Source organism: Lytechinus pictus, chromosome 11, assembly GCF_037042905.1.
Source record: "Lytechinus pictus isolate F3 Inbred chromosome 11, Lp3.0, whole genome shotgun sequence".
Classification (NCBI taxonomy): domain Eukaryota; kingdom Metazoa; phylum Echinodermata; class Echinoidea; order Temnopleuroida; family Toxopneustidae; genus Lytechinus; species Lytechinus pictus.
The window spans coordinates 17,125,670-17,183,502 of record NC_087255.1 but is presented as its reverse complement, the minus strand read 5'-3'; the positions used below and the strand labels follow the sequence as shown (position 1 = coordinate 17,183,502).

Below are 57,833 nucleotides of genomic sequence, written 5' to 3'. Positions count from 1 at the left end.
AAATCCACGTGCACATGAACGGCTATGACATCGGGTGTTTTGCAGCTTTGCAATTGGGAATCTTCCCGCAATGTCCGTGTAACGGCGGATTGGATCTCCACGATGTTTTCCCTTTCAAAGCGACGTAAGTACGGAGATTTATCCCGATACTCGTATTTTCAAATCAGTTAAACCTTATCTTAAAAATGTGAAACTATATTATCATGCAGAAAGTGTTTTTAAGTTTGAAAAATCTCGCTAATTTTCCATAATCTTTTACTACAGTCCCACATGTGTCTTTTCGTATAAGTGAAATATGTGATTGAGACATCGCCGTGTTTGTTCCAGATTTGCTAAACGGCCCCAAAGAAATAATGTTTTTATTACTGTGATTCCGTGCAAACATGTTTTGAATGTTAGCTGACATGATTTAATCGCAATTTAGTTGATTTTTTTAAACACCGAAATATGTTATTTCAAGACAATAGGCCAATGGATACTCAAAACTGCTCTATCACCGATGATCATGATGACATCTCAGATTTGGTACAAAATCTCGCCTTGTTTAAATTGGCTCCTACTGATTCTACGTAATATGGGTATCAAAGACCTGATGATCAAATTTTAATTTCCCCCAAAAATGAGAATTTAGAACCAGTGGCAGCGCCACGGGGGAGGCAGGCCCCCCCCCCCCCCCCCCCCATTTTTTTTTTTTTTTTTTTTTTTTTTTTTTTTTTTTGGTGTCAGCTGATCCCAATCCGAAAGAAGGGGGGGGGGGCAAAATAATTTTCTGTTACCCCCTGCACATAGTACATGTGCTTTGTGTATAATTACTATTAATTCTTGGCTGTAGGCCTAACCTTCCCAAAACTTTTCATCTTGTTGAATGTTATACTTTTCAGCACATTCTTTTTTTCTCTCAATATTTTTTCAATATTTTGTATTTTGATTTCTATATATTCAATTGTAAGGAGAGGGGGGGGGGGGGTTCGTTTTATCAGATAGCAAACGCCTGTGTGATTGTTTTCAATGTGATTTTTTTTTATTGCAATATAATGAGATTTTTAAAACATGTACAAGTGAACAAAAGAAAATGTGACACAATCAAGTTTGTTTCACAAGAGTTTATTTGCTGTATCAGAAGGTAAATTGCAGATTTGAATTCCATTAATTCATTTAATTCCAATAAAACATACATATATTATGTAATTGCTTGAACAATTAAACTTCAGCGATGAAAATTAAATAGGATGGTCATACAAAACTAAATGGAATTGTCTAGATAATCACCCTTGATTAGAATGCAGAATAAAATTAGATTAAATTAATCCATTGAGAAATGAAATTGAAGTACAGATAATTTATGAAAAGGTAATGGGCAAGTAATTGTATTGTGAAAACAAAGTAGAACACAACAACACAAATACAAAAACTTCTATAAAACGTAACTTTATATTTAATATATGAACTATGAAATGATGAATTCTATTTGCTATGAAAAAATACAAAGTGAGGGTTCCTGTGTATTTTGCAAGAACAGATCAGATTCATTGTCCCTAGTAATCCACCCCCTTTAATGAGAAAATGTCAAGACATATAAATAAGTAAATGATTTGATACACAGCAAAAACTGTGGTGTTAACCGGTGTACATAGAGGACCACAGCAGTTATTTTACACCGGTGTTAAATTGGTGGTGTTAGTTTTATACCTATAGGTGTTATTACAACACCTATGGTTGTTTCATTTACACTCTTTGGTGTTATGTTCAATCTCTAGGGTGTTATTTTAACACCACAGTTTTTACAGTGTATAATATAAAAAATATTTGCTTATTGCTTAAAAAATATAGTCAAACTTCCAAATACTACTTTTCTCAACTACAGGTAGCCTCTGTTCAAGGTGAAAATGTATATCTTCAGTACATGAAGTGTCAATCTGGTGACCTGTACTCATGGCCCGATGGCGAGGCACAATTCTACCTCCATCCACTTTGTGACATTGACAGAATCCTCTTCCAAACTGAAATTTCTTATTGGGTCGCCAGTCTTCTTGAAGTTCATAAACTTGTAACCTGAATGCAGAGAGAAATATTGCATGTTGATTTTAATAGTCAGGTTTAGTGTACAGTGTAATACATTTTTTTGCATTTGCCAGTAAGAAGTTTACCAAAGAGTTCTTGCAGTTTTAATTTTGAACATTAGAATAGCTTAGTACATTTTACTTTCTCGCTTACAACTCTGTTAAAAAAAACAGAAGATACAAATGTGGTGAGTTTTTTAAATTAAATTTGTCCACTAAGTACTTTACAATTGTCCTTTTCACATGTTGGAACTTAATGTTTTATCTAATGTATGTAAGTTCCAGTGATGACATGATTATATTTTAATTAATGTCACTTCTACACTACCATTTTGAGGACATGATGTCCATGTAACTGAGGTAAAACAAATTAGAGTTAACAAATTGAACAAGTTTATATGTGTAAGGTATAAATGCGTTGTCCATGTCTTCCATGCCAACTTTGTCTTGTTTTGTCTTGAAAAACCATAGCTTAGAAGAACTAAACTAGTACATTTTACCTACATCTTTTTTACCTAAATATTGTATCAAAGGTATCAAAAAATTGTACAATTGTGTATGAATAAAAAAAACATTTTACCTGTTCATTGATATGTATTTCAGAAGCTTGCTTGTAGATGTTGTATTTCTACACTTAAGTAAGATGAGTTAACTTGCATTTAGTGTACTAGAAAAATATGTCAAATATTCAAGTAATGCTATTCAATATGACCATTACAAGGACATGATGTCCGTGTAACAGAGGTATCTACATTTGAAAGTAATATTTTGAAGGAGATATTTCAAAGTAATAAAAGATTTGGAGATCGTAAGATAGCACTGTTTCGTTTTTTCCCCTTTAGACAGAAACATAAATGTTTCCAGAGACAGACAGAAGTAGAACCTTGAGGATTAGTATGATTTTAAATATAATGTCAATAATTTTGTACATTTTTCCTTGTTTAAACTCTAATTTAAAGTGCTTTTACTTGCAAAGAATTTGACATGCAAAATGTTTTTCTGCTAGTATAATCAATTGATCTTGTGCAAATATTCTAAGGCAGAAAGGGTAATTTGGTATGTAATGACCATTAATGGATCTTAACTTACAATGCTTCAAATTATACCTCTGTTACAGAGACATGATGTCCATGTAACGGTGGTAACACCAAACAAAAATAGAAGGTTAGGCCAGAGAGAGTAGTTGAGTCTTTCCAAAGAGAATATTCCATTCTGTTGAGGCATGACTTCTCTCAACTATTTAGTTCTACATGCCATCATAAATTGAATTTTCTTGACTGGTGAGAAAAAAGAACAACACATAATTTGTCAATAATTTTGTACATTTTTCTTTGTTTGAACTCTAATTTAAATTTCTTTTATTTGCAAAGAATTTGACATGCAAAATGTTTTTTTTCTAATATAATCAATTGATCTTGTGCAAATAATTTAAGACAGAAAGTGTAATTTGGTATGTGATGACCATTAATGGACCTTAACTTACAATGATTCAAATTATACCTCTGTTACAGAGACATGATGTCCATGTAACGGTGGTAACACCAAAAATAGAAGGTTAGGCCAGAAAGAGAAGTTGAGTTTTTCCAAAAATAATATTCCATTCTGTTGAGGCATGACTTCTGTCAACTATTTAGTTCTACATGCCATCATAAATTGAATTTTCTTGACTGGTGAGAAAAAAGAACGACACAGAACATGGTACTGGTATACACAAAGAGCATCAACTTCCATTTATTGATGCTAAATCTTTCAAAATATATATGCCATGTTGGAAAATGTGGAATAAAGTGACTAAAAATGTTGTTAGCAAAATATTTATTAAGAGGAATTGAGATCAACCCTTTTATTTTGACAGTGGGAGAGTATAGTCTAAGTAAGGATGATAAATGATGTCCATGTAACGGTGGTATTTTGTCAAATCTTGTTTCTCAATTTACTCAAATATGCAGGGTGGTATGAAATGCCTGTAAGTGGATTTAGTTGAAGAATTGTCCCATGAAACATATAAGAAAAAAAACTTTTCATTTATTACATTTCTATTTTTTGACCCTGATGTCACAATTTTTGCCCCAACCCCATGGAATGACCCATATACTCTCCAAAATGGGGTAGAATGTGGTCACAAGAGCACTCCAAATAAAAGGGGAAAAAATAGATGATGCACTTACCGTAAGGGCACTAGTATTCAAACCGTTTGGAGAGTTTCCTCAAATATATAGAAATAAAGAATTAACCTGAATTTCAGACCCGTCTTATTTCCAAGAGCAAATGCTGGTTATTCTTTTTCCGTTATTTTTTTCTTCAACCCGTCGACTGTGTGCGCGGGCGATCGAATTATACGGCGATGGTTTTTGGCACTAGTATTCAATCCGTCGGCACTAGTAATCAACCTAGCGATGAAAGATGGCCCTGTCTCTCAATCTGCCCTTGTCCCATCCGACTATGGACTAGACCATTTGAGATGAGACCAAACAGGGAATTAGTCAGAGCCAGAGACTTACATAGATCTAGATCTAGTTTAGCAATCTGAACCATTTTGAGATTCGCTATTTATCATCACTAGGTTGAATACTAGTGCAATTCAGTGCAAAAGGTCATCGCCGCTTAATTCGATCCTCCGGGCATACAGTTGACCGATTGATAAAGAAAATACCGACGACAGATTACCCTGGAAATAACAAAGGTATGAAATTAAGATGAATTCCCTATTTCTCAATATTTGGGGGAATTTGTCCAAATCTTTGAATTATGCCGGGTTGAATACTAGTGCCCATACGGTACCTCAATTATATGGATGAAGATCTATCATGAGACAGAATTCCTGACATCGAGGCACAAACTGGACCCTCAAAAAAAGGAAAAGTTAGACGTCAATGTCGCGTTCGTTTTGGTATCGATCAGCGATTTTGTTTTCAATTTTGACAGGAGAACGAACGAGACAGAACTTTTCCTTTTTTGTTTAGTTCAGTTTGTGCCTCGATGTCAGGAATTCTGTGTCACGATAGACCTTCATCCATATAATTAAGGTAAGTGCATAATTTATTTTTTCTCCTTTTATTTGGAGTGCTATTGCGACCACATTCTACCCCATTTTGGAGAGTATATGTTTGACTAGTATTACACAGATGAGTCCTGGGCTCCAGCCCGCAAAGCGGGCCGGAGCTCCCTGGGTTACTACCATACTAACAAGGCTCAGCAGCCAATCAAAATCAAGGTTACCATGGTACATTGTAGTTGCCATAATGGCAAAGTTACAATAGTTGCAACTTGCAAGTCCTTTATGAAACAGGCCCCTGTTCCAGCAGTGCTTGAATATCATGAAACGGCCCCTGTTCCAGCAGTGCTTGGCTTGAATTGGTTGAGTCCACTGAATATCGAACAGTATAACTGGCGATAAACTACCGCTAGAGTTCGGAGTGACTGACTCGTGAGTCAAGACTCTTTTCTAACCGCAAAAGTCAAAGTTCAGATATTGCACAATCCGGATGAAAACTATAAAAAAATGCATGGAATCCAATTTATAAATATTAATCCAACAATGATAAAAATCCAAGCATATAGATAAATCCACACGTAGAAATCCCAAGAGAATTGAGAAAATATTCCAGATGATAGATGTGAAGAAAAGGTGACTAACCAGGTAACTCCTAACAGGCAAACATGTGTAATTAACTTGACAAGAGCAAGTGTCTGATTAATCGATCATGCTGAATAAGCGAACTTCACAAATCGGTGACCAAGTTCAAAGATGATGTTCATTGGATGATTTAATTAATGACATAGAATTATGCTGAACGTTGATCGGTTAAATGAGGATAAGTTCTGATTGGTTTATAGAAAGTTCGGCGAACTAGATAATGACATGTGATTGTCATGCAGTGCGCTGAATACAAACTTTCCCTAGCTGTAAATGATACAATTTAGCGCGAAGAATGTTTCAAACAAGGTCAAGAAATGAATGTCTGCACACTCGTTAATGAAAAAACGCAGTCAAAACAAACAAGTGAAAGTTATCTGTTGATCTTTGAAGCAGTTTGAAACCAAAATATAAACACAGTCTTGTTTTGAAGAAAGATTTATGCAGATAAAACAGTTAAAATATGGTAGGTCAATTTCGTGAATTCAACCATACATGTATACATGTACATGTAAACACATCATTTTCTCAAGTCATCAAACTTTTTCCATAAACTTCAAGAAGATGCACAATTTTTGCCAAGATCAATATTCTTTATCACAAAGTTTCAGTGGCACCCCTCTGTCCTCTGTAAAAGATAGGGCTTAATTTTTGAATACTGGTTCCAGTTTGCTGCCACATAAAAGTTAATGGGAATTTGCTGATTATTATAATCTATAAATGACTCGTACAAAGTTCAATACCGTCTATGCATACATGTAGTCCAAATGTACTTGGCAAACTTTAAATTCACCAATTATGTGGTCAGTGGGGTCTATTTTTCATAATCGTGTTAGGGGTCGAGTGTGCAGCCACCTATCATTTGGCGAGCATTAAGCGCCATATTTCTGACTAAGTAAACAAAATCAATGTCAAATTTCATACTTTACACACTATACTTTTATTAGAAGTACAGTAGGTAGGGACAGTGATTTTCCACAATTGCGGAAAACGGACGGAATTCATGGAAATGGCCTTTTGAAACAGAAAGTGGCAGTTCGAACGGAAAATCACGGAAAACATATTTTTCCTTAGAATACACAGAGCAGCAACAGAAATTACTCCAAATTCTCAACAAAATACGAATATCAAATGGCCACAAATCCTCACAAAACACGGTCTCACTTCACTACAAAGTATAACAATCCACACATCATGACTGCTCTTGACTCCATCCCACTCGATCGTACCCCTCGCCCGCGCCCTGGCCCTTGGCCGCCGCCGGGGTCGGCCGTATCGAAAACATTCACATGGACACATCGTTTGATTTAACAACACGGTCGTATGTTGCTGCCCTCTACGTTTGAAGATGTAACATGCTCACTATATTCCTGTCTTGAAATCCAAAATGGTTGATATTCTAAAGTCATTGACTGCTCAAAACGATGTCCAAAAACCCCCAAAATTATCGATAAAATTTCATTCAACCGTAAAATGATGCTAGTAATGTGAAAGGTGAGGATGTATTCATGTTAAATGTGTTTGTCAAAATATTGTGTGTACCTGCATAGATCCAATTAGAGCGGATTCTACTGCGTCGTTGGTACAGTGGCAGATACAAATTTTGACCAGCGCGAGTGATGTGATATTGCTACTGAATGGGTAAACGGAATTGTCAATTTTCCGTGTACACAAAGTCTATGGGGAAACGGAATTTCCGTTTTCTGACATGCTGAAACGGAATTTAAGATTTTCTGAACGGAAAAGGCAATTGTTTGAAACAGAAAATCACTGTCCCTATAAAGTAGGCCTAATAATATTTTGTAGAAACTCATAAAATCCGTCCAAGGTGATGACCTCATCAAATGCCATGGATGTCAAAAAAAAACAATTTTAACAACCGGACAATCACAAAAAATATGTACAATTGTTTCAGGGTCTCTTTTACAGAATGAACAGTTTGGGGAATCTTTTCTCTTGATTTTAAATAAAAATGCATTAAGGGCGATTGTCTTATGGAAGACCTTGAAATAAAATGATCTGAGGCGGCTATCAATAGTACTCTTAAAATTCAGCAAATGTATTTTCTCCCAGTCTACTTTGTCGTTAGGAGGGCAATGTAACCAAGCTTTTTATTAACCGGGCGCAATATTGCTCCCGGTTCAAAGGGTTTTGCGCCTGGTTCCTCCGAAAACTAGTATGCCTGGGCGCCAGAAAAAAATAACAAATTGGCACCCGGTACACTACGGCGAAAATGCCCAGTTGACCCCGCCGTATACATGCACTGTGCTGCACACCCCAGCTACAACTTTTGGTTCTGTAACTTCGCCAAAAGGACTGTAAAATTTCACATTTTACACCAATGAAATCTCTTATTATACCCATATTTCCTAAAAAATAGTGTAACTCTATCATTTGTAAGTAATCAAAAAAGAAACTAGAATTTTAATTCGTCATGAGGACGAATTAGGTGATCTGTCTCTGATTTCATGATCAGGAAGACAATCAGCATGTTTTATATTGAGATCAATATGATCATCATGATGAAAACTGAACTTCTCTTACGAAAAGAACGTGTTGAATACTCTTGAAAAGAAAGAAATGAGAAACTTTGGAAAATAGGTGTAAATGATACACATGGTACATGTACATGTTATATTAAAAGGATTTTTTAAACTATTTTATTGTGCAATGTTTTAACTTATATACCTTGTAATGGTCATGAAGGACCATTTGTGAAATGTTGAAAAGAAAAAAAAAAAAAAAAATGTTCACTTCGAGGTTCCAACCCTCGACCTTAGGATTGCAAGTCTGATGCCTTACCAACTGAGCTACACTATTTTCCATACACTAATACACATAAGCACTATTTCCCATAGACTTTACACATAAGAAAACAAGAGGATCTCAAATCCAATTTTGCAAGTGAAATACGGGCATGATCCCGGCATCTGATCTGAAAATGGAGACCACACTTCCGATAGCTTACAATCTCAGCTACAACATACTCCAAGCTCAAAGAAAACCAACAAACAGAAATGGAGATATGGCTCGCGAAATAACGGAATGTAAAATCCAGTTTTGAGAAAATGTCATTTCCCATAGAGATTGCACACAAAATGAGCGAAAATGACATGCCTCTATAACTTGCCATTTTTTAGGATGATCTGTTCCTTTAAATGTTAATATAGCCATTACATTAGAAAGAATATGTTTTCAGCTACAATATGTAACAAAACTTGGCGAAAATTGACCAATATTTACGGAGTTAGAGTCAAATTTGCATAATTTTGATGACGTCATAAGTAGCAAAGTGGAAATTTTGAGTTCCGACGCCATTTGGATGACGTCATGATAAAATTCCGGGTCAAATGTGACATGAAATCATATCTCCCATCCATACTCTATTCGAATATGAAAAAAAAATTGGGGGTCAACGGACTACCTGAAGAGCTATAATGAGTTTTGTATAGGCATGTTTTTGCACATATATTGTCGATGGTTAGTGTGCGCGTGCGCGTGCTGTAAACTTTGATGGAGGCGAATTCCGTTATTACTTGTCGTAGAAGGTGATCAAGGTATCAAATTGTTCAGAATTATATTATCGGTGCATTGATATGAAAAAAATGGCGATCCTATGTTGCATAGTGCCGTTACGCGCGAGAACGCGCGCGTAACCGTGCGCGCGCGCAATTTTTTGAAATGCTTAAAATGACCTGATTCGAACTTTACTTTGGTCAAAAAGTGATTTTGATTATTTTAAAATTTTGACGCGCACGTCGTGACCTTTACATGACCTTTGATGACATGGACAGTTGACCCTCGACCTGAAGTTAATGTGATGTAAATATTGTTAATTTTTGATAATTGATAATTAACATATGATTGAAACTGTGATTTTACAAAATGGCGTCTAGATGACGTCATGATGACCTTTTGACCTTAAACTTGCTTTATACACATCACATGATAAGTCCCCATATCTGATGATATTTTGAAGATAATTGATGGTGTAGATTTGGAGATTCTGTGCTAACAAGAAAAGGGCGTAAAATAAAAATAAATAAGAAATAATAAATAAATAAAAAAGAAAATTCGTACGAAATCAAGAGTTGATCTGTCGATTGACAGATCACCTAATTATTACTCCTTTCTTGGCCCCAAACGGGTGACATCGTCTGCATCAACACACACTAAAACACATTGGGAGTACATTACAGTCCCATATATGCATTTGTGTGTGTGGCAGTGTGCTGATAAAGTTGGTTTCTTACGAAACTAGATCTACATGTTGGTATCAGTTTGAGCCATAATGAAATGTTGGGTTTTATTCCTTTTCTTTCTTTCCTTCCATCTTTCTTTCCTTTCATCTTTCTTTCAATCAATTCTTCCATCAATCTTTTTTATCTTTCTTTTCTCTCATTCTGCAGGGCTCCACACTAACCCATTTCTTCTACTGGTCCAACCTATTCATGTCGGACCAGTAGATACCCAGTTTTTCAAATTTTTACTGGTCCGAACCTAAAATCTACTGGTCCCAAAAAATGAAGAAAACATAAAAAAAAGGTGCAAGTTTATTTTTCTAGCCTTTCGTTCCCCCCCCCCCCCCAAAAAAAATAAAATGAAGGAATGAAGGACAAAAAAGAAAGCAAGACAGAAACGAAGAAAGAAAGAAAGAAAGAAAAGAATAAAAGGAAGGAAGGAAGGAAGAAAAAAGAAAAGGTAAAGAAAGGATAGATGTGAAGGAAGGAAAAAAAGAAAGAACTAAAGAAGGAAAGGAAGGAAGGAATAAAGAAGGAACAAAATAAATAAAGAAAGAAAGAAAGAAAAGAAAAAAAGAAATGAAGGAAAGAAATGAAGCAAGCAATACAGAAAGAAAGAACAAATCCAGTAAGTAGTAAAGGAAAGAAAGAAGAAGCAATAAAAAAAGGGTAAAAGGAGAGATGGAAAGAAGGTCAAAATAAAGAAAGAGAGGAAGGAAGGATTGAAAGAAGGAAGAAATAAAGGAAAGGTAAAATGATAGATAGAAGGAAAGAAATAAAGGAAGGGAAGGAAAGAAGCAAGCAATATAAAAAAAAAGAGAAAAGAATAGATGAAAGGAAGAAAAAAAGAAAGACTGAGAGACAAAGAAAGGAAGGAATGAAAGAATAAAGGAGAGAAAGGAAGCAAGCAGTCAAAAAAAGAAAGGAAAGGTAAAAGGATAGATTTAACAAAGGGAAAAAGGAAAGAACAAGACATATATAAGAAAGGAAGGAAGGAATGAATGTAAGAAAGAGAGAAAGGGTTGGAAGAAGGAAGAAATAAAAAACAACAAGAAAGGGTAAATAAATGATGGATGGAAGGAAGAAAGAAACAAAGAAAGTAACAAAGAATGAAGGAAAGAAAAGGGTAAAAAGAAGGAAAGAAAGGAATGAGAGAAGAGATGAATATAGGATGGATGGACTCAAGAATTAAAGAAAGAAAAATATCAAAAAGAAAGAAAGGAAGGAAGGAAGGAAGGAAGGAAGGAAGAAAGAAAGAAAGAAAGGAAGAAAGAAAGAAAGGAAGAAAGAGAAAAAAGAAATAGAGAAAAATATTTTTCAAAGGAAAGAAAGAACAAATTAAAGAAAAAAGGGAAATTAAAAAAGAAAGACAGTAACAAAAAAAATGAAAGAAAAGAGGGAAGAAACAAAGAAAGATTGAAGAGAAAGGAGGAAGAAAGCTAAAACTATCATCAAATAATTTATCAGTTTCTTTTTGGCTCAATTAAAATAACTACGAAAAAAAGTCAGAAACCAAGTGTATCAACACACACATAAATGCATATGTGGGGCTATTATGTATTCAGAAGATATCACCCAAAACCCGATCTGTTTGAACCAAAACAGAAGTGAAAATTTCTCCTTTTACTGCTTACAAATGACAGAGTTACTCCAATTTTTAGGAAATATGGACATTATAAGAGCCTTTCATGAGTATGAACCGTGAATTTTTACAGTTCTGTGAGAGATTTCTGCCAGAGTTTAGCCAAGCTTCGTTCGCGCAGCCAGTAGAGAATTTACCACGTGGGTTGTGTGGCTGGCTACATGTACACTGTATGCTACTCTAGTGTGTGTATTCTGTGTGTGAATGACAGAATTTAACAGGGGGAAATAGTTTGCAGTGAATTTGACAATTTCTGGAAAAGTTATTGGCCCAACAGTGGATTTTATTAGTGGTCATGTCGGACCCTTAAATCTTGCTATTTTTTGAAAAATTACTGGCCCGAAAATGATATTTTTTACTGGTCATGTCGGACCAGTAAATCTTCCTATTTCTGAAAATCTACTGGCCCGACAGCGATTTTTACCGGTCTGGGACCGTCGGACCGCCGCTAGTGTCGAGCCCTGCATTCTGTCTTTCTTTCTTTCTTTCATCATCCTTTTATTAATCTTCCTTTCCTTGTTGGATCCCTCTAATTCTTTCTTTCCTTATTTCTTTCATCCTTCCTCTCACTTTTACTCTTTCCATTTTCCTTTTCCTCTTTTCATCTTCTTTTCCCATTCGTTCAATTTTCGTCCTTCTTAGTCTGTTTCTCCTTCATTTTATCCATACTTTCCCATCCCGTATTTCTTCTTTTCATTATTTCTTTTCCCCCTTTCCTCCTTCCATACTTCCTTTATTTTTTCCCCTTTTGCCTCCTTTTCTTTTATTTTTTTCATTTCTTTTTCTTTTTTTCATTTTCTTGCTTTTCTCGGATTTCCTTTCCTCCTTCCTTTCCTTTTTCCTTTTTTTTCTTTGCCTGTTCTTCATTTAATTTTTCTTTTTTGCTTAGACTCTTTTTCCCATTCACTTTCATCTTCCTTTTTATTTCCTTCATTCTTATTTATTTCCCCCTTTCATCCCTTCTTCCATCCATTCTTTCTTTTTATACTTTTGCTTTACTTTCTTTCTTCCTTCTCTTTCTACCTTTTTTCCTTTCGTTTCTGTCATCTCTTTCTTTCTCCCTTTCTTTTGTTCTTTTTTTTTCTTTCCTTTTTTATCTTTATTTTGGTCATGATGAACAAAATAAAAATTTAATTACAAGGTACACCAGTAGTCATCTTTGAATTTAACATTTTCCTCCTTCTTCCCCTCTTTCATCTTAATACAGGTTTGATGCGCATTTGACAGATTAAAAGCGTCCTAACTGACTGAATTGTAAAAAAAAATGGCTCCTGGTTCCACCAATGTGGCTCCTGGTCATCCAAAAAAATTAAGGGGACCAGGAGCCACTTGCCTTCAAATGTGGCTCCTGGTCCACACTGAGTTAATAAAAAGCTTGTATGTAACTTCCCTAAATGTAGCTTGGATTATAATAGGTGCCCGCCAGAGTTCCCAGTCATTGATAACTAACACGCTGACTAAAATTAACATCCAGTCAATGGTAATAGATCTGATACATATATGGCCATGCATCTTGAACTGCCCCATTGTACGTCACCCAAAGCTAATGATAGCGCACCTATTGGTATAAATATGGTCATAACTATCCATACAAAAGTATATTTTTTCTGAAAGGAAATTTCATGAGGATTCCAAAATTGCATTAAAAATGAGGTAAGGTGAACTGCTCACATTTTATAAATGAAAATGTTCAAATTTTTAAGACCCCGAATGTACTTTATTTCAAACACCCGTATTTGTTTTCTTTTTTCCCATACCATTACTTAGTTATCAGATTTGTATTGCTCAAGAAATTCCCTTTCAATTGATATATTAAAAAGAGATTCAATAATTTCATCAAGGTAATTTTGATAAGCAAATTTGTGTTAATTTTAAATACTCGGTACTGAAAACAAACATTTTAAACAGTTTTTACCTTAAATACATGGACCCCCTCGTGGTTTTTAATAGCTTTGTTGAGTATCAACAGCCTTACATGTAGCTCAAGAAAGAGATAAGCTTGATAAAATGGTTTTTATTGATGCTAGTCGAAGGGGTGTTCCAGGGGGAAATAAATATATTTGAGCAAATGAAATACATAAGATCAGACAAACATAAATACTGACTCATCAAAATTGGACAAGGAATAAGAAAGTAAGTTGTGCGTTATTTTGGTGAAATGGCTCAGTGCATGTGACTTTCATGCAATATGCAATGAGCAAGCTTATGTATTCTTTATTTTATTACAAATTGTATTCATATTTTTACCGCAAGAATGAAAAAATAATTGGTGACTATTTATCTAATACAATCATTGCTCTAATATTATGATAATGATTTCATGTAATAAAAAGGAAAGTGTGGACATGATCAGCCCAATATGTTGCGTATTCTTGATGGTGTGCATGCATCTGTTTTTACAATATATACACAACAAAAAAAGTAAGTCCCCCCTTGAACAAACATAAATAATTTCCGAACCAATGCGAGTTTTTGATATATTTTTACATGAGCGTGTAGGTAATTTTATAAGCTACCCTCTGAGTAAATGTTATGGACGTATTTTACGTCATGCCTCAGTGAGCACCGTCAGAAGGCAAAAACGTCACTTTTCAAAAGTCACAAGCCAAAAATCATGACTTTGATTCTATTTTATTGGAACTGATTCCACATTCTCATCTTGAAATATAGTCAGAAGGCTTGTAAAAGGTACTTTCTAAAAGACGATACAATTTTTTGGCTAAATTTCACGGTTGAATAAACACAAGTCAAAATTTGCTATAATTGGATTTTTTACACATTTTCATCAATAAAAATGATAGAATATGATGACAATTATTTTGGGGAAGAGTATCTTCAAAAATATTCATCGTTTCACGGTTCAATGAAGATTTATTGAAAACAAAAAATACGATTTTCAAATATCATAGGCAAGTATTGTTTCATTTTGGTAACTGAAACTGATCTTTTATCAACTTTTTCGTTATGTTCATGACCAATTAACATGCTTCAATGATTCAAAGGCGTTTAATTAAACATTCACGCTTGAATGAACATGTGGAATGTGATTAGCTCTTTTTTACGTTATTGGAAAAAATGCAATTTGTAACTATGGATATCTGTCACAAACCTCCTTGTATGGTTCATTTGATTTTATTTTTATGAAAATCCCGATGTTTAATGCATCAGTGGGCACACAAAATTCGAAAATTATGCAAATGAGAAGAAAGTTCAAGGCCTTGGCCCCACTCTGTGCCGTATCGAATTGTTATTTTGGTGTGCGCGCCTTTTGGATAGTGTTACTCTGAAGCGATGTGCGAATTTTCATGAAATAACTGTTGGCAGAAGTAACAAAAACCGTCCATGAAACAAACCCCTTATTTCATATTTGTTAAAATGTTGACTTCCTCTCTCGTAGACTTGTGTACATTATGGGTGCATATGTTTAAGAATAAGTAACCCCTTATTTAATATGGTGGAACTTTTTTTTCAAGGCTATCTTTAGCAATGTCATTTGGCAGTAATGTTTATCAACCTATGGGCAGAATTCTGAGCAAAAATGAAATCGATTTGTTTATTTACGGATGAGTGAGCACGCATCAAAGTGGGAAAATGGGTATTTTCAATGTCACAGACTCATTTTAAAGGGTAACAAGGTGAATATTGGGGGCAAATTTGGTGTCAAATGTGACTTTAATTGCTGTTGTTTTTATCATCCATCATTTCTATCACCACACACTTTCCGAACTTTTAACATTTCCATGGTTGAGCGAGCACATTCGAAAACTTAGGAATGAATACTCTTTATACTGCATAAATGTATTCTTTTCCTAACAATTTCTCATGATCAGTTTAATTTATGGACAAATCAGTGGTGGATCCAGGATTTAAACATGGGGGAGGGGCCTATAATCGGGGGAGCCACCAACATTTTCAAATTTTAATATGACCTAACAAGTTGTAGAGGATATTACCAAAAACCCCTATGATGATACGTCACAATACAGGGGCCGCGGAACGGTTTTCAAAGTGTGGGGGAGGAGCTGAGCCAAAAGTGGGGGGGGGGGGGCGCTAACCATGCAAAAAATCACAATCGTATGGTCATTTTTACATTTTTGTACATGCTTTTGGAAAAAAAGTGGGCCCCCACCCCGCTTCCGCGGCCCCTGCGATATTGTGCTCACTCAACCATGAACATACGATATCAAAATTGTGTGTGGAGTGGCTAAATGATGGATAGTAAAACAGCATAACACCATAAAATTGACCTAAAAACAACTTTTGCCCAACTTTGTATTTGCACAATCTGAAAAACGACTCTTGTGACTTTCAAAAATTGTCATTTTTAATTCAATCTTTAATTACTCATGCATGACTCAACCGATCAATCTCATTTTTCTCCAGGAGTTGCTAAATGGGTGTAGAAAACCACCTACGAAATATCATATCTCAAAATAACTCCGTTCAAAAGTTACAGCAATTTGATTTAGGGGGGACTTACTTTTTTTGTTGTGTATATATTGCTGAACTTTAGAATTCAGTATCTTTGTTGTTATCAGAGTTTGATGAAATCTTCAGTGTTTTGTTCGGTTATTTCTTCACTATGGTCAGTTAGGAGCCCCCTGTTAAAGCCATCAAGTTCTTGATTGTACTATATAGATGTAAAAACTAATTTTGCGAAACAAACACACTTTTTAAATTTATTTCTGTAATGTGTTTTGCAGGTAACCAACAAGTCTTGACCTTTGACCTCGGCACAGAAAATAGTTCAACAATATGCCGGGCAAGCAAACTAGCATATATGGTGAATATCAAAGGAAACGGAATCCTACTACACTTTACATCAGAGTTTGGTAAGTTTGATAAATATTTTGTAAAATAGCTACTGTAGTAGATCTTGAGTTTTCAAGAATTTGATTAAATTAATAAAGAGAGAGCTACAAGTCACTGACAATAGTAAAATCTTGGGAAAATTATAGCAAGAACTACATTTGGTGAGCATTAGTATGTATGTGCCATGGAATCTTCCTGCAGTTTGCATGAGAGTTCAGTAAGTTTCTTGTAACATTTTGCACAATCACTCTAGATCTTGAGTTTCAAAGATCCTGTTAACACTACCAAAGAAAGAGCTGCAAATCACTGAACAATATTGAAATCTATGAAAAACTAAACCATGTTTAAGTAAAAACAAGTTTAGATATATAGCTGAAGAGCATTATAGTCTAAGCTTTTGAGTGAAATTGAAACAGAAATTGATTCTCTTTATTCCCATGTTTAGAAAATTTGATACTTATTAATGGTTCTGATATTATAATATTGAAAGGCTTTGAGTGCGATATGAGGCAGTATTGGACAAGCTGTTTAATAAACTATTTCAAGCTAGTTGCTAGATGAGTCTGCTTGTTATTACAGGGAGTGGCATTTTCATGTCCGTAATATAGTCCAATCCTTACAAAATTGTGATTTACCCAGTTATCTGGTGCAACTTTTGATAGCCTGGCTTGTGTACATGTACCACATCACAATGATCAAGGTACATGCAGTAATGACTTCACAAGTAGTTGAGTTTCATTCATGACATCACAAGGAAAGGATACAACACAAACATCCGGTTATCAAGTTCAACATTTAAATAAAGTGTATTCCCATTCTGCACAATGATATAATCACATGATGATTTACCATTCATGATCTTGTGAATGGAGAAAATTATTCACTGTCCAAAAAAAGGTCTATCCAAATCTCTTTTTTATACTTTTTATGAGAAAATGTACTTTGCTCTATAGATAAAGGTGTCAAAGTCTGATTACATGTAGCTTTCAATATACATGTACACTGTTCGTACATGTAGGTTCGCGAATAAATCAACAAAAGAATTGGATGATTCAAATGTGGACTTCACTTTAAACATGTCATGTTGAATCCTAAATTTCATTTTCATTTATTCTTCTTTTTCTAGTCTTGTGATATTGGTTTGTTAAATGTTAATCGATTACATGTATGTCCTGGGACCTGGACTTTCCAGATTTCACCTACCTTCGTCTCTTAAATCTTTAAATACAATGTACATGAACTGTAATTGTTATTTTTCTATTGAAACTGTGGAAAATGAAAGATGATCCTGAAGCACGTACATAATAAATTTATGATTTTTAACATAAATTGGGGAAAATCATTCATCATACCTAATACATTTATATTGTAATTTAAAAGCAAGGCCAGTTTTTAAAAGGAATCTGTCAGAGGCCAATTAATAGGGCATCCTAGGCCTCAGATGGCCTTGATTAATTGTAGCCTGTTTATTTTTCTTGCATTCTGTCATTCCGTTAATAGCCAATGTTGTCTGAATCTCTTGTACATGTACTGTACATGTAGGTATGCACGCATATTCTGGATGTGGTTATGAATAATTCATGGCTGGGAGCATTAATGCCATATTTATGTCAGGTATCGGTCGCATCCAGAGGTAACGTAAGTCTGAAACAGCGAGAGTTCGCCCTCTTAGGCTCTGCCTAATGCATATTATTTACATACATACTTGAGCTATAATCTAATCAAAGAGACCAGCATGTTTCCATTCTTTAAACACAGGGTTAGTCATCCATACATAGTGTCAGCAGTCAGCCTACATATATAGGCCTACATGTACATGTACATGCATACATTTTTGTATATTCTGTCCTTCATGTTATAGAGACCAACTCGGACTTTAATATTTGATCGTGCATGTACCTTCACATGTAGTACAGGTGCTTGTACATATTGCGTTTTTGTGAAGAAAAAAAATTGTAATGATTTTTTTTTTTTAATTCTTTTATTTATTTTATTTTATTAGTATTATTATTATTTTTTTTTTGGGGGGGGGGGGTGGATGGTGGATGTGATATTTGTAAAGTCACTAGGACCTATACTGTAGCCTACATGTACATGTTTGTGTATTTGATTTGTACAACTGTGTAGCATGCACTTTGTGTACTTGTAATAGTAGGTTGGGGTTTTATCCGGGGGGGGGGGGGGGGTTGGGGGATTTCTGCTTATCAATTTACATACATGTACAATACTACAACTTGGATTTAATAAAGAGCCTTTGCATAACACAATTCAACAATGTTTATCAAACCATAAACTGTATTGAGTATATTGCAGTTGCTGAGAATGTGGCATGCACATGTACATGTACATGGAGATTCAACTTCACCAAAATCTAGAGGACTTACTGTACATGTATGAACACAAATCATGAAAAAATGCTTTGAGAATAACTCTGACTCTAAAGATTGGACAACATGTGAAATGGTCTTGTGCCGGGAAAAATTACATAGTGGCTTGGGGCAAACCTCGCCCCTGAAAAGCCCCCAAAGAGCCCTGGAAAAATAAAGGGAGAGCCCCTGAAATTCCCATAGGGTCCAATTTTAACTTATGTAGTGTACATAGCAAAATTGGGCTGGTGAGCTCAAAATATACATGTAGCCCCCCCTAAAAAAAATAATAATAATAAATTAATAAATGAAAAAACAATTAAATGATAATAAATAAATATATATGAATTAATAAATAAATAAATAATATAATGAAATGAAATGAATACATGTAAATAAAAATGGATAAATGAATAAAAATTGAAAATAAATCATTGAATCGATTAATTTGTTTATTTATTAAATAATAAATAATTACTTTAATGATGAAATAATAAAGATTCTTTTTTTCAATGGTCTTGTAATGTAACTGTTGATGTGATAAGAGTATATTACCCTTTGTTATTTCTACACAGAGGTGACTAGATTTGAGAAGATTCTTGATGGTGCTAAGTATAATCAGAAGCAAGCAGATAAGAAATCATTGTTTTCACAACGAACAGATGAAGCCTCGGCAGTGCAGTATTTTCAGGTAAGGGAATAAAAATTGTTGGTGAAATTTATCATTATTATTATTATCGTCATCATCATCATTATCTGCGCTGCAATAATTTTCTTGGTGTTTACAACACAATTTGCTTCACATTTTTTTGATAACTGCTACACAATATTTCCTTTGTGTAGCAATTTTTTTTACATAGGACTGTCCAGAACATAGTTTAAAGCTTTTCTCTAAAGGACAGGTCCCAGTGGCCGATAGACACAAAATATACGCATAAAGGTCACGTGAACGAGCAAAATTTCGAAGATGGCTCCATTCGTTTTAAATGGACAAAATTAGCGAAAATTTGTGGAAACGGAACGGAAAAGAGCAGATGTATGAAACACGCATGCAATGAGTACACAAAGAATGCATTGTGTTTTCCAATGGTTGGCATTTTTTTTTTCATTTTGCATCCTCTTTTCATCTGTGATTGCACTGGGACTGGGTCTTTACAACCAGGGGGGTGTTTCACAAAGATTTAAGTATGACTTAGAGTCGCACTTAAATACCAAGTTGCGTACGGTATGAAAGGCTTGACCGCATTGGTCAGATCGTGTCATGAGGACGCGCACTACTGCGTGTCTATCAATAAGATCGCGCGTTACATATCATGTACGCATAGGCATTTAAGTGCGACTTAAGTCATACTTAAATCTTTGTGAAACACCCCCCAGAAATGCTAATTTGAGAAGTAAACAATTCCCTGTGAAAGTTCTCTTACTTTTACAATGGAAAAATAAACCCTTTTATTTTGTCTTTCCTCAGTTCTATGGATATTTATCCCAACAACAAAACATGATGCAGGATTACATCAGGACGTCAACATACCAGAAAGCAATGTTAACCAACCATGAAGACTTCAAAGACAAGGTACGTTATCAGTCTCCTATGGCCACCCAAGGCCTTGGCCTCCAATGCCCTTGGAATGCCCTTCTCAATATTTGTGGACTTGAAGGCCAAAATAAATGCCCTTTTTGCCCAAGGCCATTGTGCTCTGTGGTCAGGCAAAAAATTATTACATTGAAAATTATTGGACAGACACCTGGAATATCATGTGTTAGAAAATAATAAGTGGTCTTCTGTCAAATATTTTATTATCTTAGCAACTACTATTGACATTAAGTAAACCATTCAAGATTTAATAGTAGCAATGTGTCATAAAAAAAGGTAGCAATTTGAGCATGTATTGCAATTACTCTTCCTGAACTAGATTTAAAATGGAATTACAGAAATTTTAAAATTTTAGTCTACGATTTATTCTTCTAATTGATTCAGGTTGTACTGGATGTTGGCGCTGGATCAGGGATCTTATCATTCTTTGCCATTCAAGCCGGAGCACGTAAAGTCTATGCCATTGAAGCCAGCTCAATATCAGAACAAGCAAAGGTAGGTCGTGTGAACATTCTCAGCTTGGTTGAGGGACTGATAAGGTATTGCTTTGAGGGCCTGTCAACACTGATTAGCTGTTTGAATTTACAGCAGAAACTATAAGATGGCATTAATGTTGAATGCCCTTTTGTTATTGAGGGGTTTCAATACATTGATGCTCATTGTTAAAGGGGAATGAAACCTTTGGAACAAGTAGGCTTGTGTCGAAAAAAATAAATCAAAGAATAATAACAAAGAAAGTTTGAGAAAAATTGGACAAATAATGAGAAAGTTATGAGCATTTGAATATTGCAATCACTTATGCTATGGAGATCCTCCTATTGGCAATGCGACAAGGATGTTTGATGTCACATGTGAACAACTTTCCCTTTGATGGACTATAGAATACCCTAAAAATGTCTCTTCTTGCTTTTTCTTATGGTGATACAAACTCTTTATCCATGATGTATTCTTTAGAAATCTGTATTATATGCCCTCCTATAGAAAGAACACATGATCTACTGATAGATGTGATAGAGGCAATTTAAGTGAAATATATACTAAAGTAATGGGGAGAGTTGTTCACAAGTGACATCACACATCTTTGTCGCATTGCCAATTTGAGCATCTCCATAGCATTAGTGATCGCAATATTCAAATGCTCATAACTTTGTCATTATTTGTCCAATTTTTTTCAAACTTTCGTTGATCTGTTTCTTTGATTTTTCTGTTTTCACACAAGCTATCTTGTTCCAAAGGTTTCATTCTCCTTTAACTAATGAGCAAAGGATATACTGGTACAGGGGGGGGGGGGGGAGTTTTTCGATCACCCAAAAGGTTTCTTCATGGACCAACGATATCATATCTTTGAAAGTAACAAAAAATGAAATTGTATTTTTACTATTAGAAAAAATAAAGAAATTTCAAACTCTTTGAGGAATACAATGATGATTATTAATAGTTTATACGATTGTGCACTCATTCAGAAAAAAAATGGAAGGGTTACTATGGATCAAAATCTGGATTATATGAAGGTTATATGCAGAGGTCAAAGTGAGCTCCAGTCTTGGCAAATAAGACCTTGTGACTTCTTGTCTCTATACAATTCCTTTTCAAAAGTGCAATTTCAAATCATGATTTTTAAGCAAGTGCCATGTGTGAAACATGATGTCCTACATCACACAATACAAATAGTTGGTAAAGTACTAGTGAAACGTAACTGTAATGTCTGGTTCCTGTTTCATATCACAATTTCTATAACAAGTGTACTATCAGCCAAACAAATCAAAGGATTTCAGTAGCCTTAAACTGTTATTGCAAATTTGTTAACAAAACAAGTTTTATGAAACAGGCCCCAGGTGTTACTTGCATTGTTTGTTTGTCATCCTGTGTTTTCACGAGTCATTTTATTATTTCACCTTTTTTTCCTTCCAGAGAAATGTTAATCATACTTTTCTTTTTTATCTTTTCAGGCTCTCCAGAACTTTGTCAACATTTAATGCCTTTTTTGTCTCTTTATTGTTTCATGATTAATTACTCTTTGTTATCTTTGGTATATTCACATTAGCAGGCTTTTGCTTTAAAAAGATTCAACAAATTACCGGGCAACATTGATATCCGTATAATGAGGATGAATGTCATTCAATGCTTATAAAGAGGGCTCACCTTGCATACGCAACCATTCATACTCATTGAAGTGATGCTATTGGTGGCCAACACAACTCTATATCAATGCTCTATCTGGTTGTGATGGTCAAATTGATGGTCACTTTTGGTCACTGGTTGGTCAGTAAGTACGGCAGTGGGCATGGAGCAAAACTGAGCATCGCTGGTTCGGTCCACCTGCCTTCGGTACCATTTCACGGCCGCAAAATAGGTGTAAATCTTTTGGCTATGTTATTCATGAACATTCTGAAAACAAATAATGTCTTAGAAGTCAATTCATTTTTATCCCCTTTTATTTTCAGTAGTTGCTTCTCATTTGATGATATTTATTTTTCTTGTGAATTCCTTCAATGGCACAGGACAGAACTTGGCGGTGTTGCAGTTTTGCTTTGCCCAAATCTGATGTTTCATGTTCTCTGTTTTAATAGTTTGCATTTATTTCCCTCACAGGTTTTGAAATGGAAACATGTTCATTTGATGATTACCCTAAGTCACGTCTTTGACTTGTAAATCCATCCCACCATTCAGCATGCTTTTTCTTTACGAGAAATTCATCAGACTTGTTTATTTTCAGCGATATCTGTTGTTGTAGAGCCCAACATAATTTCCAATTCCATTTGAAAAAAAATTTGCTTTGTTCAAGCGGCAGTGTTGATGGGTCAAAACGGTACAAGTGTGTCCCCCCTGGGGGTGATAGAGATGACATGCTCTGTGGACAATTTAGTTTATCTGTTCTTTAATAGAAGAGAGAGAAAGAGGAATGCAGCAATATGGTCGTAGGGGTTTGAAAGGTCAAAGACATGACTTATTTCTCCCGCTTTTGCATTCTACACACTCTGACCCGCAACCATCCATCCTCTCTTTTCTGTTACCATAGCAACTCGTCAAAGCCAACAACCTTGCAAACCGCATCACGGTGGTCCCAGGGAAGGTGGAGGAGGTGACGATACCGGAGCAGGTGGACCTAATCGTCTCGGAACCCATGGGATACATGCTCTTCAATGAGAGAATGTTAGAAAGCTTCCTTCATGCCAAGAAGTGGCTTAAACCTGGTGGTAAGTCTTACAATTGAATCATCTTTCTCTCTTTCTCTTTCTTTCTTGCAATTTCCATTTTCTTCATGATGTAATGTGTGATATTTAATATCCAGTGCATGTCTTTGCTCTCTCTCCCTCCCTCTCTTCTCTTGCACTCCTTGTTTTTCCTGTTCTTCACTTTTAACAATTTCAGTGCTGTCTCTTCTCTCCCTTTTCTCCTTAACTTTACCAGTATACTTTCTGATACTTTAATTCCACTCTAAAAATGCACATTTATCATTTATCTATGCTTTTATTATTGATAATTTCTGGAAAAAAATACATGCTGAACTGGCTTATAAACCACTTCTGTTCTTTTCCTGTGGATAATTAGCATAAATCACTTTGAACAGATTTTATGATAGACCTCACCATAATTTTTTTTATATTGATATACCCTACCTACTTTTCTAACAGTGTAATCAATGGTTAAGTATTTTTCATGAAACTTCTGTTACCTTAATTTTTTTTTGCCATTAACTGACAAGTATCATCCACATGTGATGTTAGACCAAAAGCTTCGGTCTCTGTTATGTTGGTTGTTCAGCTGAACTCCGTTGGCTTCACTCACCAAATACAGAGACCGAAGTTCTAGCGCGATCTGTACAGGGGACTCAATGGCCATATGTTTATGTACTTAAGATCGGATAAAACGGGGAAGTGAATTTGCGCGACAGCCGAGGTAAGTCACTGTTTTTGTTCCTTTTAACTCGATTTTTCTCCGTTTCTTGGCAATTAATGCCAAGAGGGAATATCAATTTGCATTTTGGTCGCATTAATTTTCAAAATTTTTATTGATTAAAGACAAAAATTGAAGAGCCCCGACGGGGGGATTTTGCATTGCAAGTCCCCTAATGGTGGCTGCACGCTAGCGAGCCGTCTGTGTATGAGGAGAACTTTAAAAAAAAATGTTAAAAAACTCCTCAAAACAGACGGCTGCCAGCTGTCTAATGTGATGTGTACTCTAGAGCAATTGGATCTAATAATCATTGCAATGATATTTTAGAAAGTCAGTGATGTTGTCAATGATCTGTTTTCAGGTAAGATGTTCCCTACCCAAGGAGATGTCCACATCGCTCCATTCACAGACGATGCTCTCTACATGGAACAATTCACAAAAGCAAACTTCTGGTAAGTTGGAAACAATTGTTTGATTAATTTTACATGCAAGTAAAGTATGTGTTTGGAACTTGCTGGATTGGTTTGAACAGAAATTGATCAGTTCAGTTCAGTTCAATTTCATTTATTTCCAATTAAAAATCACAATATCAAAATTCATAAAAATACATAATTGAGCAAATGTAAACCATATTCATGTACATGTATTACAAAAGTCTTCCACATAAAATATATATGTATACAATAAGTTAACATTTTAAACAGAGGAAATAGGGAAATTATAAAAACCCCAAAATTGTGACTTCATTCTGTGATAGACATATTTATGTTTTGATTCTATTCTTTTGGTTGAATGTGATTGATCAATCATAATATCCTCTGACTTTTAATAGGCCTTAGCCCAAGGCAAAGACATACTTAGCAATTTAGTGGAAGGTTTTGGGTTGTTATACAGATATTGACTTTGGACCGCCGGATTTATATTTTCCCGAAGCGCGCAGCGGTGAGGGAAAATATAAATCCTTAGGTCCAAAGAATGTTATTTTACACACTGCGACATCAGTCAATATCTGTTATATTAGATAGCCTGAATGATGAAGATTCTAGATCTAGACTTGTTTATGATGGTAACATCTATTCTACAAGAGGGTGCCATATACATATAAAAATATATTCATTGGACCAGCTAGTCAAAATTTTTGAAGGTTACCGGCCAGGAAAATGTACACATTTTGATATCACGTGACGGGGTATGGACCGATCACGCATGGCTATCTGTCTTGGCTATCTAATATCGTTCATAAGTTGTAATATTATGATGATTTGTCTTTCCTCAGGTATCAACAGTCTTTTCATGGTGTCGACCTTACTTGCCTCAGAGAAACAGCTTTACAGGAGTTCCTCAGACAACCTATAGTGGTGAGATATCTACATCTATTATCAATGTTAACCCTGAAGAAGTTTGGAATGTAATATATCCACTCCGGGTTTTGTACAATATGGCCCGTATTCTGAAGTCGGGTTTAATTTAAACTCTGGTTTTAAGTTGTGGTTTAACTATGGAAAGCCAATTGTTACATAAATCTCTGACAGTAGAGGTTCAATGTATCAGCTCATTTGACTCCCAAAACATTATTAACTGCCTGGGAAGGATAAGTATGACAGTTGTTTTCACCATTAAACGTTTGGCTTTCCATAATTTTAGCACAGAGGTAGACCATGGTCTAAGTTAAACCCGACTTCAGAATACGGGCCTATGTGTCTACTACACAAAGTTATTGATAATGAGATCAATATGACCACCTACCCATCTCTTCAGATCTCAGTACATGTGTGTTGCAAAATATTTTACAAGAAAAACAATGAACAAAGTTGTATTTTCTATGACCTATTGATTAAAGAAGGTTGCATTAATGCAAGGGTTGGCGCAATAAGCTTAGCTTGACTGCCTGGCGATGCAAGTTATGCACAAGACCTTAGAATTAAAAAAATGATCAGAATGGCTTGTAGCTGTGTAGGATGGTTGCAAAGGAACCACATGGGTTTTTATGTTTTTTTGTTTTTTTCTGGGGGCGGGATATTAACTCCTGTTACAGTAAATGTCAGTTGGTCTAGGATTGAAATTGACTAGGGCAACACATCGCAGAATACCCTCCAAAAATCCCATTCCTATTTTAAACTGCTACTCCATGAAGCAGCTCTGTAACAACTTCTGTCCAAGATCTTACGAGAGCATTCCCAAATCATTTTGCAATTGCAGGATACATTTGACATCAAGATCTGCCTAGCGAGGACCTACAAGTATACCGTTGACTTCTTGACGACGAGTGAAAGTGACCTTCATAGAATCGAGATTCCCCTTCAGTTCAAGACGCATCAATCAGGAGCCGTCCATGGCCTTGCTTTCTGGTTCGATGTAGCCTTCCACGGGTCATTGTGAGTACTATTCTCTCCTTGCTTTTAACCGTAAATAGACTGGGCTATTTTGACGCCTAAGAAGACTGGGGGGGGGGGGGCTGATTCAGCCCCCCTTATGATCTCGGCTGTCGATCGCGACAAAAATTGGCACGCGCGTTACCCATGGCATTATCTACAAAACTATAATATCAAATTCTGCAAAAAATCTCATGGCTCATTAATTATGCTAATTTATGCGTAAAATCATAAGTTTGCTCCAATTAACAAAATAATGCCCCTAAAATGCTTATTTTTGTTTCACATACCCTTTATAGGCATCTGATCAAATTTATTTTATTTTAATGTCAACATCGCATTCATTTTCTTATGTATTTTATTGTTTTCTAAATTTCTTATGTATTTCTTTATTTTTTTACATTTTGTTTTTTATTGTTTTTCAATGGAAATTGTCGGGGACTTTATTTTGACCATAAACAAGATAAATTTAATTGATTTTAAGCAGTAAAAGGAAAAATTATACATTTTATGAATTTTGGCTAAAACACTATTTGCATTGGATTTGTACACAAATTCACGTTTGAGCAATTTTGGGTCTGCATGTACTGTACATACGAAATGTTGCATAATCTCGGAACCGCGTACCCGGGGGTCACAATTTTGGTCTCAAAAGTTGCGCGAGACTTGAAATTAAAAAGTCAGTGAGCGACGCGGTCAAAAAATGTCATGCGGCGGATTTATAGCGAAAAATGTAAAGGGGGGGCTGAATCAAGTCTTCTTAGGGTTTAAAGGAATGGTCCAGGCTGGAAATATCTATATCTCGATAAAGAGAGTAAAATTCACAAAGCAAAATGCTGAAAATTCTATCAAAATTGGATAACAAATAACAAAGTTATTGAATTTTAAAAGGTTTGCATTATTCCGATGAAACAGTTCTAGGAATGTCTTTATAAATATTCATTAGGTGGGCTGATGATGTCATATCCCCACTTGTTCTTTTGTATTTTATTATATGATATTAGGTTTATTTAACATTTTTCTACCAAGAACTAAAACAATTGGATTGAATGCATTAGTTATTTATTACAGCAACTTACATGTATTTCATCATAATGGAGACACATCATTTACACATGTATGAAAATTAAACATTTATGATTACATGTAATAACATCAGAAAAAGGAAAGTTGGGATGTGACATCATCAGCCCACCTAATGAATATTCATGACGATGTACATATAACTGTTTTCATAAAATATTAATTAAATTTAAAATTCAATAACTGTTATTTGTTATCCGATTTTGATGAAATTTTCAGAATTTAGCACTGTGAATTTTACTCTATTTATTTAGACATAAATATTTTCAGCCTGGACCATCCCTTAAAGTTTCTCTCCTTGATTCAGTTTGGTCAATAAGTTCAGGACCCCTATAATTATAAGTTAAAGGACAAGTCCACCCCAACAAAAACTTGATTCGAATAAAAAGAGAAAAATTCAACAAGCATAACACTGATAATTTCATCAAAATCGGATGTAAAATAAGAAAGTTATGACATTTTAAAGTTTCGCTTCATTTCACAAAAGAGTTATATGCACATCCCGGTCGGTATGCAAATGAGGGAACTGATGACATCACTCACTCACTATTTATTTTGTATTTTATTATATGAATTAAAATATTTTGATTTTCTCATCATTGTCATGTGAAATGAAGTTTCATTCCTCCCTGAATACGTGGAATTCCATTATTTTAACATTTTGTGGTTCAGGCAAGGAGGTCCTAATCGTCAAATTCGTAAAAATTGAAATATTGTATAATTCAAACAATAAAAAACAAAAGAAATAGTGAGTGAGTGAGTGACATCATTGACTCTCTAATTTGGATGTAACTGGCTCATTCATATAACTATTTTGTTAGAAATAAGCGAAACTTTGAAATGTCATAACTTTCTTATTTTACATCTGATTTTGATGAAATTATCAGCATTGTGCTTGTCTGATTTTTCTCTATTGATTCAAATCAACATTTTGTTAGGGTGGACTTGACCTTTAAACTCCATTACTGGTTTTAACTCCTTTTCCTTCAGTTTTCATTTATATTTTTCTGTCCATTCCTTTTTCTTTTCATTCACCATTCCCATCCCGTCAGTCCTTTTTTTCCTTTTTCTCTGTCATTATCTGTTTCTATCTATCTCTCTAGTATGCAAATAATAGTATAAAACTCTTAGTACACAATCGATATTGTTTAGTTTTCATGAAAACGTGAAATTATTTCCTTGAAGCAATCAATTGGTTAACAATCCGCCAGAGAATAGCAATCAAAATCTTTTCAATTGTTTACAAAGCACTTCTTGGTCAAGCTCCTGGCTACATCACAGAATTGTACTTTTAAAACCAGTCAACACAGACGCAACTTGCGCAGTTCAGTGGATTCCTTGATTTTACAGATCCAAACCTTCAAATCAAAACTAAAAAACACATCTCTTTCATTAGTAACAAGCATTTTAGGAGTCTTAAATGGCACAGTTAGATATATATACATTGAAAAGTTTCTGCTCTCTATAAATCTGTATTATTATTATAATGATAATTAGTAGTAGTAGTAGTAGTAGTAGTAGTAGTAGTAGTAGTAGTAGGAGGTGCAGTTACCTTGAAGTTACCTTGATGGCCACATCTCACTGTCTTCATGACGAGGGTGTACAGATGAGTGTGGCAGGGTTAAGGAGGCTTTTAGAGCCCATTGTAGGTGTAGTAGTAGTAGTAGTAGTATTGTTATTATTATTGTTATTGTTTCCATTGTCCACAACTTGATGTTCTGTTGGTATATTAAACAGCAACCGGACTTCTTCCAGAAATCTAGGGTTATTGTTCTATATTCTATCAAATGGGTCCTCTTCTCATTGTTCACTTCTCTTTCTAACTCAAGACCTTCCGTAGGATATGAGCTGTTCCAAGCAAGCTGGAACAGCTAATAATAATGTAATTATTATTATTAGGTGGTCTGTCTATGACAGATCACCTATTATGTTTGTCCGAATTTTCTTTCTTTCTTTATTTCTTATTTTTATTTCCTCCATTTCTTGTGGACAGCAAATCTCAGAAAGTTCATATTCAATAATCATCAAAATATCAGCACATATCAACATCAATAAGACCTCAATTCTGCAAGAATCTTAATGTCATGACGTCATCATGACGTCATCTAGACGCCATTTTGTAAAATCACATTATCAATCATATCTCCATTATCAATTATCAAAAATAAATCAAATTCACATGACATAAACTTCAGATCAAGGGTCATCAGGTCATGTCATCAAAGGTCACCTGAAGGTCACAACGCGCGCGTACGCGCGCGTCAAAATTTTAAAATGCAAAAAATCACTTTTTGACCAAAACAGAGTACGTTTTAGGTCATTTTAAGCATTTCAAAAAATTGCGCGCGCAAACGTATGCGCGCGCGTTTCCGCGCGTAACGCCTTGAATGCAACTCAGAAACACCGTTTTTTTTATTTCATTGCATTGATCATATAATTTTGAGCAATTTGATACCTTGATCAACCTTCTACGACCATTAATAAGGAAATTAACACCCGTTAAAGTTTGCAGCACGTGTGCGCGCGAGCTCTCACTATAGGCCATATATGGGCAAAAACATGCCTATAGAAAATCCGCTGTAGCTCTTCAGAACGCATGGGGACCCCCAATTTTTTTTTCATATTTTGATAGAGTATGAACTAGAGATATAATTTCATGTCTCATTTGACCCTCAAGTATATTATGACGTCATCAAAATGGCGTCGGAATTCAAAAAATCCATTTTGCCTATTATGACGTCATTATAATTATGCAAATCTTGCTCTAACTCCGTGAATATTGGTCAATTTTCACCCAATTTTTGATATGTTGTAGCTTAGTTCTTACTCTTTCTGAGTTATTGCCTTTATTTTTCATTTTGATAGACAAATCATCCTCAAAAATTGCAAATAATAATGGCATGTCATTTTTACTCATTTTGCGTGTAATCTCTATGGGACATGACTTTTTCTCAAAACTAGATTCTACATTCTTCTATTTCGTAAGCCATATCTCCAATTTTTGTTGCTAGTTATCCCTGAGCTTTTAGTATGTTGTAGCTGAGATTCTAAGCTTTCGGTTGCGTTTCCTTCATTTTCCGATCAGATGTCGGGATCATGCCCGTAATTCACTTGCAAGATTGGATTTGAGATTCTGGTGTTTTGCTTACGTGTTAAGTCTATGGGAAATATTCTAGCTCAATCGGTTAGGCGTCAGACTTACTTCTCATTCCATCATGCAGGCAGGGGTTCGAGTCCGCGGGTGAACATGATTTTTTTTTTTTTTTTTTTTTTTTTTAGCTATCTTGCCCACGATCAATTATAAGAATTCTAACAAATAATAGCTAAAATATTGCAAAATAAAACAGATTATAATTACTTTTTTTATATCATATCTATTTATCTGTCTGTCTATCTACCTACATGACATATCTATCTCTCTGTCTAATATATATCTTTCTGTTTGAATACGTCCCTCTCTCTCTATCTATCCATATGTCTGTCTGTCTATCTACCTACATTGTATATCTATCTGTCTGTTTATCTCTCTCTCTCTCTCTCTGTCTAATATATATGTATCTATCTGTTTAGATATGTCTATCTATCTATCCATCCATCTGCCTGTCTCTATCTATCTATCTATCTATCTATATATCTATCTATCTATCTGTCTGTCTGTCTCTCTATCTATCTATCTATCTGTCTATCTATCTATCTATCTATCTATATGTCTGTCTCTCTATTCATCTATATGTCTGTCTCTCTATCTATCTCTGTCTCGATCTCTATCAATCTATATGTCTGTCTCTGTATCTATCTATATGTCTATCTATCTATCTATCTATCTATCTATCTATCTATCTATCTATATATCTATCTATATGTCTGTCTCTCTATCTATCTATATTTCTGTCTCTCTGTCTATCTATATGTTTGTCTATCTATATGTCTGTCTATCTATCCATGAAGCTATCACGAGAAGGAGAACCATCTTCCAATTTCTCTCTTAATCCTTTGTTATCGCTTCCTTCGGGCGAAGGAACGATATCTAACATCAATTGGCGAGCCGCCAGGCGAAAGTTAGAGCCCGCTTACATAACGCGATAGGACCACGCAGCATGAAGCTATTACGAGATAGCTCGTAATAGCTTCATGATATGTCTGTCTCTCTATCTATATATATGTCTGTCTATCTATCTGTCTATCTATCTATCTGTCTGTCTCTCTTTCTATCTATATGTTTATATATGTTTTATTAATATAACCACCAATCATCTCTCTATCTATCTATATATCTATATATCTATCAATCTATCTCTCTATCTATAAGTCTGTCTCTCTATCTATCTATATGTCTGTCTCTCTATCTATATGTCTGTCTCTCCATATCTATCTATATATGTCTATGTTTTATTAATATAACCACCTATAATTTATCTCTCCATCCATCACTCCATCCATCTAATATAATTATCTTTCTTGTATGTATCTGTTTGATTATGTAAATCTGTTTGTCTATCTATTTTTCAATCTAATATCTGTTTAAATATTTTTTTCCTGTTTATCTATCTATACGACAGACCACCTAATTCGTCCGCATGACGAATTAAAATCTAGTTATTATTATTATCGTTATTATTATTGTTATTTCATATTACAGACAATCTGTATGGCTATCCACAGCACCAACTGAGCCTCTCACTCACTGGTATCAGGTAAGACGACAGTCTATTATTTCTCTTTCCAAATTTTCAAAGGAAACTGTCATGGAAGTGATAGAGAGAAGTGGTTGGAGATTGGTGGGCCATGTCTGGAGATGGCAGACCTGCCAACCAGTACGTTTTAGCCGTATTTAGTACGTTTTTGCAACCAAAATACGGCAGTACGTTTTTTCTTTAAAATTTTTATTTTTTTTTACAAAATTGTAATTTATTGAGAAAAATCATCTCTATATGTCTCTATTTCATAAAACGTACACAAATATGGTTATTAGATCAATGTAATTTCAGGTAACTTGTTTTTTTTTTCAATCATTTTGTAAAAACCAGGGTGAGATATACACAAGTTTTAATGGTTTTTTTTTCATCTGCAAGAGCAGTGTGCATTTTAGCTTGCATGCAGCTTGAGCGCCGTGATGGGCGAGTGCGCCAAGCATTTTATTATGAAATACACTTTTGGGGGGAAAAATACAAAATATTTATCTCACATGGTAAAAATACTAATTTTTTTTGTCAAAATACTGATTTTGGGGGATAAGAATACTGAAAATGCAAAATACAACTTGGCAGCTCTGAGATGGAAAGATGATAAGTCTGTGTAAAGAGCTTTGGATCTCATCTGGAAGTGGATGACATTTTTTTCCTCACTATCTTGTTGAACTCGTGAGTGAATGGTTCTCGAATCAAAGAACTACAAATCAACTCTCTTTGAGCAACATCTCATCTTTTTATCAGCCCCTTTTATCACTCTTTTAAACTACTGAAGTTGATGTGATACTTATGTATACTATTGTTATCTGAATTTTTAAAGATAAGTAGACTAGACCTTGTTCAGCAAGCGAAAGAGTGCTTTAAATCCTCTTAATGGCTGCCGAGAGGTCTAGAAAGAATTTACATCTGCTTCTTCCGTTGGAGACAACTTAGCAAGAAATATGTAAGATCATGCAGTTTCACAAAATGGCAGTGATGATTTTAATGGAAAGGGTAAATAAATGTAACAAGTTGGAAGTTTTGTAAAAGCTTGCATGCAAGCACCGTTATATTTCTTGATATGTTTCTCCAATTTGTATTGAACAGGTTCGATGCTTACTACGGTCACCTATCTATGTCACAAAGGGTCAAAGATTAACAGGGAAGGTTATACTCATCGCCAATGCAAGGTAACTCATAATGTAAAGAATTGATTTCTGCTAATTATCGTATGATGATTGCCTTCTGATATAAATTTAAACTTGGCGGACATGCAGCAGGAAATATCTGTTTTAGCCCGATTAAATTCTTGGTTATAGTCAGCACTTCTATTAACTTGCTGCCATCCCCTGAATATTGAACTAGGTCATTCATGATTGCCGTCATTTTGTGATTCTAAAATAAGAAATGACATTCCATGGGTGTTTTTTTCACAATGTATGCACTATATCATAAGTAGATATCACAAACAAGTAATATAACGCTTTTTTGGTTTGTTTACGTGTCGTCACCAGGCAAAGCTATGACATCGATCTCGAGCTAGAATCCCCCGGGTCGGAGGTCAAGTCAACCAACAGACTGGACCTGAAGAACCCTCTCTTCCACTACACCGGCCAGCAGGTCATGCAAGGAGGCGCCCACACCAGTTCACCGTCAGAGAGCTACTGGAGCCAGCTGGGCAACGGAACGGCCATGGATGCCACCGGCGGCTCGACGCTGGGCAACGGGTACAGCAACGGCCAGGGGCTGAGTACAGGTGTGGTTCAGTCGATACCTATTGGTAAGCAGGGTCGGTTTCCGACATTGCTTTCACAAGGTTGTGTCCTAGATGTGTCTTTTGGCAGGGTCGTTGCGCTGACAATTGCTTGCCAAAGCTGGTAATTTTAAGAAGGGTATCTAATCAAAGAGGTAGATCAATTTTGATTAACAAATTTTAGGCACACCTAATCAACAGTCAGGTTCGCAATGGCGCGTCTATTCCGAAGGGATCCCGCAAACATCTTTTAGTTTCATCTTTAATTTGATCCAAGATCATGTGGCCTTGGATGCTCTAATAATTCTGCTATGAACTGATAAAATGAAGCAAGTTCTTGGAATGAGTTCTTAGTAAATGAGAAAAAATGTATTATGTGGAAATATATAAACTTACAGTACCTGCTTCTAAAACATCTTTATTTAAAAAATAGGGAGTTATGTGACTCCAATTCCTTTAGCATCGTATTTAGCATACAGAAAATATCCCAAATCAAGGAAACACCAATTGTGAGAAAATCAGAGTTGCTTCATCTTTCTGGTGAAAGGCAGAATTACCCTTGATGCCCCTCACATTGGCCTTAAGCTTGGTATAGCCCATAGCATGGGCACGCACTCATGCGGGCTAATACGCAAACTATGCATGCCAGCTTGCGTGAAATGTATGCCAAAATTTTCAACAATAAACATGTTGAAAATTTTGGCATGCATTACAAATTTGTTCACGACTAGTTCATGACAGGGTCGCGCATACTTTGCTCATAGGCTAAGCATTTTTTTGAAAGCACGTCAGGACAGTGTGTGAACTATGCACAAACATGTCAGGAACGTGTCGGGACAGTGCATGAACTGATATAGCCAAGTGATAAAGTGTCCCGCACTGGCACGCATCAAGGTGGGGCAATGCGGTCACCACAATGCGTGCAAGTGTCAACCGGGCATTAGATATTTTTTGTGCCCTAATTTTCCAATTTTTGCTGTAATATAAAAATATGCCCTTTTGGAAACTATTTTTGTCAAAAAATTGAAAAATTTGACATTACAGCATGCCTTTTCATCAACAATCCTCACATTTAATCATCTAGACAACACAAAAGGGTATTGCAGAAAAGCAACTGTGATAGGTGATTAGTACCTTTCTTGCAGCATTCCTGCTAGAATAAATGGTACAGTTTTTTTTTTTTGGAGGGGGAGAGTGTTTACCTTGTTATCTATGTCAATCACAATGTTATCACCAAACATCAAAATCTTTTTCCTGGTTATTCATGGAACCGGTTTATGATAGTTGGTGTTAAATTTCATTGTAATCTTAGACAATGAGGCTTGCATTTTCAGCTCATAATATGAAAGAGAGTCTCACGTTGTCTAAGTATGTATATGGAAGCAAATAATCATTGTGATACCTTTTATTATTAGAAGAGCCATTTCCACTTCAAAATTACAAGTTTAAGGTTACTGAGATCAAGGTTGTACAATATTTGATACACAATTTTGTGAAATTGTTTAAGTTTTTGTTCAAGAATAATTCCAAATCGATCGACAAAAGTTATGAAGATGGGCCTTTGAATCTTTCCACTGGCATGATATTGGCTGCATGCTATTCAGTGTCTTATATTCCACACCCCTTTTTTTCTTATCTATACTGTCCTATTAGTTTAGTTCATATACCTTCCATCTCTTTTACAGCTAACACCGAACCCATCGCCCACAGTACCGTCTTACCCGGAGGACTCACCCAGAGGCAGTATACCGTGGCTATCCCTTCGTCCGTCGGCCAGGCAATGTCTTCTCTATGCTTCACTAACAACCAATCCAGCGGGCAATACCAGCAGCAGCAGCAGCAACAACAGGTGCAGCAATCGCAGGCGCAACAGCTTCAGCAAGGTCGGATGTCGCACGGATCGTCAGGTGGTCGGAGTCACATGATGGTGGATCAGATGGGAGGCATGTATGGGGGCGTCCAACAACAGAGGCATAACAAATATGGTACACAGATGAACTGATGATAGGGGATGGGGGCGAATGGTAGATTGAACTAAATTGGCAACATTGTGGAGCAGTCGTAACTATCCAGTATTCAAATTCTGTAAAACCTGGTACCGGTTGTTCAGCACCCGACAACCACAGAGTCATAACAAATGCTAGTATGGTACACAAATGGTACACAAATGAACTGATGATAGGGGGTGATCAGTAAGTGGAACTGGATTGGCAACGTTGCGGAGCAGGCCTCACTGTCCATCATTCACTCTCTGTAGCACCTGGTAGCCAGGGGTTTGTCTGACAAAGCTGGAAGTATGCAAATGTTTTGAAGGTTTCATTTTTGTCTCACCTGCGAAGCAGAGTGAGACTATAGGCGCCGCTTTTCCGACGGCGGCGGTGTCAACACCAAATCTTAACCAAAAAGTATATGGACCTAGTTCATGAAACTTTGCCATAATGTTAATCAAGTATTACTGAACATCCTGCCTGAGTTTCGGGTCACATGCCCAAGTTCAAAGGTCATTTAGGGTCAATGAACTTAGACGATGTTGGGGGAATCAACATCAAAATCTTAACCTAAGGTTAAGTTTTTGAAATGTCGTCATAACTTCAAAAAATATATGGACCTAGTTCATGAAACTTGGACATAAGGTTAATCAAGTATAACTGAACATCCGGCATGAGTTTCAAGTCACATGACCAAGGTCAAAGGTCATTTAGGGTCAATGAACTTTGGCCAAGTTGGGGGTATCTGTTGAATTACCATCATAACTTTGAATGTTTAGGGATCTGATTCATGAAACTTGGACATAAGAGTAATCAAGTATCACTGAACATCCTGTGCGAGTTTCAGGTCACATGATCAAGGTCATTTAAGGTCAACGAACTTTGGCCAAGTTGGGGGTATTTAATGAATTACCATCATAACTTTGAAAGTTTATGGATCTGATTTATGAAACTTGGACATAAGAGTAATCAAGTATCATTGAACATCCTGTGTGAGTTTCAGGTCACATGACCAAAGTCAAAGGTCATTTAAGGTCATTGAACTGGCCATTTTGGAGGTAATTATTAGATTGCTGTCATACCTTTCAAAGTTTATAGATATAGTTTATAAAATGTGGATATAGGGGTAATCAATTATCACTGATCAAGGTCAAATGTCATTTATTGTCAATGAACGTAGTATTTTATCATTATATGAATGGTGTTTTTGTGAATAATTATTTTATAGTAGTTTTCAAAGTCAGCACTGGTGCTATATTGAATCGCGTGATGCAGGTGAGACAGCCAGAGGCACTCCACTTGTTAAATGAATGCAATATGATAAAAACCCGGCAATTGTCTGCAAAACACACATTTGAGGTCGTTATTTTTTCAAGATTGAAGTTTCTGACAAAGAACCTTTCACATTTGTTTTTATGGTTTATTTATTTTTTGAAAGTTTTGCCATACTGAGAATGTTGCTGCCATTATTACAACCTATGCCTTTTGGAAACATAAAAACAATCGTTTTTTCTTGGTTACTTTTTGCAGACAAGTGCATGGTTTTGATAGATCTTCCGACAGTTACGACTGCTGAAGTATGATGTCAATGCAAATTATCATGAGCATTTGGCTCAGATGTAAATATCAGTACCATGTACTACTTATATCGGGATTTTTTTACCTTATTTTTTTTGTCTTTTATTTTAGCATTTTTCATATATTCCTAAGTTATTTGAGTGATTTGGGATACCATGCATGGATTTTTTTTTCTTGTAGAAGTACTTGAACATGAAAGGGTATTTCACGCAAGATCTTGTACGTGTACCACATGGTGGAAATCATTATTTTATTTATATAACCATTTACGAGGTAATCCTAATCCGTTTTCTACTTTCTTGTCGAGGAACGTGGATGATTACCTATGAATTTTATGGCTGTAAGATATAATTGTAGATAGGTTGTAGTTATGGGTAGTTCTGGGGGAGTTTGAATCTGAAATTTGTACCACCAGTCTCGTGTGCCATAAAAGGTGGGCGTATCGTGTTTTTTTTCAGATATAAACCAATTCTGCTGTATTCCCTTTTATAAGTTAACCAAATAGAAGTTCAAATATCCCCTGTGAAATGTAAGACATTAGATGTCAGTGTAGATAAACCTTTTTGTAGAGCAAGAATTTGCAATGCCAATATTTCCACCATTTATATTGCCATTATTGAGTTGTTTTGCCACCAGATGAATATGGACTGTGTCCATTCATTTGTACCATTTCAATGAATACAGTCCATTGGTACATCTCACTGTGATGTTGATCAACAATGGATAATTGAAATTGCTTTCATTTGACCTTGTCACGTCCCCAAGATTCATTCTCGTAGGAAAAACTTTGTAAGCTTTGTATGGTATGATTAGATGGGATGTATTTTCTGGCCTGTATTTCCGACTCCATCTTACTTGGAGAGTTTTCCGTGGTCTTAATCTGTGGTTCAATTACCGATAAACAAATGTGATGCAAAAACATAGATGTTTAATCCATCACAACGTTTGGCACTCAAAAGTCTCACAAATACAATCTGAGAATGATAAATATGATAGTTTCCTTTGCTGTTAAAACAAGACCAAGATAAAAGCCCAGTTAACGTAAGAACACACAATTTAAACAATTTTTGTACACCTTTACTTTCCTTTAATCTAGTACACTTTAACCATGGCTTAACCCTAACTAGGCGGGGGTGGGGAGGCTCCCGTGCCCCCCCCTTCCCCTGGCTCTTTTTGCGATAAGCCCCAAATGCAAGGAGATACTGTCTCAACATTTAAGACTTTCTTTTAAATCTCATGCAACTTTCGAGACCAAATTTTCAACACTGAGTATGCCAGAACAATAATGGATGAAAAAACATGTGTAGAATTTCACTACAAGCAATGTTTTAGCCTAAATTCATTTTTGGTTAACCTTTCAATTACTAATCTGGGGCCCGTTGCAGAAAGAGTTGCAATCAAACGCAACTCTAAAAATCATGCGCAACTTGATTTTTAACCAATCAACAGCGCGCATTTTGGACTTGCGATTGATTTTTTGACTTGCGTTTAAACGCAACTCTTTCTGCAACGGACCCCAGAACTGATTACATTCATGCTGTTTTGATCTCAAAATTAACTAAGCATAATCAATGAAACTACTAAATTATTAAAAAAAATCAATAATACAGTTTACTAGTTTATGCCACTGGCGACATGCTTGCATTCCCAACTGTAAGATCCACCAAAATAGAGTGGTCTAGTTTGGGTTAAGATGAACCACAAGATGGAATACAGGCCTATTCATTTTGTACTCTGGGTGGGGTATGGTCTTAGATGATATATATTGGTGTAATATTAAAGTATAATGACTGATGAATGGTATGTGTATTCAAGCTGCAGTATTGTTGGATAAGTCGACGATATTTGATATTGCCTTCTGTGATGGCCCATTCAACTGTAAGAGAAAAGTTGAATAGCTGTAGGTAAACTTGAACTCTTTTACTCTCTCTTCCTCTCTCTCTCTTTCCCCGCACCCCTTTGAGCTTATTGATTAACAAACCATCCCTCAGATCTGATAGTAAAAAATGAAATTATTTTGGGTAGAAAATCCAGAAAAAATGTCATCTCATTTTATAAAATTCTATTGAACTAATTCTGTGGATAATATTTATTGAAATTGAGTCCATTGGACCACTTTTCTTGGTTCAAAATGTGAATTGACTTCAAATCGCAGTTCTTGGTCCACATCACTTATATTCTGCACTTATTTAGCGTGTCCCCTTTCAAGAAAATTGAATTATCATGAAGAAAAAGATATGAAATTGTGATTTGGTTAATTTTTCATATTCATGTTTTTATCTCTGTTTCAAATGCAGAATTGTAAATTCTTCAAAATTGAAATAATTGTTCAGGGAGTCTTGAATTTGTGCAGTTTTATATTCACATTATGTCAACCAGCATCAGAACACTCATTTATTTTTTATAAGTATATAATATTCATACTGTGCACCTCTGAAATGTAGGTGTTTAATTTATTAAAATATATTATACTAATAATATTCCCCTTTCCAGCAATTCCAATGTCATAATTTATTGATATTTGCAGTTTAGAACACCAACAAAAACAAAATCTGATTTAAAAAAAAGGATTTATAAAAAGTTCTTATTGCTTCACCCAAATGAATTTTAGCCTTATGTTGCTTCATGCCCAAATAGATTGACCTTTCTCACAACAAATACTTGAATTATTTGGAATGTGAAGTTGATCATTTTTAAGTGATTTGATGATAGAAATGTATGTCTCCATTGTGCAGTTCTCCACTTATAGAGCAGTACAGAACAGAACAAGTAGAAAACAATTTAGAAAAGCTCTTGGGATAATTAACTGATGTTATCGAACTGTTCATTCATGGCTCAAAACAAGGTCAATATCAATTTGCATAAACATCATCCTTTTCCTCCAAATTCATGCATGAATTGGGTTTAAGATTATTTTGAAATACAACTTCAGACTATCAACCTAACAAATCGGAAAGAATTTTTTTTTTTTTTTTCATTATTAGTTATTGCATTTACTGAAAGACATAAGTTAAAATTTGGTATTCAGTAATGGTTAGAAATTTGAAGGTACTACAACAGTGGAATTCATTTTTTGAGTACCTGTCCAGTTTTAAATTTGTGTCCAATTTATTCATTGAGATTTGAGAGATATTTTATTAACACATTTTCAGTATTATGTTATTGAAATTATTGAGAAAGAGAATTTGTTTGCTTTATCCATTTCATGATCACTTGATAATTGAAATATTGCCCCAAAAGATTAATCTATCTTGATTTTAAGGCACTTGGTAGCTTATCCCTCTTACAATTTTCATTTCGAGACGGAGGATTTGAACATGCTGCTGTCAGAATCAAGAGGTTAAAACACTTGAAAAGATGATTACGTAATCAATGAATGATTGATGATCATGATTACTTAATGTGTTTTGTAATTGAGAGTGTGTGTGGGATGAAATAATGCACTCTATTGTTAATTAAGGTCATGTGATTAATACTTCAGGTGATATGAATAATAACATCTGAAAGCTTTTTATCTAGTCTGCAGGCACAGACACTTGGTGTCACAAAGTGCATAATGCAGAGTCTGAAGTTGGAGACTACATCTAGATTCGCTCATGTGCTTTGGCTGCTTCCTCCGAACACACACACACAGGGTTTGAAGTCTAGTCTCCATCCTAGACATGTTATTTGTTAAAGTGTCAACTTTGAGTCTGTGTTTGTAGACTACTTGATATCTTTAATATCAATACTGGAGGGGGATGTTGTTGAGACTAGTTATTTAGTGTGACACAGAAATTGAAATCATTTAAACCCGAACAATTTCATCCTCTCACTCACTTTGATTTTTCACCATTGTGGGGGGGGGGGGGGTAATCTCTTTGGGTGGACCTTTACTTCCATCGACTTGGCATTGTCCCATCGGTTTATAAATTACCAAGTTGTTTGATTATAACTATATGTATGTTTGTTACGTGTATAGCTCCATTGTCCGTTTAGGAGGTAGATATCTGTCCATGTTTTCATACTAATAAACCTTATCTCAATGCACATTGATACAGTGTATTGTTTTGTGTTTTTCTTATTTTGATTTAGTTTTAGATTTTGTGAACAATGTCTCAACATTATGTATGTGATTTTCCTACCTTCATAGAAATTTCTTCTGTAGCCCTATCAAATATGAAATTTACACTTCTTGGAAATTTTTTAAAGGGAAAGTTAACCCAGATAAGTTTGTTTTAATAAAAGCAGAAATATTAAAGAAAATATTGATGAAGATCCATCAAAGAATTACGAGTTATTAATTTTTAGAGTTTTGGTTTTGATGTCACATACGAGCAGCTGCTGTATATGTCACATGATATAATTTCTCAAAAATGTTATTTTCTCAATGATTGTGAATTGTGATTTTATATGTGGGGTGGATATATCATCAGACACATTTCTCACCCATTCTATAAGAACAACGACTTGTTTATTCATCATGTTCAATTAAAATTGGAAAGTATAGCATTTATTGTACCGGTAAATGATATGTGGGGGAGCTGTTGGCTTATGACATCAAAATTTATATTATTAAAAAATTCATAAATTCCCTCCCTCTCTTCATCTTCCCATCACTCTTTAACCCTATCCATCTTTCCACCGTGATCAAAATATTTCAATGTTTCTATATTAAAACAAAGTACTGCATAGATCCATTTGACTTATTTTTTAAAAGCTTTGCACAAAAAAATAAATGTACTTGTTGCATACATAATATGCTATAGTAATGATACAAAACAAAACTGGAACACAAGACAACCAACTACCAATATATTTTTATTCACTAATGTAATACATGTTGGAATGAATCTTCAAATAATTTGAAAAAAAAATTGTCTGAGTGCTTCTAGCATGGCACTGAAAAGCTGCTCAACATTTTGTGAATATATTTAATCGGTTTGTCACAGAGGCAAAATAAATGTTTTTGCTACCCAACTCCAGAAACCAGTTGAGCAATCAAAAATAAGGTGAAACTGTAGACAAAAATATATTATTTTGACTTTGATGTCTTAATGAAATTTTATGCATTTATTTACATAATTGGGGGGGGTAAATTTTGTGCCATGACTGAACAACTACTAAGAGTGCCCTCAAATAGAGGAGAATTTGGAGGAAAATATAATTAGAGGAAATGATCATTGTAGACAACACAACCCAAAGTTTTTTCCATGTTGAAAATGACTTGAATCACTAACAATTCTTGACTTCTGACATTTTCGTCGCTCAGCAACAGCCTACACGGCTCTAACATGCTTGAAAATTTCAATTAATTTAAAGGATACCATGCATATACAGGAATCATTGAACACGTAATAGCTAGGCTAATAAAATGGAAACCATAGAATTATATACATGAGAGCAAAGATTGAATATGTTTTTGGAAAACATACAAGGAAAGAAAACTTCATTTCAACAACTGAAATTTTCATTGAAAGATACCAACGTTCATTTTTAAGAACTGAAGAATATATATTAATCTTAACTAGGCCAGACAATTGAATTTAAGTTTAATAACAGGGCGTATTCAAAGAAAGAAATTCAGTCTAATAGATATGTCTCAGGATTATAGATTACAAGGTTCGGTGTTCATTCTGCTGCAGTACTGATGGCTAGTGGTATGGCATTGTTGCACATTAATCCAACTTGACCCAGGGGAGGTGAATGGGTACCAAGCATTCCAAGCAAGAATATCTTTGATAAAATAAAATGCTTAAGCATCTCATTGGCAGCTCTGCAAAAGCTAAGGAAATAGTATGCAGCGATCAAAAATATTTATATAAAGCACTGTTTCACATTATGATTATTATAAATAAGTCGAATTTCAACAAAATACTTGCCTTACCTTGTGGCCAATTTTGAGGAAAGTGAAACAGAGGAGAACAAAGTTTTTTTTAGCTTAGATTTAATTGTCTTATCCACCAAAATAGCCTGGGCTAGTTAAGACATGGACCTATTACGTAATAGGTCCATGGTTAAGATTAATGTTTTTTCTTTAGTTATTAAAACAAATGGGTTTTTCAATGAAATTTTCCGGAGGACAACAATGTTTATTCTTACTTTTAATTGTACATTCCAGAAATAAAACTGATTGCATTTCAGTGGTGATTGAAAAAGAACTCAATGACATTGGACTGCCTGAAAGGATTACACAAATCCACCATCATGGGTGATTTCAATTACGGTGTTGAGAACTTAAATGGGAATCCAGCCTTGGTCATAAAATGTTGCGATGGAAAGGAGAAAAATAAATAAAACAGAATGGTGAAAGTTTGAAAGAAATCAGACAAGCAATAAGAAAGATATGACTGCTTTAAAATTGAGATCCCTACTGGACTATAAAGATTTCAAATTGGGTAAGTAAATTATGACAAGGGGCAAGGACAACTTTCCCATAGGCCATCTACTTAATTATCAGGGATTTTGTGGTTTTCTCCTAGGTCCCCATTCCCCTGGGGCAGTAATCTAAATATATATAACCCAAGTAGTATTTTGTTTCATGTCCTCATGAAATAAAAATATAATTTGAAGTAAAGCTTTTGAAAAAAAAAATGACATTTTAGCCATTTTAGGTATTGGAGTACATGGAAGAGTCCTTGCCTTATATCACTATGACATCCCATATGTGGCCAATTTGAAGTCTTTATGGGTCTACTGATTACCAATGTTTACAACTTTTAAAAATTCACAACTTTCGTGTTGTTCTTCCGATGTTGTTCAAACTTTCACCTATCAACTTGTCTGATTTTTCTTTTTCCACTAAAACAAGTTTTACTTGGGTTGGATTCCCCTTTAAAGGTCAAGTCCACCCCAGAAAAATGTGGATCTGAATAAATAGAGAAAAATCAAACTAGAATTTCGCTGAAAATTTCATCAAAATCGGATGTAAAATAAGAAAGTTATGGCCATTTCAAAGTTTCGCTTATTTTTCACAAAACAGTTATATGCATAACTCAGTGACATGCAAATGAGTCAGTCGATGATGTCCATCACTCACTATTTCTCTTGTTTTTTATTGTTTGAATTATACAATATTTCATTTTTTACAGATTTGACAATAAGGACCAACTTGACTGAACCATATAGCGTTAAACAATGCTAATTCCACATGTTCAGAGAGGAATTAATCGTTGTTTCACTTGACAATGAGGTGAAAATTAGAATATTTCGTATCTCATATAATGAAATACAAAAGAAATAGTGAGTGGATGACGTCATCAGTCTCCTCATTTGCATACAGACCAGGATGTGCATATAACTGTTTTGTGAAATTAAGCGAAATTTTAAAAGTCATAACTTTCTTATTCTACATCCAATTTTGATGAAATTTTCAGTGTTATGCTGGTATGATTTTTCTCTTTTTATTAAAATCAACTTTTGGTTGGGGTGGACTTGTCCTTTAAAGGAGAATGAAACTCTTGGAGCAAGTTAGCTTTTGTGAAAGCAGAAAAATCAAAGAATAAGATCAACAAAAGTTTGAGTAAAATAGGACTAGCAATAGAAGAGTTATGAGCATTTGAATGTCGAGATCACTAATGCTATGGAGATCCTCCTTTTGGCAATGCGACCAAGATCTATGATGTCACAGATGAACAACTCTCCCCTTTTGGACACTGAAAATATACCCCAAAACATCTCTTTTTGCTCATTCTATAATCATATGACAAAATGATTCATCAATGATATAATGTTGTGAAACCTCTGTACTTGTCCTCTCATAAAGAGAACACCTCACCATGTGATAGACTCTATAAAAGTGAGAATATAAGTGAAATAAGTACTAAAGTAATGAGGGAGTTGTACGTGTGTGACATCACAGATCTTGGTCGCATTGCCAATGGGAGGATCTACATGGCATTAGTGATCTCAATATTCAAATGCTCATAACTTTCTTATTATTCATTCAATCGTCCTAGAATTTTCAACAATATGTTTCTTTGATTTTTCTCTTTGATATGGATTCAGCTGGTTTCAAGGGTTTCATTCTCCTTTAAGAAACGAGGCATTTGTTACCTTCCGCTTGGTCTCATCCCAGATTATCTACAACTAGTTTGGTCTAATTTCCGGATAAGCTATACTAGTTTTTCTCTTATCTACTACTACTACTACTACTACTAGTAATACTACTACTACTAACATATTTACCCAGGGTAGCCACTTCAGTGAAAACTGTTCTCCAAGCGGGCCCTGCTATCATCATTACCCTTGGTTTAACTAGACTGCCCAGGCATTCAAGGAATTTCTTCCTACTGGGTACCCATTCACCTCACCGCGAATGAGTGCAACACAATGTGGGTAAATTTCTTGCTAAAGGAAAACACAACATGACTTGGAATCGAACCTATGTCCCTCAGATTGAAAGACAAGTGTCATAACCACTAGACCCTTAACAAGGTACAGAAAAATACGTAGCCAAAGTGGAATTGGACCATTTGAACAATAGACTAAATGACAGATACACAACATGATAGTGACCAAATGGTGATTGATTACCGTAGACCAAGGCAAGAGGTCCATATGTACCCACCGCTAAAATTGAAAAGAAAATGTAGGGAAAGTTTAAAATATTATATCTAGCCCTAATCTAGAACATACATGATGGGAAAGCCGGAATACAGAAAATATGTCTTTATTCCGTCAAATTTCTGTGCAGAATCGAGCATGTTATTGTGCATAGACATTGTTTTATTTCCCGGGGGGCCAGTCAGATGTATTACTGTACACACGCGCGGCCAAATTATTTCCAAGCACCCCCTAAACTAGTTTTTCTCTGTGTGCAAAATACCACACTAAACAAGTTTTTCGCGAGCTTTATTAACACATTTTAGCCCCTAAGCAAGTTGTCTCCAGAATTTGACCCCTGAACATGTTTTGTCTTCATGCTAACAATATATTTAAATATAGACAAAATTATATTCATGGGTATTGCATACCCCCAGTGCATTTAGGGTTAAAATACCAAAATCAGGAAGAACCTGAACACTTTTCAGAAACGAGGAGGAAAAAGCCCCAGGAAAAAAACATACCCTAAACACGTTTAGCTAGTCTTAGAAATAAAAGCTTTGGAAAAAAAAACATACCCTAAATACGTTTGACCCTGCAATTGACCATTGACCAGTCTTTCAAAACCACCCTTATTTTTGAAAATCAGTGTTTTTGATACCCTTAACGAGTGCACGCGCGGCCCGCATCCAAAACCGTAAAGACACCCCTTTAAACACGTTTTTTGGTCATGCGTGTGTACATCAATATATTTGACTGCCCCCCCCCCCCCTTTATTTAGTCAGAAAAATAAAATTACTATGGACTGAAGCATAGACTAGTCAAACTATCTTTTCATAATTCCTCAAAAACACTTCAGCGTTTTCTTGCTAGCATTGTGGTCAGAGATTTTGACTCATCGAGGTGAGCTCGATTCCCAATGTAAGTTAAAGGGAAAAAAAAAGTTATAGAGTGAAACCAGAAGTGAGAATACTTGGAGGTCTCGACATCCTTCTGTTATTCGGTGGTGGGTACGTATCCAACTATTTCCTAGACCAAATTGATAGTTGACCAATTTGGTTCAGCCATGTGGTGTTAAAAGTGCTGAGAATTACCCAGTTCACCGGTATACCAAGAAGATACAACGCGCCTCAGCATGATAGAGGTCAATTGCTATACATATTTTATTGTCACGATCATCGGCTTTTGTATCACATTATTATCTGTGATGATAGGGATGACCACTTCCAGACTTGATATTGGTCCTGATACTACTGGGCATCTTACCAACAGGAGCTGAAGAAAAAAAACAGAGAAAGGGGAAGAGAGATGGATTTAATTAACTTGAGGAACATCAATTGATGAATTAAATAAATATTCATATCATAAATATCAATTTAGTCATTTTAAAAGACCCCATTAAAAGAGTACCAAAGTGATCACACATCTTTTTTTATTTGCAACTTCATTTTTGGGGGGATCTTGGATGATGAAAGCAATCCACTGCCCAAACTGGAGGGCAATCTGGGTAGGTTTCTACCAGAAACTGTAGACCAGCCATCAACAACTTTAAAAAATGCCCTTACTAAAGACCCAATAATTCACAAAAAAACTAGACCACACTCTCCAGCACACCTCCAGTTCTTCTTGGAAGTATTTTGGAGGAACATCATACCAAGTACCAAGAATCGGTTCAATGGAGTTAGACATATGACCACATGAATAGTTTATTAGCCCCATTGAAATCAATCATTGTTGGCCGGGTCCTCCATGTTTGAATTTCCTACTAACTTTGGGCAATGGATATTTTTCATCATGCATCTCTGAGAAATGATATGAAACTGAAATTATTTTTTTTTTCAATTATTTTGCGCTCCATTTACTCTATTCAAGCAATGACCCAACAGTATCATCAATTATAGTTGTTGTCATAAGTGGCCAGTAGAAAAAATCGAACTAGATGAATTTGGCCTTGTGTTTCTCCTCCAATTTGAACTGATAAAGGTGTACAGAAGAGTGTCTCCCTCCTCTAGTTTTAAATTGCATAATGGAATGGCTCTTTACCTGCAAAGGTGGCAACTCACCACAATAAGAGGCCCTGATTTGACAATCAATCTGGGGTACAGAGATCTGCGATGATGAATACCGTAGTCTTAGTAAAGAAATATTGGCCAACTTTGCCAAAGAAGAGAGGGTAAATCTACCATAAGTCTGCTTTCAGTTTGTAAAGCACAGGAAAATCATTGCTGTGCATGCTTTGAACATAATATACCTAGATCACATACAGAGAAATTTAAAACCCTGTAAACTTGAATAGGCAAGTATGTTTGTCGCCACCTACAGTTGTGCTCAAAAGTTAGTGAACCCCACCACAAAATGAACATATATTTAAAGTGTTCAAGTTCTGCCATCTTTTAGATATTTAATTAGGAAGTCAGGGGATTAAATATTACATTCAATAAAGTTTGTTTCTCTGGGCTTGCCGAACATTGTAGTTTTGTTGTCTACATTCAACACTCAGCATGAAGGAAGGCATTTTGTGGTGCAATTCACTGTCTTTTGAGCACAACTGTATTATCCAAAGAGTTTTCTTTACCATGTTGCTCGACTTGTCGCGCCATCTGAGCTGCCATCTGAGTAGGCATGGGGTTTTGTCTCTTGATACAGCCCTTACCAACACTGATTGCCGCCACTAGAACATTGGTGTCCGCTGGAGAAGAGGTTGACATGTTCAGCCGAGATGCTGTGATGATATAAAAGAAGAGCAGGATTTTAGATTGATAATATAACAATAATAATCACAATAATTTGTACTTAAACACATTTTAGAACCACTACAATAAATAGTTTCTAAATAAATATTGACATCGAGAAACAAAATATGAATGTATGGTATCAGATCTGCTACAAAAAGAATTTGTCTGCAATTAATAAAGAGAAGTTGGCACTCGATCAAAATAGAGTTTTATGCAAACTCGCAAAATCCAATAAACAACTTTTTCTGTATTTCAAATCCTTTACATCGTGATCATTATAAGGCACACACAATCATATAATCTAGTACATGTAATGGATTAGAATGGCAACATTCACTTTTATGCGGATTTACCAAAGCTCACACTCTCTCAATGACAAACAAGTGGAATGCCTATGGCGGTCTCACCTGCATCACGCGATTCAATATAGCAGCAGTGCTGACTTTGAAAACTAATATAAAATAATTATTCACAAAAAACACCATTCATATAATGATACAATACAACCTTCATTGACATTTGACCTTGATAATGTGACCTAAAACTTGTCAGTGATACTTGATTACCCCTATATCCACATTTTATACACTATATCTATAAACTTTGAAAGTTATGATAGCAATCTAATAATTACCTCTAAAATGGCCAAAGTTCAATTACCTTAAATGACCTTTGACTTTGGTCATATGACCTGAAACTCGCATGAGATGTTCAGTGATACTTGATGACTCTTATGTCCAAGTTTTATGAATCAGATCCATAAACTTCCGAAGTTATGATGGTAATTCAACAGATACCCCCATTATGGCCAAAGTTCATTGACCTTTGACCAAACTTTTAAAGTTATGATGGTAATTCAACAGATACCCCCAATTTGGCCAAAGTTCATTGACCCTAAATGACCTTTGACCTTGGTCATGTGACGTGAAACTCAAGCAGGATGTTCAGTAATACTTGATTAACCTTATGTCTAAGTTTCATAGACTAGGTCCATATATTTTCTAAGTTATGATGACATTTCAAAAACTTAACCTTAGGTTAAGATTTTGATGTTGATTCCCCCAACATCGTCTAAGTTCATTGACCCTAAATGACCTTTTAACTCGGTCATGTGACCTGATACTCAGGCAGGATTTAATTAACCTTATGGCCAAGTTTCATGACCTAGGTCCATATACTTTCTAAGTTATGCTGTCATTTCAAAAACTTAACCTTCGGTTAAGATTTGGTCCGCAGCTGCCGTCGGAAAAGCGGCGCCTATAGTCTCACTCTGCTATGCAGGTGAGACAAAAATGGCCAAGAATGCATATATTTCCATGATTTCTTTTTTTTAATGTGTTTTCAAACTTTTCACAGATTCCTTAACGTAGCTATCGCACGGTTAACAAAATAGGAGATTCCAAGCTTTACAATTATAGGTTAATTATAGGTTATTTGTCCATTGTATTTGTGATGAAGTTATGATAAATCATTGATAATTCTCGGTTTCGTTTTTTTCTAGAATGCAATGTATGTTTCATATACTCACAATCAGGATCCCATGTGTCTCTTTGAGTTGATAACATACTAAGAAGATGAGTACTTAGTCTGTTCAGGTTGTCAATCTGTTTCTGAAAGACAAAACAACATTGTTTAAAAATTCACATGTATACTCTAATCAGAGAGAGAGAAACAGACAGAGACATAGAGAATAATAAATAATATAGCATTTGTATAGCGCACGTATCCACCTTTCTAGGTGCTCAAGGCGCTCCTCTATTACCCCGGCTAAGCTAGTCTACCAATTCCGGTGCGCAGAGCTTTTTGAGGAATTACTTTCCTGCCGGTACCCATTTACCTCACCTGGGTTGCGTGCAGCACAATGTGGGTAAATTTCTTGCTGAAGGAAATCACGCCATGGCTTGGAATCGAACCCACGTCCTTCAGATTGAAAGACGAGAGTCTTAACCACTAGACCACGACGTCCCCGAGAGAAAGATAATCAAGATAACCCACAGTATTTCCTTAGATTTCCATGAATCTTAAATCTTCAAAAACCTTTCATGACAACACTTCAAGGTTCTCTGATTAGGGTATTTGGTAAATCTGCCATTCTTGTTTGTTCACAGGATGCATGCCTTTTTGTAATACATGCAAGCTTTGCCATAATTGTGATGCCATTTAGTCCTGGTAATCCTGAGAGATTGGTCAATGGCAGTGTCACCATTTATTAATCAGTGTCTCTTCAACACCACTTAAACACTACAATTGTCCTGACATCTCATCTGTAGATCTACCCTGCACTTGGGATTTATTGTTCAGTTTTATATATTTCTGGAAGTTTTCCATTCTCACTTGTAGTGCATGTTTCCTAGGACTACACTGCCAACCCAGCCTTTCATGATAAAGATAAATGAAAGCATTTGCAGTAAGCACTGTTTTAACACAAAAAAATCTGGAAACCCAAGAATAATTGTCACTATATCATTTTGGATCTTGATTCGGTACAATTTCATGAACTGAACTTTGTGAAATCATGAAATAAATCTAAGCTGAAAAAACGGTCACAGTATAGATTGCCAACGCAGATAAGCTCCTTTGGGACAGTGTATTTATACAGTAATTATTGCTTTGAAAAATACCCAACATTTTGCTTCAATCCCATGCTTATTTGCTAATTTTTCAGCACAATTTTATTATTTATAGTGCAAGCAGACACGTGCGTGAATGGTCATTTTATAGGATTCTGAACGAACTCATTTGAAATTGTTACTACAACTGACACATTGGTGAAATATGCATTATGAAACACACAAATTGAAAATTGAGAAAGTACATGCAGAAAGTGCAAACCTTGGCTAGTTCAGGGGAAATCTGCGCAGCATCTTTGGACAATGTCTGCTCCTTCTCCTCACTCTCTGGTTCTGGCTTTGTACGGAGATAGTTTGGAACTACGTCATGGTTGAAAGATGGCACACGTCCCTCTGTTACTTTCTACGAAGGATTGAAAAATTAACAAATAAATGAAACAAAGCATGTAAAGAGACAATCCAATTTCTGCATTAGAAAGTAACTATTGCCAAAGTAAAGAGGTGGTATTTCTATAGAAAGTACTATATCGAGACTTGGTCTACTATGTTACAAATTGCCTGTTGTCATTAGAGACATTAAATCTGCAAGCAAACTTGCAAAAAAGGGCAAGAATAGAATAAGAAAAAAAAATGAAGGAAACTTAAAAATAGCTACCCTGTCATTAGACAGGCCTGTACAAAAAAAATTGTTACTTGCCCTGTCGGGCAAGTGATGAAAAAGTTTCTTGCCCGATAGAAAAAACTACATGCCCAATTTGTTTTACATTTTTTTATTATGACGGCACTACTCTTATTTTTAAAGGTCATACAAAATAACAATTGAGAATCATGTACAGTATAAAAGAGCACACATTTAAAAGTTTATTTTCAGCAACATAGCCTGAGTCATTAAGTTTATTTTGATTTTTTTTTCGCCATTTATAAATGGGCGTATTCAGCTCTTTATTGACACTGAAAAAGATCGTTTTATGATGTAAAAAAAAAAATTTTCAAAAGTGGAGTGGCTAAAATTTCACATTTTGCATCTTTAAATCCATGAAATGGTCATTTATTTCCCATATTTCCTTGAATTTTTTTAATAAATTAGTTGGAAACTATTAAGAAAATTAAGAATATTCACCTGTCTCTGTCTTTTCTTCATCATTTTATGATGTTACACTGGATCAATATTTGTTTAATTCTAGTCCCGCATGTAGACTTTCATGGGGTTTTTTTTAAACAGTTTTGATCGTTTTACACTTGGTCAACACCATAAAAGTCTACATGTGGGACCACAATAATAAAGAACATTTACCGAGTGTAACATCATAATAAATCAGAATCAAGAAAGAGAGTCAAATAGGGCTGAATATTCTTCATTTTTTTCAGTAGTTTCCAACTAAATCAAAACAATTTCAAGGTAAAATGGAAAATAGATGGCCATTTCATGGATTTTTGCAAAATGTGAAATTTTAGCCACTTTTGGTGTTTTTTTGTTGTTTGTTTGCATCGGCAAATTGCGCAAGATAGTAGCGCATGCGCAGTCATTGCACACATAGAACGCAAGATGCAATGGCATGGTTTTTCAAACGAGGTACCTGGCGATAAATTATTGGTAATTGGCGCTGATTTTACATCAGTTTCCACTGTTTTTTATTACTGGTTTGACATAATATGAGTGAGAGATAGTTGTGATTATCCAAAAGATATTGAAATTTAAAGGGTCTACTGGTATTTTATTTCCAAAACAACCACTTGTCCGATCGGGCAATTGACTTTGAGAAATGCTTGCCCGCACGTCCTTTTCACTTGCCCCGGGCAAGCGGGTTTGTCGCGCCCTGCATTAGACTTAGTATCAATCTCCACTCCTTGTGGCGTATTCCACCAATGAAGGTAAATGTTTGTGAAAGCAAATGCATACCTCTAGTTCTTCATCTCTATCTTGTGATAGTTTGAGTGGGAGAATGATCAGGTTCTTCAGTGCTGGAGTCTTATCACTCTTGAGATGCCGATGTAATGTGTTAATCTGACCTGTAATTTGAAATAAGATATTAATTGCTTTATTTATTATGCTACCATCTTAAAACCAAACAGAATATTACAAACATGATATTCCAAAATATAACACAAAGCAAAAAATTATTACATTCATATTATACATTGGCCTGCAACCAAAGTTTTCAATAACTTTGCTAGAGTAATATCATCTTTAATATGAACGGAAATTATAGTAATTTGACCAATGAAAAAAATACATACCTGATAATAGAGCAAAACTGTTGAGAACAGATGGCCTGCAAAGACAGATAGATTAATAGAAGATTTAGACTATTTTCCCTACAATTTTTCGGAGAAAATACTGTATCTACAATGCGGTCATACCAATTAAAATAGACAGGAAAACTTTGAGATTCCATTTTGGATATTCATGTCTTTAAATTGAACAAAGTCATGCATTAATTTACTTTTTTTTTTTGATTCAATATATTGGTTTAAAATTGAAATACCGGTACTTAATTTATTATACATGTGGTACAAACGGAGCATTTTATTAGCACATTAGCTATACTTGGTTGATTTATTTAATTATTTTCTTTTAAGCCATTATTTTCTTTTAATAAAATCAACATATTGTAAGGGTGCAAACTGTAGATTAAGAAAAACAAAGTTGTGGCTGAGAGCTTTTAGCTGTGAAAATATTATATACCCATTTTTTTTTCAATTTCTTTTGGTTGTTTGTTTTCTTTTTTTTTCATTAGTATTGTCATAATGCTGTCGTGTTAACTTACCAACTGAGAGTTTCATGATGATGTTCAAGTTTCATGAGAAGGTCTGTTAGGGCCTTCTTCAAATCGTTGACTCTGCTCGAGATGTAATCCAAAGAATTGTCCAAAACTTTGTCTTGATTCTAAAATTAAAAAAGAAAAAAATGACGGACGCGTCCGTAACGTTGGGGAAGAACAATAGGAAACAAGATGGCGGCGTAAACATCGGGCAAGTCTCTTCCGTCTTTTTATAATATTTTTCTCATTTTTTGGATGAATTCTTGTTTAAAAATAAAATTGATAGCGTAGAAATGTTGGAAATGAAGTTGTATCCCATGCGCATGATTTAGGGCTAGATCTTTTAGAAGTAGAAATCTCAGGGGCGAAAGTTTCAGGTTTTTGGCCGGTACGTGCAGATGAATGGAAAGGAATTCCTGGCTTCATGGAGAGTAAGTATACGTTAGTAAATTATTTTTACTCTCTAGAAGCCTCCTGCCCTGGCTAGGCGCATGAAGGTTGATAGATAAATAAAATTCACCTCTACAAACCGATTTCACCTTTTAACTATGGATTTCCTAGGGAAATCCATCCGGGTGTGTAGGTCTTACTGCAGCGTCTATGGAAAGAGTGTCAAGGCTCCATAATGAAGAAGTATATGTCAAAATATTTAAAAAACATCATCATGGAGTCCTCAACTTCAAGGCTAGGCCTACTATATATCCGCATACCAGGGGCCCGTTTCTCAACACCGTCATAAGTCTAACTTCTTGACTAAATCGGAGATAGTGAGCTACTTGTCCGCTAACCGTTTCACGAAGCCCTCTTTACCAAGATCGGGTACAACAACCTCACTAAATATTTATGACACCTCCGAACCTGTCATAACTTCTTTCTTAATGACGTAGTGGCATCACGTGGGTAGACTATGACATGCAAAAGCGCATAGAAATTTTAAAATCATAATCTTACGTAATCATCATAGAGGTTGAAGTTACATCACAAAACAAGTGGGTTAATGCATTCAATGATAATTGTAATACAAAGAAACTATAAAAACTATTGGTAAAACGCCACAAAACCATTCATTTTGAAATAGTAAAATGATTTAATCGATAAATATTCTACCACGTCAGGCCATCCATAACTGAACTCGTATTTGTTGTTTTCAGACCCCTATTAACAGTTGGATAAATTCTATCTCTAATTTATGCATATAATTTGTCAAATATCGTATGTTCCGGTATGATGGTATTAATGGTTAAAAATGTTTTGTTGAACTATATTTTGATGACGTTCGGAATCGTAAAAGACCGCATAATTATCATCATTTTACAAAGAAAACCGTTATGGTTTACTTTCGTAAACTATTAAAATTGGATATCCCGGGGGTACCCAATCTCAACGTCCACAAGTGATTTTTTAGTCATGAAATGAATTATTCATAATTTCATTTTCTCTGCAATTGAATGCTCAAGTCTTCATGGTCTAAGTATGTATGATGCATAATTCACCTGTGCTATTATTTTGAAAATATTTATTTCCCAATTTATCACAATATTTGCAATTTTGTCATAATTTTTCTTTTTGAATATTAATGCTATTTTGTGACTAAGGCTACGTCTCGTCTGCTCTTTCTACCGATAGTATCGATATCAAGGTATTCTAGTTAGGAAACTTTTCGAGAAACAGATTTAGTAAGATTGGAACTAACTCCGTGGTTGGTGGATAAAGATATGACTAACTTGTCCATGTGTTGAGAAACGGGCCCCAGAGTATACTAATTACTTAGTATTGTAAATTTGGACTCAAAAAGTTTCGCAAGACTCGAGGGAAAATATTCTTGGAATGACGTGGCGCAATTTTCAAACGTAATATATAATTTAGACTAACGTTAGATACCACAAAAAAATTTGAGGCATCAGTCATGTCAGTCATGCCATCACATTTTGGCATTTTTTGCGGTAGAAAAATTTGATATTTTATTACCCATAATTCCTCAACGGTTGGACGAATTTTCTTTTTTTTTCATTTCTAATGCAAAGACCTTTCATTTGATGTATCATTCGCCAATATTAATTATTATCTTAATTTGGGGGTAACCGTATAGGTTACTTGAACTTTGAAGTTCAACTTACTTACTTGCAGTTGCACTTACAGTCAGATTTGGAGACGCAAATTTAAACGAAAGGGACTGGAATTAAGTTTTAGGGAAAATTAGACTTCATTATGGGACGTGTGCCTCCTAAATTCCATAAAATAAAAATATATTCTATTAATTCCGACTTTACCTGCATTTTGAAGAAAATGATATCGCGACACCACTTCAAAGAAGCCTCTTTTTGAGGCAGTTTATCAGGGCTATTTTCCTTTTCTTCAAGCGTCAGATGACAGTCAACAAACGCAGAGGGCGTCCACACTGATCTCGTTTAAAGCTATGCCCCCCCCCCCCCCCCCCCCCCTGTACGCCAGTGATTAACGTAGGAATTGAAGGGTCCATACAGGCAGGGCCGTAGCCAGAAGCATTTTGTTGGGGGGGGGTGTACCAGCTAAATTTGCCAACTACATTTGGCGTGACAGCGCCAACGTGAGCACAGGGCAGATGGGGGATGTGCCCCCCCCCCCCACAATAATCACATGCTAAAAGATTTTGAATTTTTAGAATTGAATTAGTGGCATTTGGTGAATACTTTAAGGTAAATTATACAAAAATATACAAAGATATTTGCACTGTGAAAATAAACATTTTGGATCAAAATAGAAAGGCTATAGTGTGCCGATGTTGCTAACTTGCAGTATAATGCCCCATATGCATTAATAATATGAAAATCAAAGATTTGTTAATTTTTAATTGACCTTCTGTGCAAGATGTCTCAACTGAAATTTCAAGAGTGCTAAGTACTGCTAACAGTGGCGTACCGTGGGTCACGGCATGGGGGGGGCACCAGCAAAAATTTTGAGTCATTAAGTGGGCGCGCGAAGCGTGCTCAATTGCCAGGTATACTGACCTAATAGAGACATTTTAAAACTGTGCCATTAAACGGATATGTATCTTAGTGATCAAATAATGCGAGCGCGAAGCGCGAGCTGAAAATGTTTGATATTCAGTCCTAAAAGGGACATAAGCAAAGTTTTGTAATCATGATACGTACCTGTCTCACAAAACAAACAATGCGAGCGCGAAGCGCGGGCTGAAATTTTTTGTTTAACTTAACCCTAAAAAGAGACATTTTAAGGACTATCTTTTGGAATTTATGAAGTGCGTACGTATCTCATCATAGTCATCTAATGAAAGCGCCAAGCGCTTGCTGATTTTGTTAGAATTACACTGGTACATGAAGCACTTTTTGTGGTCATTGTAATCATTAACATGATACGTATTTCACTAATGAAATATTGCGGGCGAGAAGCGCGAGCTGACAATTTTTTCAATTTGGACCTTCTATGGCTTGTTTGTAGGAATTTACTATTTCACTAATTAAGTGATGCGAACGCGAAGCGCGAGCTGAAAATTTGTTATAATTAGATCAGAAAAGGGAACATTTTAAGGACTGTCTTTAGGAATTTGTGCACT

At 35.3% G+C, this 57,833-nt stretch overlaps 2 protein-coding genes across 3 annotated transcripts; one reads left to right on the top strand and one right to left on the bottom strand.

Annotated features, from left to right (window-relative positions):
* The first annotated feature begins 16,281 nt into the window (after window positions 1–16,281).
* On the top strand, window positions 16,282–41,725 carry LOC129271874 (histone-arginine methyltransferase CARM1-like). 2 transcript variants are annotated; one of them, XM_064106888.1, is made up of 12 exons: window positions 16,282–16,412; window positions 19,334–19,449; window positions 20,227–20,331; window positions 20,737–20,847; window positions 23,372–23,549; window positions 24,611–24,701; window positions 25,526–25,607; window positions 26,449–26,624; window positions 32,344–32,398; window positions 33,479–33,561; window positions 33,886–34,127; window positions 35,810–41,725. In XM_064106888.1, exons 1-12 carry the CDS (start codon window positions 16,361–16,363, stop codon window positions 36,124–36,126), a joined length of 1,608 nt encoding a protein of 535 aa, XP_063962958.1. In that variant the 5' UTR covers window positions 16,282–16,360; the 3' UTR covers window positions 36,127–41,725. The 2 variants fall into 2 exon arrangements, with proteins under 2 accessions (XP_063962958.1, XP_063962956.1); XM_064106886.1 differs by having other exon boundaries at window positions 33,886–34,151.
* A 3,928-nt stretch (window positions 41,726–45,653) lies between these two features.
* Window positions 45,654–56,674, bottom strand: LOC129271873 (mediator of RNA polymerase II transcription subunit 8-like). Its single transcript, XM_064106889.1, has 8 exons — window positions 56,551–56,674; window positions 54,287–54,405; window positions 53,757–53,791; window positions 53,419–53,528; window positions 51,781–51,921; window positions 50,477–50,558; window positions 48,789–48,935; window positions 45,654–47,488 (listed from the first exon to the last, which is right to left on the bottom strand). The coding sequence occupies exons 1-8, from the start codon at window positions 56,554–56,556 to the stop codon at window positions 47,412–47,414; spliced, it is 717 nt and encodes a 238-aa protein (XP_063962959.1). The 5' UTR covers window positions 56,557–56,674; the 3' UTR covers window positions 45,654–47,411.
* Window positions 56,675–57,833: the final 1,159 nt, after the last annotated feature.

Coding starts and splice junctions, on each gene's coding strand:
- LOC129271873 (XM_064106889.1), bottom strand. Junction 53,792..54,286: donor CATCATGAAACTCTCAGTTG/GTAAGTTAACAC, acceptor CTGTCTTTGCAG/GCCATCTGTTCTCAACAGTT. Junction 48,936..50,476: donor AGACACATGGGATCCTGATT/GTGAGTATATGA, acceptor ATATCATCACAG/CATCTCGGCTGAACATGTCA.
- LOC129271874 (XM_064106886.1), top strand. CDS start 16,361: ATGGTGAATATCAAAGGAAACGGAATCCTACTACACTTTACATCAGAG. Junction 16,413..19,333: donor ACACTTTACATCAGAGTTTG/GTAAGTTTGATA, acceptor ATTTCTACACAG/AGGTGACTAGATTTGAGAAG. Junction 32,399..33,478: donor CTCTCACTCACTGGTATCAG/GTAAGACGACAG, acceptor TGTATTGAACAG/GTTCGATGCTTACTACGGTC.